The 69,696-nt window shown below is 47.8% G+C and overlaps 1 long non-coding RNA gene across 1 annotated transcript; it reads left to right on the top strand.

Annotated features, from left to right (window-relative positions):
- The first annotated feature begins 21,327 nt into the window (after window positions 1-21,327).
- LOC142466964 (uncharacterized) lies at window positions 21,328-26,748 on the top strand. The gene is made up of 3 exons (XR_012788276.1): window positions 21,328-21,445; window positions 24,578-24,757; window positions 25,678-26,748. It is a non-coding gene; the product is annotated as an uncharacterized LOC142466964 (long non-coding RNA).
- The last annotated feature ends 42,948 nt before the right edge of the window (window positions 26,749-69,696 follow it).

The following is a 69,696-nucleotide window of genomic DNA, read 5'->3' as shown; positions in this document are numbered from 1 at the left end:
CATTACTCTCTAACATGGAGTTGTCCAGCACTACACAACATTACTCTCTAACATGGAGTTGTCCAAGCACTACACAACATTACTCTCTAACATGAGTTGTCCCAGCACTACACAACATTACTCTCTAACATGGAGTTGTCCAAGCACTACACAACATTACTCTCTAACATGGAGTTGTCCAAGCACTACACAACATTACTCTCTAACATGGAGTTGTCCCAGCACTACACAACATTACTCTCTAACATGGAGTTGTCCCAGCACTACACAACATTACTCTCTAACATGGAGTTGTCCAGCACTACACAACATTACTCTCTAACATGGAGTTGTCCAAGCACTACACAACATTACTCTCTAACATGGAGTTGTCCCAGCACTACACAACATTACTCTCTAACATGGAGTTGTCCAGCACTACACAACATTACTCTCTAACATGGAGTTGTCAAGCACTACACAACATTACTCTCTAACATGGAGTTGTCCAAGCACTACACAACATTACTCTCTAACATGGAGTTGTCCCAGCACTACACAACATTACTCTCTAACATGGAGTTGTCCAAGCACTACACAACATTACTCTCTAACATGGAGTTGTCCCAGCACTACACAACATTACTCTCTAACATGGAGTTGTCCAGCACTACACAACATTACTCTCTAACATGGAGTTGTCCAAGCACTACACAACATTACTCTCTAACATGGAGTTGTCCAAGCACTACACAACATTACTCTCTAACATGGAGTTGTCCCAGCACTACACAACATTACTCTCTAACATGGAGTTGTCCAAGCACTACACAACATTACTCTCTAACATGGAGTTGTCCAGCACTACACAACATTACTCTCTAACATGGAGTTGTCCCAGCACTACACAACATTACTCTCTAACATGGAGTTGTCCCAGCACTACACAACATTACTCTCTAACATGGAGTTGTCCAAGCACTACACAACATTACTCTCTAACATGGAGTTGTCCAGCACTACACAACATTACTCTCTAACATGGAGTTGTCCAAGCACTACACAACATTACTCTCTAACATGGAGTTGTCCCAGCACTACACAACATTACTCTCTAACATGGAGTTGTCCAAGCACTACACAACATTACTCTCTAACATGGAGTTGTCCAGCACTACACAACATTACTCTCTAACATGGAGTTGTCCAGCACTACACAACATTACTCTCTAACATGGAGTTGTCCAAGCACTACACAACATTACTCTCTAACATGGAGTTGTCCAAGCACTAGCACTACACAACATTACTCTCTAACATGGAGTTGTCCCAGCACTACACAACATTACTCTCTAACATGGAGTTGTCCAAGACACTACACAACATTACTCTCTAACATGGAGTTGTCCCAGCACTACACAACATTACTCTCTAACATGGAGTTGTCCCAGCACTACACAACATTACTCTCTAACATGGAGTTGTCCAGCACTACACAACATTACTCTCTAACATGGAGTTGTCCCAGCACTACACAAACATTACTCTCTAACATGGAGTTGTCCAAGCACTACACAACATTACTCTCTAACATGGAGTTGTCCAAGCACTACACAACATTACTCTCTAACATGGAGTTGTCCAAGCACTACACAACATTACTCTCTAACATGGAGTTGTCCAGCACTACACAACATTACTCTCTAACATGGAGTTGTCCCAGCACTACACAACATTACTCTCTAACATGGAGTTGTCCAAGCACTACACAACATTACTCTCTAACATGGAGTTGTCCAAGCACTACACAACATTACTCTCTAACATGGAGTTGTCCCCAGCACTACACAACATTACTCTCTAACATGGAGTTGTCCCAGCACTACACAACATTACTCTCTAACATGGAGTTGTCCAGCACTACACAACATTACTCTCTAACATGGAGTTGTCCCAGCACTACACAACATTACTCTCTAACATGGAGTTGTCCAAGCACTACACAACATTACTCTCTAACATGGAGTTGTCAAGCACTACACAACATTACTCTCTAACATGGAGTTGTCCCAGCACTACACAACATTACTCTCTAACATAGGAGTTGTCCCAGCACTACACAACATTACTCTCTAACATGGAGTTGTCCAAGCACTACAAACATTACTCTCTAACATGGAGTTGTCCAAGCACTACACAACATTACTCTCTAACATGGAGTTGTCCAGCACTACACAACATTACTCTCTAACATGAGTTGTCCAAGCACTACACAACATTACTCTCTAACATGGAGTTGTCCAAGCACTACACAACATTACTCTCTAACATGGAGTTGTCCAAGCACTACACAACATTACTCTCTAACATGGAGTTGTCCCAGCACTACACAACATTACTCTCTAACATGGAGTTGTCCCAGCACTACACAACATTACTCTCTAACATGGAGTTGTCCAGCACTACACAACATTACTCTCTAACATGGAGTTGTCCAAGCACTACACAACATTACTCTCTAACATGGAGTTGTCCAAGCACTACACAACATTACTCTCTAACATGGAGTTGTCCCAGCACTACACAACATTACTCTCTAACATGGAGTTGTCCAAGCACTACACAACATTACTCTCTAACATGGAGTTGTCCCAGCACTACACAACATTACTCTCTAACATGGAGTTGTCCAGCACTACACAACATTACTCTCTAACATGGAGTTGTCCCAGCACTACACAACATTACTCTCTAACATGGAGTTGTCCCAGCACTACACAACATTACTCTCTAACATGGAGTTGTCCAAGCACTACACAACATTACTCTCTAACATGAGTTGTCCAAGCACTACACAACATTACTCTCTAACATGGAGTTGTCCAAGCACTACACAACATTACTCTCTAACATGGAGTTGTCCCAGCACTACACAACATTACTCTCTAACATGGAGTTGTCCCAAGCACTACACACATTACTCTCTAACATGGAGTTGTCCCAGCACTACACAACATTACTCTCTAACATGGAGTTGTCCAAGCACTACACAACATTACTCTCTAACATGGAGTTGTCCCAGCACTACACAACATTACTCTCTAACATGGAGTTGTCCCAGCACTACACAACATTACTCTCTAACATGGAGTTGTCCCAGCACTACACAACATTACTCTCTAACATGGAGTTGTCCAAGCACTACACAACATTACTCTCTAACATGGAGTTGTCCAAGCACTACACAACATTACTCTCTAACATGGAGTTGTCCAAGCACTACACAACATTACTCTCTAACATGGAGTTGTCCAAGCACTACACAACATTACTCTCTAACATGGAGTTGTCCAAGCACTACACAACATTACTCTCTAACATGGAGTTGTCCAAGCACTACACAACATTACTCTCTAACATGGAGTTGTCCCAGCACTACACAACATTACTCTCTAACATGGAGTTGTCCAAGCACTACACAACATTACTCTCTAACATGGAGTTGTCCAAGCACTACACAACATTACTCTCTAACATGGAGTTGTCCAAGCACTACACAACATTACTCTCTAACATGGAGTTGTCCAAGCACTACACAACATTACTCTCTAACATGGAGTTGTCCCAGCACTACACAACATTACTCTCTAACATGGAGTTGTCCCAGCACTACACAACATTACTCTCTAACATGGAGTTGTCCAAGCACTACACAACATTACTCTCTAACATGGAGTTGTCCCAGCACTACACAACATTACTCTCTAACATGGAGTTGTCCAAGCACTACACAACATTACTCTCTAACATGGAGTTGTCCAGCACTACACAACATTACTCTCTAACATGGAGTTGTCCAAGCACTACACAACATTACTCTCTAACATGGAGTTGTCCAAGCACTACACAACATTACTCTCTAACATGGAGTTGTCCAGCACTACACAACATTACTCTCTAACATGGAGTTGTCCCAGCACTACACAACATTACTCTCTAACATGGAGTTGTCCAAGCACTACACAACATTACTCTCTAACATGGAGTTGTCCAAGCACTACACAACATTACTCTCTAACATGGAGTTGTCCCAGCACTACACAACATTACTCTCTAACATGGAGTTGTCCCAGCACTACACAACATTACTCTCTAACATGGAGTTGTCCCAGCACTACACAACATTACTCTCTAACATGGAGTTGTCCCAGCACTACACAACATTACTCTCTAACATGGAGTTGTCCAAGCACTACACAACATTACTCTCTAACATGGAGTTGTCCAAGCACTACACAACATTACTCTCTAACATGGAGTTGTCCAAGCACTACACAACATTACTCTCTAACATGGAGTTGTCCAAGCACTACACAACATTACTCTCTAACATGGAGTTGTCCAAGCACTACACAACATTACTCTCTAACATGGAGTTGTCCAAGCACTACACAACATTACTCTCTAACATGGAGTTGTCCAAGCACTACACAACATTACTCTCTAACATGGAGTTGTCCAAGCACTACACAACATTACTCTCTAACATGGAGTTGTCCAAGCACTACACAACATTACTCTCTAACATGGAGTTGTCCAAGCACTACACAACATTACTCTCTAACATGGAGTTGTCCAAGCACTACACAACATTACTCTCTAACATGGAGTTGTCCCAGCACTACACAACATTACTCTCTAACATGGAGTTGTCCCAGCACTACACAACATTACTCTCTAACATGGAGTTGTCCAAGCACTACACAACATTACTCTCTAACATGGAGTTGTCCAAGCACTACACAACATTACTCTCTAACATGGAGTTGTCCAAGCACTACACAACATTACTCTCTAACATGGAGTTGTCCAAGCACTACACAACATTACTCTCTAACATGGAGTTGTCCAAGCACTACACAACATTACTCTCTAACATGGAGTTGTCCAAGCACTACACAACATTACTCTCTAACATGGAGTTGTCCAAGCACTACACAACATTACTCTCTAACATGGAGTTGTCCAAGCACTACACAACATTACTCTCTAACATGGAGTTGTCCAAGCACTACACAACATTACTCTCTAACATGGAGTTGTCCAAGCACTACACAACATTACTCTCTAACATGGAGTTGTCCAAGCACTACACAACATTACTCTCTAACATGGAGTTGTCCAAGCACTACACAACATTACTCTCTAACATGGAGTTGTCCAAGCACTACACAACATTACTCTCTAACATGGAGTTGTCCCAGCACTACACAACATTACTCTCTAACATGGAGTTGTCCCAGCACTACACAACATTACTCTCTAACATGGAGTTGTCCAAGCACTACACAACATTACTCTCTAACATGGAGTTGTCCAAGCACTACACAACATTACTCTCTAACATGGAGTTGTCCAAGCACTACACAACATTACTCTCTAACATGGAGTTGTCCAAGCACTACACAACATTACTCTCTAACATGGAGTTGTCCAAGCACTACACAACATTACTCTCTAACATGGAGTTGTCCAAGCACTACACAACATTACTCTCTAACATGGAGTTGTCCAAGCACTACACAACATTACTCTCTAACATGGAGTTGTCCAAGCACTACACAACATTACTCTCTAACATGGAGTTGTCCCAGCACTACACAACATTACTCTCTAACATGGAGTTGTCCAAGCACTACACAACATTACTCTCTAACATGGAGTTGTCCAAGCACTACACAACATTACTCTCTAACATGGAGTTGTCCCAGCACTACACAACATTACTCTCTAACATGGAGTTGTCCCAGCACTACACAACATTACTCTCTAACATGGAGTTGTCCAAGCACTACACAACATTACTCTCTAACATGGAGTTGTCCAGCACTACACAACATTACTCTCTAACATGGAGTTGTCCCAGCACTACACAACATTACTCTCTAACATGGAGTTGTCCAAGCACTACACAACATTACTCTCTAACATGGAGTTGTCCAAGCACTACACAACATTACTCTCTAACATGGAGTTGTCCAAGCACTACACAACATTACTCTCTAACATGGAGTTGTCCAAGCACTACACAACATTACTCTCTAACATGGAGTTGTCCAAGCACTACACAACATTACTCTCTAACATGGGAGTTGTCCAAGCACTACACAACATTACTCTCTAACATGGAGTTGTCCAAGCACTACACAACATTACTCTCTAACATGGAGTTGTCCCAGCACTACACAACATTACTCTCTAACATGGAGTTGTCCCAGCACTACACAACATTACTCTCTAACATGGAGTTGTCCCAGCACTACACAACATTACTCTCTAACATGGAGTTGTCCCAGCACTACACAACATTACTCTCTAACATGGAGTTGTCCAAGCACTACACAACATTACTCTCTAACATGGAGTTGTCCAAGCACTACACAACATTACTCTCTAACATGGAGTTGTCCAAGCACTACACAACATTACTCTCTAACATGGAGTTGTCCAAGCACTACACAACATTACTCTCTAACATGGAGTTGTCCAAGCACTACACAACATTACTCTCTAACATGGAGTTGTCCAAGCACTACACAACATTACTCTCTAACATGGAGTTGTCCAAGCACTACACAACATTACTCTCTAACATGGAGTTGTCCCAGCACTACACAACATTACTCTCTAACATGGAGTTGTCCCAGCACTACACAACATTACTCTCTAACATGGAGTTGTCCAAGCACTACACAACATTACTCTCTAACATGGAGTTGTCCCAGCACTACACAACATTACTCTCTAACATGGAGTTGTCCCAGCACTACACAACATTACTCTCTAACATGGAGTTGTCCCAGCACTACACAACATTACTCTCTAACATGGAGTTGTCCAAGCACTACACAACATTACTCTCTAACATGGAGTTGTCCCAGCACTACACAACATTACTCTCTAACATGGAGTTGTCCCAGCACTACACAACATTACTCTCAAACATGGAGTTGTCCAAGCACTACACAACATTACTCTCTAACATGGAGTTGTCCAAGCACTACACAACATTACTCTCTAACATGGAGTTGTCCCAGCACTACACAACATTACTCTCTAACATGGAGTTGTCCAAGCACTACACAACATTACTCTCTAACATGGAGTTGTCCCAGCACTACACAACATTACTCTCTAACATGGAGTTGTCCCAGCACTACACAACATTACTCTCTAACATGGAGTTGTCCAAGCACTACACAACATTACTCTCTAACATGGAGTTGTCCCAGCACTACACAACATTACTCTCTAACATAGAGTTGTCCCAGCACTACACAACATTACTCTCTAACATGGAGTTGTCCAAGCACTACACAACATTACTCTCTAACATGGAGTTGTCCCAGCACTACACAACATTACTCTCTAACATGGAGTTGTCCAAGCACTACACAACATTACTCTCTAACATGGAGTTGTCCAAGCACTACACAACATTACTCTCTAACATGGAGTTGTCCCAGCACTACACAACATTACTCTCTAACATAGAGTTGTCCCAGCACTACACAACATTACTCTCTAACATGGAGTTGTCCAAGCACTACACAACATTACTCTCTAACATGGAGTTGTCCAAGCACTACACAACATTACTCTCTAACATGGAGTTGTCCAAGCACTACACAACATTACTCTCTAACATGGAGTTGTCCCAGCACTACACAACATTACTCTCTAACATGGAGTTGTCCCAGCACTACACAACATTACTCTCTAACATGGAGTTGTCCAAGCACTACACAACATTACTCTCTAACATGGAGTTGTCCCAGCACTACACAACATTACTCTCTAACATGGAGTTGTCCCAGCACTACACAACATTACTCTCTAACATGGAGTTGTCCAAGCACTACACAACATTACTCTCTAACATAGAGTTGTCCCAGCACTACACAACATTACTCTCTAACATGGAGTTGTCCAAGCACTACACAACATTACTCTCTAACATGGAGTTGTCCCAGCACTACACAACATTACTCTCAAACATGGAGTTGTCCAAGCACTACACAACATTACTCTCTAACATGGAGTTGTCCCAGCACTACACAACATTACTCTCTAACATGGAGTTGTCCCAGCACTACACAACATTACTCTCTAACATGGAGTTGTCCAAGCACTACACAACATTACTCTCTAACATGGAGTTGTCCCAGCACTACACAACATTACTCTCTAACATGGAGTTGTCCCAGCACTACACAACATTACTCTCTAACATGGAGTTGTCCAAGCACTACACAACATTACTCTCTAACATGGAGTTGTCCCAGCACTACACAACATTACTCTCTAACATAGAGTTGTCCCAGCACTACACAACATTACTCTCTAACATGGAGTTGTCCAAGCACTACACAACATTACTCTCTAACATGGAGTTGTCCCAGCACTACACAACATTACTCTCTAACATGGAGTTGTCCAAGCACTACACAACATTACTCTCTAACATGGAGTTGTCCAAGCACTACACAACATTACTCTCTAACATGGAGTTGTCCCAGCACTACACAACATTACTCTCTAACATAGAGTTGTCCCAGCACTACACAACATTACTCTCTAACATGGAGTTGTCCAAGCACTACAGAACATTACTCTCTAACATGGAGTTGTCCAAGCACTACACAACATTACTCTCTAACATGGAGTTGTCCAGCACTACACAACATTACTCTCTAACATGGAGTTGTCCCAGCACTACACAACATTACTCTCTAACATGGAGTTGTCCCAGCACTACACAACATTACTCTCTAACATGGAGTTGTCCCAGCACTACACAACATTACTCTCTAACATGGAGTTGTCCAAGCACTACACAACATTACTCTCTAACATGGAGTTGTCCCAGCACTACACAACATTACTCTCTAACATGGAGTTGTCCCAGCACTACACAACATTACTCTCTAACATAGAGTTGTCCCAGCACTACACAACATTACTCTCTAACATGGAGTTGTCCAAGCACTACACAACATTACTCTCTAACATGGAGTTGTCCCAGCACTACACAACATTACTCTCTAACATGGAGTTGTCCCAGCACTACACAACATTACTCTCTAACATGGAGTTGTCCAAGCACTACACAACATTACTCTCTAACATGGAGTTGTCCAAGCACTACACAACATTACTCTCTAACATGGAGTTGTCCAAGCACTACACAACATTACTCTCTAACATGGAGTTGTCCAAGCACTACACAACATTACTCTCTAACATGGAGTTGTCCAAGCACTACACAACATTACTCTCTAACATGGAGTTGTCCAAGCACTACACAACATTACTCTCTAACATGGAGTTGTCCAAGCACTACACAACATTACTCTCTAACATGGAGTTGTCCCAGCACTACACAACATTACTCTCTAACATGGAGTTGTCCCAGCACTACACAACATTACTCTCTAACATGGAGTTGTCCCAGCACTACACAACATTACTCTCTAACATGGAGTTGTCCCAGCACTACACAACATTACTCTCTAACATGGAGTTGTCCAAGCACTACACAACATTACTCTCTAACATGGAGTTGTCCAAGCACTACACAACATTACTCTCTAACATGGAGTTGTCCAAGCACTACACAACATTACTCTCTAACATGGAGTTGTCCAAGCACTACACAACATTACTCTCTAACATGGAGTTGTCCAAGCACTACACAACATTACTCTCTAACATGGAGTTGTCCAAGCACTACACAACATTACTCTCTAACATGGAGTTGTCCAAGCACTACACAACATTACTCTCTAACATGGAGTTGTCCCAGCACTACACAACATTACTCTCTAACATGGAGTTGTCCCAGCACTACACAACATTACTCTCTAACATGGAGTTGTCCAAGCACTACACAACATTACTCTCTAACATGGAGTTGTCCCAGCACTACACAACATTACTCTCTAACATGGAGTTGTCCCAGCACTACACAACATTACTCTCTAACATAGAGTTGTCCCAGCACTACACAACATTACTCTCTAACATGGAGTTGTCCAAGCACTACACAACATTACTCTCTAACATGGAGTTATCCCAGCACTACACAACATTACTCTCTAACATGGAGTTGTCCCAGCACTACACAACATTACTCTCAAACATGGAGTTGTCCAAGCACTACACAACATTACTCTCTAACATGGAGTTGTCCCAGCACTACACAACATTACTCTCTAACATGGAGTTGTCCCAGCACTACACAACATTACTCTCTAACATGGAGTTGTCCCAGCACTACACAACATTACTCTCTAACATGGAGTTGTCCCAGCACTACACAACATTACTCTCTAACATGGAGTTGTCCAAGCACTACACAACATTACTCTCTAACATGGAGTTGTCCAAGCACTACACAACATTACTCTCTAACATGGAGTTGTCCCAGCACTACACAACATTACTCTCTAACATGGAGTTGTCCAAGCACTACACAACATTACTCTCTAACATGGAGTTGTCCCAGCACTACACAACATTACTCTCTAACATGGAGTTGTCCCAGCACTACACAACATTACTCTCTAACATGGAGTTGTCCAAGCACTACACAACATTACTCTCTAACATGGAGTTGTCCAAGCACTACACAACATTACTCTCTAACATGGAGTTGTCCAAGCACTACACAACATTACTCTCTAACATGGAGTTGTCCAAGCACTACACAACATTACTTTCTAACATGGAGTTGTCCAAGCACTACACAACATTACTCTCTAACATGGAGTTGTCCCAGCACTACACAACATTACTCTCTAACATGGAGTTGTCCCAGCACTACACAACATTACTCTCTAACATGGAGTTGTCCAAGCACTACACAACATTACTCTCTAACATGGAGTTGTCCAAGCACTACACAACATTACTCTCTAACATGGAGTTGTCCCAGCACTACACAACATTACTCTCTAACATAGAGTTGTCCCAGCACTACACAACATTACTCTCTAACATGGAGTTGTCCAAGCACTACACAACATTACTCTCTAACATGGAGTTGTCCCAGCACTACACAACATTACTCTCTAACATGGAGTTGTCCAAGCACTACACAACATTACTCTCTAACATGGAGTTGTCCAAGCACTACACAACATTACTCTCTAACATGGAGTTGTCCCAGCACTACACAACATTACTCTCTAACATAGAGTTGTCCCAGCACTACACAACATTACTCTCTAACATGGAGTTGTCCAAGCACTACAGAACATTACTCTCTAACATGGAGTTGTCCAAGCACTACACAACATTACTCTCTAACATGGAGTTGTCCCAGCACTACACAACATTACTCTCTAACATGGAGTTGTCCCAGCACTACACAACATTACTCTCTAACATGGAGTTGTCCAAGCACTACACAACATTACTCTCTAACATGGAGTTGTCCAAGCACTACACAACATTACTCTCTAACATGGAGTTGTCCCAGCACTACACAACATTACTCTCTAACATAGAGTTGTCCCAGCACTACACAACATTACTCTCTAACATGGAGTTGTCCAAGCACTACACAACATTACTCTCTAACATGGAGTTGTCCAAGCACTACACAACATTACTCTCTAACATGGAGTTGTCCAAGCACTACACAACATTACTCTCTAACATGGAGTTGTCCCAGCACTACACAACATTACTCTCTAACATGGAGTTGTCCCAGCACTACACAACATTACTCTCTAACATGGAGTTGTCCAAGCACTACACAACATTACTCTCTAACATGGAGTTGTCCCAGCACTACACAACATTACTCTCTAACATGGAGTTGTCCAAGCACTACACAACATTACTCTCTAACATGGAGTTGTCCAAGCACTACACAACATTACTCTCTAACATGGAGTTGTCCCAGCACTACACAACATTACTCTCTAACATAGAGTTGTCCCAGCACTACACAACATTACTCTCTAACATGGAGTTGTCCAAGCACTACAGAACATTACTCTCTAACATGGAGTTGTCCAAGCACTACACAACATTACTCTCTAACATGGAGTTGTCCCAGCACTACACAACATTACTCTCTAACATGGAGTTGTCCCAGCACTACACAACATTACTCTCTAACATGGAGTTGTCCAAGCACTACACAACATTACTCTCTAACATGGAGTTGTCCCAGCACTACACAACATTACTCTCTAACATGGAGTTGTCCAAGCACTACACAACATTACTCTCTAACATGGAGTTGTCCAAGCACTACACAACATTACTCTCTAACATGGAGTTGTCCCAGCACTACACAACATTACTCTCTAACATAGAGTTGTCCCAGCACTACACAACATTACTCTCTAACATGGAGTTGTCCAAGCACTACACAACATTACTCTCTAACATGGAGTTGTCCCAGCACTACACAACATTACTCTCTAACATGGAGTTGTCCAAGCACTACACAACATTACTCTCTAACATGGAGTTGTCCAAGCACTACACAACATTACTCTCTAACATGGAGTTGTCCCAGCACTACACAACATTACTCTCTAACATAGAGTTGTCCCAGCACTACACAACATTACTCTCTAACATGGAGTTGTCCAAGCACTACAGAACATTACTCTCTAACATGGAGTTGTCCAAGCACTACACAACATTACTCTCTAACATGGAGTTGTCCCAGCACTACACAACATTACTCTCTAACATGGAGTTGTCCCAGCACTACACAACATTACTCTCTAACATGGAGTTGTCCAAGCACTACACAACATTACTCTCTAACATGGAGTTGTCCAAGCACTACACAACATTACTCTCTAACATGGAGTTGTCCCAGCACTACACAACATTACTCTCTAACATAGAGTTGTCCCAGCACTACACAACATTACTCTCTAACATGGAGTTGTCCAAGCACTACACAACATTACTCTCTAACATGGAGTTGTCCAAGCACTACACAACATTACTCTCTAACATGGAGTTGTCCAAGCACTACACAACATTACTCTCTAACATGGAGTTGTCCCAGCACTACACAACATTACTCTCTAACATAGAGTTGTCCCAGCACTACACAACATTACTCTCTAACATGGAGTTGTCCAAGCACTACACAACATTACTCTCTAACATGGAGTTGTCCCAGCACTACACAACATTACTCTCTAACATGGAGTTGTCCAAGCACTACACAACATTACTCTCTAACATGGAGTTGTCCAAGCACTACACAACATTACTCTCTAACATGGAGTTGTCCCAGCACTACACAACATTACTCTCTAACATAGAGTTGTCCCAGCACTACACAACATTACTCTCTAACATGGAGTTGTCCAAGCACTACAGAACATTACTCTCTAACATGGAGTTGTCCAAGCACTACACAACATTACTCTCTAACATGGAGTTGTCCCAGCACTACACAACATTACTCTCTAACATGGAGTTGTCCCAGCACTACACAACATTACTCTCTAACATGGAGTTGTCCAAGCACTACACAACATTACTCTCTAACATGGAGTTGTCCAAGCACTACACAACATTACTCTCTAACATGGAGTTGTCCCAGCACTACACAACATTACTCTCTAACATAGAGTTGTCCCAGCACTACACAACATTACTCTCTAACATGGAGTTGTCCAAGCACTACACAACATTACTCTCTAACATGGAGTTGTCCCAGCACTACACAACATTACTCTCTAACATGGAGTTGTCCAAGCACTACACAACATTACTCTCTAACATGGAGTTGTCCAAGCACTACACAACATTACTCTCTAACATGGAGTTGTCCCAGCACTACACAACATTACTCTCTAACATAGAGTTGTCCCAGCACTACACAACATTACTCTCTAACATGGAGTTGTCCAAGCACTACACAACATTACTCTCTAACATGGAGTTGTCCCAGCACTACACAACATTACTCTCTAACATGGAGTTGTCCCAGCACTACACAACATTACTCTCTAACATGGAGTTGTCCAAGCACTACACAACATTACTCTCTAACATGGAGTTGTCCAAGCACTACACAACATTACTCTCTAACATGGAGTTGTCCAAGCACTACACAACATTACTCTCAAACATGGAGTTGTCCAAGCACTACACAACATTACTCTCTAACATGGAGTTGTCCCAGCACTACACAACATTACTCTCTAACATGGAGTTGTCCCAGCACTACACAACATTACTCTCTAACATGGAGTTGTCCCAGCACTACACAACATTACTCTCTAACATGGAGTTGTCCAAGCACTACACAACATTACTCTCTAACATGGAGTTGTCCCAGCACTACACAACATTACTCTCTAACATGGAGTTGTCCCAGCACTACACAACATTACTCTCTAACATGGAGTTGTCCCAGCACTACACAACATTACTCTCTAACATGGAGTTGTCCCAGCACTACACAACATTACTCTCTAACATGGAGTTGTCCCAGCACTACACAACATTACTCTCTAACATGGAGTTGTCCCAGCACTACACAACATTACTCTCTAACATGGAGTTGTCCCAGCACTACACAACATTACTCTCTAACATGAAGTTGTCCCAGCACTACACAACATTACTCTCTAACATGGAGTTGTCCAAGCACTACTCAACATTACTCTCTAACATGGAGTTGTCCAAGCACTACACAACATTACTCTCTAACATAGAGTTGTCCCAGCACTACACAACATTACTCTCTAACATGGAGTTGTCCAAGCACTACACAACATTACTCTCTAACATGGAGTTGTCCCAGCACTACACAACATTACTCTCTAACATGGAGTTGTCCCAGCACTACACAACATTACTCTCAAACATGGAGTTGTCCCAGCACTACACAACATTACTCTCAAACATGGAGTTGTCCCAGCACTACACAACATTACTCTCTAACATGGAGTTGTCCCAGCACTACACAACATTACTCTCTAACATGGAGTTGTCCCAGTACTACACAACATTACTCTCTAACATGGAGTTGTCCCAGCACTACACAACATTACTCTCTAACATGGAGTTGTCCCAGCACTACACAACATTACTCTCAAACTTGGAGTTGTCCCAGCACTACACAACATTACTCTCTAACATGGAGTTGTCCCAGCACTACACAACATTACTCTCTAACATGGAGTTGTCCCAGCACTACACAACATTACTCTCTAACATGGAGTTGTCCCAGCACTACACAACATTACTCTCTAACATGGAGTTGTCCCAGCACTACACAACATTACTCTCTAACATGGAGTTGTCCAAGCACTACACAACATTACTCTCTAACATGGAGTTGTCCCAGCACTACACAACATTACTCTCTAACATGGAGTTGTCCCAGCACTACACAACATTACTCTCTAACATAGAGTTGTCCCAGCACTACACAACATTACTCTCTAACATGGAGTTGTCCCAGCACTACACAACATTACTCTCTAACATGGAGTTGTCCAAGCACTACACAACATTACTCTCTAACATGGAGTTGTCCAAGCACTACACAACATTACTCTCTAACATGGAGTTGTCCCAGCACTACACAACATTACTCTCTAACATGGAGTTGTCCCAGCACTACACAACATTACTCTCTAACATGGAGTTGTCCCAGCACTACACAACATTAGTCTCTAACATGGAGTTGTCCCAGCACTACACAACATTACTCTCTAACATGGAGTTGTCCCAGCACTACACAACATTACTCTCTAACATGGAGTTGTCCCAGCACTACACAACATTACTCTCAAACTTGGAGTTGTCCCAGCACTACACAACATTACTCTCTAACATGGAGTTGTCCCAGCACTACACAACATTACTCTCTAACATGGAGTTGTCCCAGCACTACACAACATTACTCTCTAACATGGAGTTGTCCAAGCACTACACAACATTACTCTAACATGGAGTTGTCCCAGCACTACACAACATTACTCTCTAACATGGAGTTGTCCAAGCACTACACAACATTACTCTCTAACATGGAGTTGTCCAAGCACTACACAACATTACTCTCTAACATGGAGTTGTCCAAGCACTACACAACATTACTCTCTAACATGGAGTTGTCCCAGCACTACACAACATTACTCTCTAACATGGAGTTGTCCAAGCACTACACAACATTACTCTCTAACATGGAGTTGTCCAAGCACTACACAACATTACTCTCTAACATGGAGTTGTCCAAGCACTACACAACATTACTCTCTAACATGGAGTTGTCCAAGCACTACACAACATTACTCTCTAACATGGAGTTGTCCGAGCACTACACAACATTACTCTCTAACATGGAGTTGTCCGAGCACTACACAACATTACTCTCTAACATGGAGTTGTCCAAGCACTACACAACATTACTCTCTAACATGGAGTTGCCCCAGCACTACACAACATTACTCTCTAACATGGAGTTGCCCCAGCACTACACAACATTACTCTCTAACATGGAGTTGCCCCAGCACTACACAACATTACTCTCTAACATGGAGTTGTCCCAGCACTACACAACATTACTCTCTAACATGGAGTTGTCCAAGCACTACACAATGTACATGGTGCTCAATCGACTCTTCAATAACTGCAACAAAATAATGTACTGGACCTACATCCAATGTGTGTCTGTAGGTCACTCTTCATATAAGACATCCATATGCTCCGTGGCTATTGAACATAGGGGGAGATTCACTAAACTCCTGGATATCCCATTGTCATTCAAGTCAATGGCCGTACATGCGGGATTGCGCTTCCAACCCCCATAGTGAATCCCGGGCAGAATATACTAGACCAAATACAGACAGATATTGTACAGAATGGGAATGAATACCGCATTAGGGAAAGGGGAGTTATGAAACAAAATGAAGTATAATCCACTACCGCAACAAAAAAACTAAATACAGGTGCACCAAAAGGGGGCAGATAAAGAGAACGTCAAAAAGTCCACAAAATGACAAGGAAAAAGCTCCTGTAGGTGGTACTCCGGGACCTCAATATAACAATTTTTATTTGTACAAAATCAACAAATATCTCACTGTACAGAATAGGAAAATCCCTAAAGCACATACTAAAAAACACAAATGTGAGATGTCATCTAAGGCAGGGGCGGCCAACTCCAGTCATCCAAGGCTACCAACAGGTCAGGTTTTAAGGATATCCCTGCTTCAGCACAGGAGGCTCAAACAGTGGCTCAGTCATTGACTGAGCCACCGGTGCTGAAGCAGGGGTATCCTTAAAACTTGACCTGTTGGATGACTGGAGTTGTTCGCCTGTTCGACAGGACTTTTCCTCTGGGATGAAGTAAAATCAAATATTGAGAGAAAAGAGTCTTTGTCCCCCCCCCTCCCCCATCCAATCTAACGATGAAGGGAAACTTACAAAGATAGTAGGAATATATGTAGGTGCATTGATTTATAGAGCGTGAAAGTGTGTGGACTCTGTGTATAGTATAGTAGTGATAAGTATCTATTAAAATAATGGGAATATTAGAAAGGGGACTTTTCAGGCAGCTCCTGATAAGGGGAAGAGTGGGAATAATAAAGGGAATTATATGGGCGAAAGTGAAACATTCCATTGGGGAGTAAAACAAGATTACATGTACAGCTCAACCCCGTTATAACGCGATCCGTTACAACGCGAATCCGCTTATAACGCAATGTGATTCTTTGGACCCCAAGCACAGCGTTATAAGGGGGTTGAGCTGTATTTCTTGCATCTGTCTTCCCTATTTAAATACAGCAAATAAAAATACCACTTGTGAGCACATTCACATGTCTCAGACACATCTGCAGCCCTGCCCCTCCCCATTATCGCTTCACAAACAGTGCTTCCACTGCAGCCAAGGATTCTGGGTAACGATATGCAAATGCACACTTTTATTATACATGTAACGGTATTTCTGAACCGGCCTGACCCACCCAATCTCACATTGGCCCCTGTGGTCTAACCGGCCCCCATTACAGTGTGGTAGTGTCTGGTGGTGCACCTGTTGGCAACAGGACTCCTGAGTCTCCCGCATGATGGTGTGTGGGGAGGACCCGTCCAGACAGGCAGCTGAGGTAGTGTGCTGAGTCTCACCTAGTTCCAGTGCAGCGCCTCCACCTCATCAGGGTCCCTGCGTCCGCATGGGGATGATCCTGTTGAGGAACTCCTTCGTGGTGCTCCTCTCTGTACATTCACTCCACACATGTACACGAGAGGGTTTGTGATTGAGAACATCTTTATTGCCTGAGTGGGCTAGCTGCCCCTCGCAGTAGATATCTAGCCACTCATGTTCAGTCTGTGCCTCCCTTTAAAATGTGGGATTCCCTATCCCCGCAGGGATCTCTGCCCTGTGCCAGGTCCCTGGACACAGTCTCCTCTTCAGTTACTATAACATAACCATCTGCTAGAACTTGTACTTAACTCACGACTGAATAGAACTCTGGCAGAACTCCTCCTCCACTTAGCAGAACTAACTTTTAGACACAGTGCTGTGCCTTATGTACACTCTGGAAGCTGACACACTTCTGACATCACTAACCATGGAGTCAGAGCATGTGACTACTCCCATCCATACACAGGGCACTCCACCAGGGTGTGAGGGCAAACCTCCATAATTACTGCTGGCATGCCCACAACTTACCAGGCCTTACTGTCAGCAGGAGAGATGACTGTAGCCATTTTACATGACCGCTACATTCAGGTATGGTCAGAATTTCAGACAGACCTGATGAAGGCCGAAGGATAGCGACTGAAAGGTCGATATGAAATTCAGTAGTCCTCTAAATGGTATAATAAACGTTTTTATCCGAATAGCGCTGCACGTAAATTGGAAGGCGGGGGGGGCAATATGGAATACTATGAGGAGGAGGAGGGGCGGTGTGAGGAAGTAATGGTCTTTAGAATCATTCTCAGCAGGTACTCATTGTACCTGGGTTACTTTGTTCTGTATGGGGCTGTGTATAATATAATAATAATAATAATAATCATTACCAGAGTCCACCACTCATTGTCTCATCCCACCGAACAATGACCCCCGGGTGATGCCTGGTCACAGCACACATGACAAATGATTCCAGTCAAATGTTTGATCACAATCCAGGCTGACCTTCCGACTCCTATGTATGTATGTATGTATATCTTTATTTATTTAGCGCCATTTATGTACACTGGCGACACACTTTATTCGAGCTCGGCTAGTCCCACGAATTCGGGTATACCCGGGTGTATTGAGGTTTGTGACTGTTTTCTGCCCGAGTGCATTGCGTTATTTTCCAGGCAGGGATTGAAGCATTTTATTCCCGCTGGCTGCAATACTGCACAGTATATATATATATATACTGCATTACAATTCATGAATTTATGCCATCTGGTAGACACGCGAAGCATTGCAGCCTATTAAATCCTAATCATTATCATTTAACAGATCAGCCGCCCGTCAGCCAGGCATGAACCCAGGCTGGGAAGGCAAACACAACGGGGCTTGTCAGAGGTGAGGAGCGGCGCATTCCAGGTATCTGCCAGGTACATACTGGGTATTTGCTCGAATAAAGTGTGTCGGTGCAGTACATAGCGCGTCACAGCAGTTACACATGGGACATAATAATAAAACACACGATGGGAATAAGAGCTTGAGACATGAAAGTAACATTAGGAAAAAGGAGTCCCTTCCCCGAGGAGCTTACAGTCTAATTGGTAGGTAGGGAGAAGGTACAGAGACAGTAGGAGGGAGTTCTGGTAAGTGCGTCTGCAGGGGGACAAGCTTTATATATCATGTGTTCAGAATATCCACAGTGCTATTCATATGCTTCTTTAAAATGTGAAACAATCCAGAAAGTGTTTGAGAACTCCCCGCGGGAGACCCTTTATTGTGCTTTTCTTAATAAAAGTTCATAAATAAGTCCTGATCAATGCAACTTAATATTTTGCGCAAACTGTGGTGCGAGATTTTCCTGGGGCGGGGCGCAGAACTTACAGAGCCCCACGCGCTTCCCCAAAGCATTTAAATTAAATTCCGGGGAGTGCGAGCGAGGCCTCTGTAACTCACCTTGTCTCCAGCGGCTTCTGGCAACGCATCGCCATGGCAATGTGACATCACATGACGGCGTGACGTCGGAACGTCGGAGACTAGGGGGCGCGAGTAGGGGGGGCGAACAGGCAGGGGGCGCAGGGGGAAAAGTTTGCACACCCCTGGCCTATAACACACAGAAGGAAGAATTCCTGTGATAAGTGAGAATCCTATCAAATCTCTAGTTAAATAAACCTGGGTGATTCAATCACATCCCGGGCTGTGGGGTCTCCTGACCTGCAGACCACCTGATATATGACCTGAGTAATAGGCGATGGGCAGTGTCCTTCCTAATCAGTGTACAACCCCGTCCCACCGCAGCTTGTTACTATCAGGGTGGTGGTGATAAGAAGCCGGATCTGCAGGTGGGCAGGTGTCAAGTTGTACACGCTGCACTATAAACAGAGTGCACTTATAAAAAGATCAAAGGGGGACCGTTTATCTCCAGAACAACGCTTTCCTTCCAGGATTAGCCAATCGCTTTGGTGTTCTTGAACAATAAATGACCAGTTAGCGTTACCCTATTTCCTTTTAGGTCATAATGGAAACAAATGGAGGAAGAATATGGCGGGCAGAGGGGCGGGCAGAGGGGCGAGGTGCGGCGCAGTGTGGGGGCTCACAAATCTTTCCCAATAACAGACCTCAGCACAGGTGGCTCAATCAGTCCCTGCTTTAATGTTAGAGGATCAACCAGTCCCTGCTTCAGCACAGGTGGCTTAATCAGTCCCTGCTTTAATGTTAGAGGATCAACCAGTCCCTGCTTCAGCACAGGTGGCTCAATCAGTCCCTGCTTTAACGTGAGAGACTCCACCAGTCCCTGCTTCAGCACAGTTGGCTCAATCAGTGACTCAGCCATCTGTGCTGATGCAGGGATATCCAGAAAGCCTGACCTGTTGGTGGCCCTTAAGGACTGGAGTTGGCCGCCCCTTATCTATACATTTATATGTAAAAAACAGGACAGAGTAGCAGAAAATCCAGGTTTAAGCTGCATTCCCCCCCCCCCCATGATTTTTGTTGGTTTAGTTTATCAAAACGAGGGGCTGTCCCGGTGTCATCCCGGTGTCCCCCGACTTCTGTGACCCCCCCCCCCCGCTCAGCTTTGACTACAAATATGGACACGGGGTCAGGACTAGAACGTCCCGACGTCACCTCCTGATGACGTTGCAACATTCTATTGGCTGCCCAAGTGACACCTGACCCCGCGCCCATGTTGTGTCCAACGGGCAAGTGTCCTGCTGAACAAAACTGCTCGCCGGTGTGGAACCAAGGTCAAGGGATCATGAATGCTGATCCTGGGGATGCCCAGTTCAGGTAAGCTAAAAGAAAACCGTGAGCAGCTTGGGCTGCTGCATTATCCCTTTGGGTGTGCGAGGGGTGCCCCACGGGAGGGATGCCCCACGGGAGGGGTGCCCCACGGGAGGGATGCCCCACGGGAGGGATGCCCCACGGGAGGGATGCCCCACGGGAGGGATGCCCCACGGGAGGCGTGCCCGGCACAGCACACTCATGTGACCATGGCGGCTCTTAGTCTTCCTCTACCGTTTCCCTTCACTACACGACGCGATCTAAGAGGAAAAAGAAGAACTCTATGGACATGGCACAGACATTACGCCCTGGGGACCGTGGAGTGCCTGACCCCATAGTGACTACCCAAAGGTGTTTATTCCCTTATATAATAAGAACACTTACATGGTCTTGAAGGCTCCCACTTCAAACAGTGGAAATGCTGAATAATTACAATGTCCCTGTTCCCAACCCGGAGATAACCAAGTATATATCGTAACAATGACCTGTTTTCTGTTGGAATCAATTGCAGCCAATTGGCTACTGGCCACCTCATGAAAAGTCCATATGGGACCTGAATCGTTGTTTCTCCTCTGTTCTTGTTACAATAAATGGAGAATCGCATTATGAACTTGTGAGTAGAGCGCTAATTTGTACCTCTGTCCCAGAGGAGACCTGCACTGTGTATCTCTGTCCTGGAGGAGACCTGCACTGTGTATCTCTGTCCTAGAGGAGACCTGCACTGTGTATCTCTGTCCTAGAGGAGACCTGCACTGTGTATCTCTGTCCTAGAGGAGACCTGCACTGTGTACTGTACCTCTGTCCTAGAGGAGACCTGTCCTGTGTATCTCTGTCCTAGAGGAGACCTGCACTGTGTATCTCTGTCCTAGAGGAGACCTGCACTGTGTATCTCTGTCCTAGAGGAGATCTGCACTGTGTATCTCTGTCCTAGAGCAGACCTGTACTGTGTGTCTCTGTCCCAGAGGAGACCTGCCCTGTGTGTCTCTGTCCTAGAGGAGACCTGCACTGTGTATCTCTGTCCCAGAGGAGACCTGCACTGTGTATCTCTGTCGCAGAGGAGACCTGCACTGTGTATCTCTGTCCCAGAGGAGACCTGCACTGTGTGTCTCTGTCCCAGAGGAGACCTGCACTGTGTATCTCTGTCCTAGAGGAGACCTGCACTGTGTGTCTCTTGCACTGTGTATCTCTGTCCCAGAGGAGACCTGCACTGTGTGTCTCTGTCCCAGAGAAGACCTGCACTGTGTATCTCTGTCCCAGAGGAGACCTGCACTGTGTATCTCTGTCCTAGAGGAGACCTGCACTGTGTATCTCTGTCCCAGAGGAGACCTGCACTGTGTATCTCTGTCCTAGAGGAGACCTGCACTGTGTATCTCTGTCCTAGAGGAGACCTGCACTGTGTACCTCTGTCCTACAAGAGACCTGCACTGTGTATCTCTGTCCTAGAGGAGACCTGCACTGTGTACCTCTGTCCTACAGGAGACCTGCACTTTGTACCTCTGTCCTAGAGGAGACCTGCACTGTGTATCTCTGTCCTAGAGGGGACCTGCACTGTGTATCTCTGTCCTAGAGGAGACCTGCACTGTGTACCTCTGTCCTACAGGAGACCTGCACTTTGTACCTCTGTCCTAGAGGAGACCTGCACTGTGTATCTCTGTCCTAGAGGAGACCTGCACTGTGTATCTCTGTCCTAGAGGAGACCTGCACTGTGTACCTCTGTCCTACAAGAGACCTGCACTGTGTATCTCTGTCCTAGAGGAGACCTGCACTGTGTACCTCTGTCCTACAGGAGACCTGCACTTTGTACCTCTGTCCTAGAGGAGACCTGCACTGTGTATCTCTGTCCTAGAGGGGACCTGCACTGTGTATCTCTGTCCTAGAGGAGACCTGCACTGTGTACCTCTGTCCTACAGGAGACCTGCACTTTGTACCTCTGTCCTAGAGGAGACCTGCACTGTGTATCTCTGTCCTAGAGGAGACCTGCACTGTGTATCTCTGTCCTAGAGGAGACCTGCACTGTGTACCTCTGTCCTAGAGGAGACCTGCACTGTGTATCTCTGTCCTAGAGGAGACCTGCACTGTGTACCTCTGTCCTACAGGAGACCTGCACTTTGTACATCTGTCCTAGAGGAGACCTGCACTGTGTATCTCTGTCCTAGAGGAGACCTGCACTGTGTACCTCTGTCCTACAGGAGACCTGCACTGTGTATCTCTGTCCTAGAGGAGACCTGCACTGTGTATCTCTGTCCTAGAGGAGACCTGCACTGTGTACCTCTGTCCTAGAGGAGACCTGCACTGTGTACCTCTGTCCTAGAGGAGACCTGCACTGTGTACCTCTGTCCTAGAGGAGACCTGCACTGTGTACCTCTGTCCTAGAGGAGACCTGCACTGTGTACCTCTGTCCTAGAGGAGACCTGCACTGTGTACCTCTGTCCCAGAGGAGACCTGCACTGTGTATCTCTGTCCTAGAGGAGACCTGCACTGTGTACCTCTGTCCTACAGGAGACCTGCACTGTGTATCTCTGTCCTAGAGGAGACCTGCACTGTGTACCTCTGTCCTACAGGACTGCACTTTGAGGAATTTGTTTGTCTGTGTTGTGTTATTTAATATTTATTTATCAAAATGTTTTATCTGGAAGTAATACATTGAGAGTTACCTCTCGTTTTCATGTTACGATCAAATATATGGTTACAAACACCTCGTTTTGTTGTCTGCACAAGCAGGATTCTCCTCGCCTGAAACTGTTATCCCCGAACTGTGGAACTGTACTTGAAATATGGCCATTGCAACTTGTGCCGATACATGACTTGTTGGTTCCTGCATTCCTTCTGTTGTGCTACATTGGGGAAAACACATTTCATCAGCACATTTTTTAATTGGTATCAGAAATTTGACTTAACCTCACTTAAAAAATGTGTCCAGAATGTGTATTATCTTCAATTAAGTATATAATGATACTAGGGACTTTCTAGCAGGTTGGCGTCTCACATAAACGGGTGTAACCTCCAGTATTTTCACAAAGCTAGGGGGAAATGTTAAAAATGTTTGAAAATTTGGAGTGATTTGGCAATTTTTTTTAATGCAACATTTAAGAAACATTTGCACATCTTTAATAATATCATATTCAACCTGTTTTGAAGGGCTGCAGCCAGGGAGAGAGATTACTACGTTACAGAGCTGGTCTCAAATAAATAGACTTGAGAAAATCACTCAGGCCCCATAACCTCAGCCTACGGTTCTATGAAGAGTTCCCTCAGATTCCAGCTCAGAGGAGGCAGCGCGACCACCTGTGAAGTGCAGATGTATCCTTGGAATGAAAGGTGATACAATGTGTCTTCTTCGGTTAATATTCATGCCTACTTGGCTGTCTCCTATGTACAGTATTTTATATCTACTTAGAAACAAAATGTTACCCTAGGGTTCTGCAACTATTTCTACCACTTCAATGATTGTGTGACACCGTGACAGTCCCACTTCTAAGTGTGTAAATGCCACAGTGAAATACAATCTTGGGGGAGGGGGGGTCTCTAAAGGTTGGATTAGGCCGGCACAACCAAAGCATGACTGCATTTCCGTGTCACACATTAAATATATGGCATGTAATATAAAAGGGACATGCATGGGACAGGTGGCGAGGACATGAAGCTGGTTCAATTACTGGTTCTGTCACTTGTCACAGTCTCTCTGCAAAACTGGTGCAACTCTGGCAATGAAGGGGTCAACGCTGGAGGCTTCTTCTCCAGGTTTACGGCACCATATATCAGAGTAATAGCAAGATAGGAGAAAGGAAGAGGCACACAAATTGTAGTGGAATCAAAGGATTTCAAATGTATTAATGCATCAGAGCTAACAATGGTAACGTTTCAGGACAAGCAGTCCCTTCCTCAGACCAAACACGTCCTGTGGGAAGGGACTGCGTGTCCTGAAACGTTACCATTGTTAGCTCTGATGCTTTAATACATTTGAAATCATTTGATTCCACTACAATTTGTGTGCCTCTTCCTTTCTCCTACCTTGCTATTACTTTGGATCCAGCTTTGGGACGCCAGGATCAACGGAAGGTGAGCACCAAAAGCAAACACCTTGAAAAACGTTTTATTTTAAGCAGTGGTGTGCCACCTATAATCTCCTTTGTATCGCTATATCAGAGTTTGTTGGGATGTTCTTACTTCTGTTTTAATCCCTAGCTCCAGGTCACAGAGTGATCATTAATTCATTATCCATCTTGGTCTTTCTTCAGACTTGCAGTATTGTGCCAAACTTTCTAGCAGAACAGCATACGAGAATACAAAGCCAGCACTGGATCATTATCACTGAGGACCTGGAGTTAGCTGGCAGATTTGCCTTGAGTGGTGGAAGGAATTTGGCATATGGTAATATGTATCCAATGTCCCAACCATGAGAATTGCTCCAAAAACAGGTGCAAATGACATCAACTTTACATCAATATATCAAGGTGCTTTGCGACAATCTTACTCCACTTGCACCGGGGAGAGATTTGGCAACGGGCGAAGGCTCGGCATGGTAATATAAAGAGCTGCACCAACATTTGCTCCTGTAAGTGGTACAGTTTTCCTTTTTTATTTCCATCAAATAAATCCACTAGGTTTGGGTGACGTTGACTTCTGCTCCGAAGAGATCGGCAAGAAGATTAGCAAGTTTCATGCATCTGCCGCCAAGCTCAAATTGACACCAATGAAATCTGTTTGCTCTGTGTTTTGGAGCATATTGCTACCTCTTGATACCAATCCCCCCTCAATCTGCTTGGAGCCCACTCTTGAATAAGTGCCAGGAAGATGGGAATCGCTGATGTGGTGGAAGGTATCCCCTACTCTCAGCTGTTGCTCCATATGGTTTGTCCTTTCACTGGGTTTTTTTTCACCAAGGTAATGTTTCCCTTGGGATAACCCTTTTAAGATGTGAGCAGGGTTAGTGTAGCGGTGTGATCTTGATATCCAGCATTATCTATCCCCACCTATATAGCCCTTGGTTCAATGATCACCAATCTGTGATCGACCCCCTACATAGTAACATAGTAATTCAAACCTAGTAATTACTGGTAAGTGGTTTCAGAAATGGTAACATTTGAGGCACAGATGTTACTGTGAACGAATATACAAGAAGCCTTCGGACTCCTGAGGCTAAACTTGTATAATGAGGTATTTCTGACTGAGTAAAACAATGGGAATTCGCATTTCTGAATTCATATTTCTATGTACCAATGAGAATTTACATGAAGATGATGATTCCCAAATAAATATTTTTCTCTGGGGGAATTGGAAGCCCTTTCTGCAAACATGTGTAACCTAAATGATTATTGCGTGTATTGTTATTAGAAGCAGACTGTACATGCCAGAAGGTAGTTGGGTGGTTGGAATGAATTGGCTGAAAAAAATCCCTTTTTTTAACAATTGAAGTAGAGAAGCAGGATAAGAAGAGGATGAATAATACATCTTTTTACGACAGGAGAGACCTGCAAAATACTGTTATGTAGTGGTTCTCCTCTCCCAGTCCCGAAGACCCCCCAACAGGTCAGGTTTTCAGACTATCCCTGCTTCAGCACGGGTGGCTCAATCAGTCCCTGCTTCAGCACAGCTGGCTCAATCAGTCCCAGCTTCAGCACAGGTGGCTCAATCAGTCCCAGCTTCAGCACAGGTGCCTCAATCAGTCCCTGCTTCAGCACAGGTGCCTCAATCAGTGGCTGTATCTCTTCCCGGTATCTTTGTGCAGTTCAAAGGTCACAGTCATGCTGGTCAATAAGAAGCAACAATGGATGACATCACAGCTTCCTACTGGCCTGCGTTACGCGAGACATTTAAAGCCACCATTTTGTTAGCCACAAAAGTTCCCTGGCTGCAAATACCGACACCAGCTACAGAGGTAAGAAACTCTGCAAGCAGGGGTCCCCGAAGCTGAAAAAACACAGTTCATTTCCGGAGACCCCCTGCTTCAATCCAGCAATAAAAAAAATACAATGCAGCATGTAGTGATGGTTTCCAACCTCTCAGGGTCCGTCATCGTGTAACCCCAGTACCACACGCTTTCCAACCTCTCAGGATCCGTCATCATGTAACCCCAGTACCAAAAGCTTTCCAACCTCTCAGGGTCCGTCACCATATAACCCCAGTACCACAAGCTTTCCAACCTCTCGAGGTCCATCACCATGTAACCCCAGTACCACAAGCTTTCCAACCTCTCAGGGTCCGTCATCATGTAACCCCAGTACCACAAGCTTTCCAACCTCTCGGGGTCCGTCACCGTGTAACCCCAGTACCACAAGCTTTCCAACCTCTCAGGGTCAGTCACCGTGTAACCCCAGTACCACAAGCTTTCCAACCTCTCAGGATCCGTCACCGTGTAACCCCAGTACCACAAGCTTTCCAACCTCTCAGGGTCCGTCACTGTGTAACCCCAGTACCACAAGCTTTCCAACCTCTCAGGGTCCGTCATCGTGTAACCCCAGTACCACCAGCTTTCCAACCTCTCAGGGTCTGTCATCGTGTAACCCCAGTACCACAAGCTTTCCAACCTCTCAGGGTCCGTCATCGTGTAACCCCAGTATCTCAAGCTTTCCAACCTCTCAGGGTCCGTCACCGTGTAACCCCAGTACCACAAGCTTTCCAACCTCTCAGGGTCCGTCATCGTGTAACCCCAGTATCTCAAGCTTTCCAACCTCTCAGGGTCTGTCATCGTGTAACCCCAGTACCACAAGCTTTCCAACCTCTCAGGGTCCGTCATCGTGTAACCCCAGTATCTCAAACTTTCCAACCTCTCAGGGTCCATCATCGTATAACGCCAGTACCACAAGCTTTCCAACCTCTCAGGGTCCGTAATCGTGTAACCCCAGTACCACAAGCTTTCTAACCTCTCAGGGTCCATCACCGTGTAACCCCAGTACCACAAGCTTTCCAACCTCACAGGGTCCGTCATCATGTAACCCCAGTACCACAAGCTTTCCAACCTCTCAGGGTCCGTCATCGTGTAACCCCAGTACCACAAGCTTTCCAACCTCTCAGGGTCCGTCACCGTGTAACCCCAGTACCACAAGCTTTCCAACCTCTCAGGGTCTTTCACCGTGTAACCCCAGTACCACAAGCTTTCCAACCTCTCAGGGTCCATCATTGTGTAACCCCAGTACCACAAGCTTTCCAACCTCTCAGGGTCAGTCATCGTGTATCCCCAGTACCACAAGCTTTCCAACCTCTCAGGGTCCGTCACTGTGTAACCCCAGTACCACAAGCTTTCCAACCTCTCAGTTTCCTTCACTGTGTAACCCCAGTACCACAAGCTTTCCATTCTCTCAGGGTTCTTCTGTGTGTAACCCCAGTACTACAAGCTTTCCAACCTCTCGGGGTCCGTCATCGTGTAACCCCAGTACCACAAGCTTTCCAACCTCTCAGGGTCCTTCATCGTGTAACCCCAGTACCACAAGCTTTCCAACCTCTCAGGGTCCATCGTGTAACCCCAGTACCACAAGCTTTCCAACCTCTCAGGGTCTTCTGTGTGTAACCCCAGTACCACAAGCTTTCCAACCTCTCAGGGTCCTTCATCGTGTAACCCCAGTACCACAAGCTTTCCAACCTCTCAGGGTCCATCGTGTAACCCCAGTACCACAAGCTTTCCAACCTCTCAGGGTCTTCTGTGTGTAACCCCAGTACCACAAGCTTTCCAACCTCTCAGGGTTCATCATTGTGTAATCCCAGTACCACAAGCTTTCCAACCTCTCAGGGCCCGTCATCGTGTAACCCCAGTACCACAAGCTTTCCAACCTCTCAGGGTCCATCATCGTGTGACCCCAGTACCACAAGCTTTCCAACCTCTCAGGGTCCGTCATCGTGTGACCCCAGTACCACAAGCTTTCCAACCTCTCAGGGTCCATCATCGGGTAACCCCAGTACCACAAGCTTTCCAACCTCTCAGGGTCAGTCATCGTGTAACCCCAGTACCACAAGATTTCCAATCTCTCAGTGTCCGTCATCGGGTAACCCCAGTATGAGAAGCTTTCCAACCTCTCGGGGTCCGTCACCGTGTAACCCCAGTACCGCAAGCTTTCCAACCTCTCAGTGTCCGTCATCGGGTAACCCCAGTATGAGAAGCTTTCCAACCTCTCAGGGTCCTTCATCGTGTAACCCCAGTACCACAAGCTTTCCAACCTCTCAGGGTCCTTCATCGTGTAACCCCAGTACCACAAGCCTTCCAACCTCTCAGGGTCCATCGTGTAACCCCAGTACCACAAGCTTTCCAACCTCTCAGGGTCCATTGTGTAACCCCAGTACCACAAGCTTTCCAACCTCTCAGGGTCTTCTGTGTGTAACCCCAGTACCACAAGCTTTCCAACCTCTCAGGGTCCTTCATCGTGTAACCCCAGTACCACAAGCTTTCCAACCTCTCAGGGTCCGTCATCGTGTGACCCCAGTACCACAAGCTTTCCAACCTCTCAGGGTCCGTCATCGTGTAACCCCAGTACCACAAGCTTTCCAACCTCTCAGGGTCCGTCATCGTGTGACCCCAGTACCACAAGCTTTCCAACCTCTCAGGGTCCGTCATCGTGTGACCCCAGTACCACAAGCTTTCCAACCTCTCAGGGTCCATTGTGTAACCCCAGTACCACAAGCTTTCCAACCTCTCAGGGTCCGTCATCGTGTGACCCCAGTACCACAAGCTTTCCAACCTCTCAGGGTCCGTCATCGTGTGACCCCAGTACCACAAGCTTTCCAACCTCTCAGGGTCCATCATCGGGTAACCCCAGTACCACAAGCTTTCCAACCTCTCAGGGTCCGTCATCGGGTAACCCCAGTATCAGAAGCTTTCCAACCTCTCAGGGTCCGTCATCGGGTAACCCTGACCCTGACAGATTGGAAAGCTTGTAACATATCAACTACTTATTGGTCCAATAACAGGTATCATATCCCCTACCCCCTCTCCCTCCTTTGTTAGTACATGGAAGAAAGGATCAACATGGCGACCCGCCCTTCTATGCTGTGTGTGTGTTTCTGTCTATATATATATAGATAGTCAGATATATATATATATATATATATATATATATATATATATATATACATACAGCATATAGATGCAGCAGGGGTTACCGCACCCGTAAATGCGATGTGTTGCGTTATTACGGGCATGTTATGTAACAGTAGCACCGATTAAAATAAAGATTAAGGAGATAGCAAATGCATTATTTAACAAGTTATCCTGTGTATTAATAAGCAGTAACACTACCTCTGTACTGTGACTGGTGCATAATGTTTTATTCCATCCTGCAATCATTGTGTCTTAAACAAATGCCAAATGGGAGACATGACAGCAAGACCTTCAGAAGCGGATACACGGGTGATATAACGGTGTGAGCCTTGTAGCGGATACACTGGTGATATAACGGTGATATAACAGTGATATAACGGTGTGAGCCCTGTGCTGTTCTTCAGAAGCGGATACACTGGTGATATAACGGTGTGAGCCCTGTGCTGTTCTTCAGAAGCGGATACACTGGTGATATAATTGTGTGAGCCTTGTAGCGGATACACTGGTGATATAACGGTGATATAACGGTGATATAACGGTGATATAACGGTGATATAACGGTGTGAGCCCTGTGCTGTTCTTCAGCACTGCTCCTTTATCTCTTGCTTAGGGAAAAACTTAGTTCTTAACCCTTTGGGTGTCTCATGATGTGGCTCTCCAGGGGCCTCATAATGAAACCCAAATGTCAGAGGTGGCCAAGGTCAGTCCTCAATGGCCACCAACAGACCAGGTATTAGGGATATCCCTGCTTCAGCACAGGAGCCACTGATTGAGCCACCTGTGCTGAAGCGGGGATATCTTGACCTGTTGGCCTGGACTTGGCCCCGTCGGCTTTAAGCACATTTTTCTAGGAGAACTTGCGTTCTGCGCTCCTGAAGATCTGACCAGGAACGGAAGAGGAAGACTCCCCGTGTCTTCCATTCGTGCCATCAGCGACGCCTCGAGGAGCAGTCAGGTAACTGCGACATGCCGCCGCCACAGTCTGCTGCTGGACCATGCGGCACGCAAAGTGTTAAAGTAAAAAAGGCCCCCTCACATCATCCTGAGACACCCGTGCCCACCTCCACTCACGGAGAGGACTGCGACATATTGGCGACTCCGTCCGGCAGCGAAGTGTTTCATTCTCCAACCCAAGAGCGTAAAACAATGAGGTCATTCAGTATGCGCTCATGCTCCGTCCCACCGAGCGTGGCCTCCCGGCTGCTTTCTTCCCTGACATGCATTTAGAAGAGTCAGTGTTACATCGGGGGAGAAATGTCCCGGGGCAGGAAATAGGTAACATCTGTCGCTGGAATTCCGTGCACCTGCTTCCTCACACAGCGCGCTGAGCAGCTTCGCAGGAGCAGGAGCACAGAGTTCGGATGGCTGTGAGAACACGTGGAAGGGCCAATCATTCGGAAATGAGAATAAGCCTGTACGATTGGGGTTGTTTGCTTATTATAGCCCAGGGGGACTGAGGGTTCCATGCATCAATGTAGAGAAAACGTTCGCTTTGATGCATTGCTCCATTTGCTGAAGCAGAGCTGCGGCATACGTCAAAAAAGTTTCTTACATTGGACGCAGAATTTTAGACTTACGCCACTTTATATGGAGAGGATTTTTTTGGGCAAGAAAAAAAAGGGGAAAAGAATGATGCACAGAGACGCAGAATGTGATACATCTCATTATAACCTGTGCCCCATGTAACTCCCCCCCCAATTCCTCCTACTGACTCTCCCCAAGGTGCAAGCTGGGGCAGAGACGCAGAATGCGATACATCTCATTATAACCTGTGCACCATGTAACTCCCCCCAACTCCTCCTACTGACTCTCCCCAAGGTGCAAGCTGGGGCAGAGACGCAGAATGCGATACATCTCATTATAACCTGTGCCCCATGTAACTCCCCCCAACTCCTCCTACTGACTCTCCCCAAGGTGCAAGCTGGGGCAGAGACGCAGAATGTCATACATCTCATTATAACCTGTGCCCCGTGTAACTCCTCCCCAACTCCTGCTACTGACTCCCCAAGGTGCAAGCTGGGGTAGAGACGCAGAATGCGATACATCTCATTATAATCTGCGCCCCATGTAACTCCACCCAACTCCTCCTACTGACGCTCCCCAAGGTGCAAGCTGGGGCAAATTTGGAGCAAAATGCTTTGATACATAAGTGTAAAGGGAAAGTGTCCAAGTTTTGCTCTGAAATTGCCTTGATGCTTAGACCCCCAGAGAGCCCTAAGTACTAAAATAACAGAGTTAGAAGTCAGAGCCAAGTTGTGCCACCTTAAACCTGGCGGGTTTTTGTGAAGTGAGAAAAGGTGATGCACAGAGACGCCCAGTTTGATGCATCTCATTATAATCAGAGCCCCAAGTAACCCCCCCCCTAACTCCTCCTACTGACTCTCCCCAAGGTGCAAACTGGGACAGAGACGCAGAATGTGATACATCTCATTATAATCTGTGCACCATGTAACTCCCCCCAACACCTACTGACTCCCCAAGGTGCAAGCTGGGGCAGAGACGCAGAATGCGATACATCTCATTATAATCTGCGCCCCAAGTAACTCCCCCCCCAACTCCTCCTACTGACTCTCCCCAAGGTGCAAGCTGGGGCAGAGATGCAGAATGTGATACATCTCATTATAATCTGTGCACCATGTAACTCCCCCAACTCCTCCTACTGACTCTCCCCAAGGTGCAAGCTGGGGCAGAGACGCAGAATGTGATACATCTCATTATAATCTGTGCACCATGTAACTCCCCCCAACTCCTCCTACTGAGTCTCCCCAAGGTGCTAGCTGGGGCAGAGACGCAGAATGTGATACATCTCATTATAATCTGTGCACCATGTAACTCCCCCAACTCCTCCTACTGACTCTCCCCAAGGTGCAAGCTGGGGCAGAGACGCAGAATGTGATACATCTCATTATAATCTGTGCCCCATGTAACTCCCCCCAACTCCTCCTACTGACTCTCCCCAAGGTGCAAGCTGGGGCAGAGACGCAGAATGTTATACATCTCATTATAATCTGTGCACCATGTAACTCCCCCAACTCCTCCTACTGACTCTCCCCAAGGTGCAAGCTGGGGCAGAGACGCAGAATGTGATACATCTCATTATAATCTGTGCCCCATGTAACTCCCCCAACTCCTCCTACTGACTCTCCCCAAAGTGCAAGCTGGGGCAGAGACGCAGCATGTGATACATCTCATTATAATCTGTGCCCCATGTAACTCCACCCAACTCCTCCTACTGACGCTCCCCAAGGTGCAAGCTGGGGCAAATTTGGAGCAAAATGCTTTGATACATAAGTGTAAAGGGAAAGTGTCCAAGTTTTGCTCTGAAATTGCCTTGATGCTTAGACCCCCAGAGAGCCCTAAGTACTAAAATAACAGAGTTAGAAGTCAGAGCCATGTTGTGCCACCTTAAACCTGGCGGGTTTTTGTGAAGTGAGAAAAGGTGATGCACAGAGACGCCCAGTTTGATGCATCTCATTATAATCAGAGCCCCAAGTAACCCCCCCCCCCCAAACTCCTCCTACTGACTCTCCCCAAGGTGCAAACTGGGACAGAGACGCAGAATGTGATACATCTCATTATAATCTGTGCACCATGTAACTCCCCCCAACACCTACTGACTCCCCAAGGTGCAAGCTGGGGCAGAGACGCAGAATGCGATACATCTCATTATAATCTGCGCCCCAAGTAACTCCCCCCCCAACTCCTCCTACTGACTCTCCCCAAGGTGCAAGCTGGGGCAGAGACGCAGAATGTGATACATCTCATTATAATCTGTGCACCATGTAACTCCCCCCAACTCCTCCTACTGACTCTCCCCAAGGTGCAAGCTGGGGCAGAGACGCAGAATGTGATACATCTCATTATAATCTGTGCCCCATGTAACTCCCCCCAACTCCTCCTACTGACTCTCCCCAAGGTGCAAGCTGGGGCAGAGACGCAGAATGTTATACATCTCATTATAATCTGTGCACCATGTAACTCCCCCAACTCCTCCTACTGACTCTCCCCAAGGTGCAAGCTGGGGCAGAGACGCAGAATGTGATACATCTCATTATAATCTGTGCACCATGTAACTCCCCCCCCAACTCCTCCTACTGACTCTCCCCAAGGTGCAAGCTGGGGCAGAGACGCAGAATGTGATACATCTCATTATAATCTGTGCACCATGTAACTCCCCCAACTCCTCCTACTGACTCTCCCCAAGGTGCAAGCTGGGGCAGAGACGCAGAATGTGATACATCTCATTATAATCTGTGCACCATGTAACTCCCCCCCCAACTCCTCCTACTGACTCTCCCCAAGGTGCAAGCTGGGGCAGAGACGCAGAATGTGATACATCTCATTATAATCTGTGCACCATGTAACTCCCCCCAACTCCTCCTACTGACTCTCCCCAAGTGCAAGCTGGGGCAGAGACGCAGAATGTGATACATCTCATTATAATCTGTGCACCATGTAACTCCCCCCCCAACTCCTCCTACTGACTCTCCCCAAAGTGCAAGCTGTGGCAGAGACGCAGAATGTGATACATCACATTATAATCTGTGCCCCATGTAACTCCCCCAACTCCCCCTACTGACTCTCCCCAAAGTGCAAGCTGTGGCAGAGACGCAGAATGTGATACATCACATTATAATCTGTGCACCATGTAACTCCCCCCAACTCCTCCTACTGACTCTCCCCAAGGTGCAAGCTGGGGCAGAGACGCAGAATGTGATACATCTCATAATCTGTGCCCCATGTAACTCCCCCCAACTCCTCCTACTGACTCCCCCCAAGGTGCAAGCTGGGACAGAGACGCAGAATGTGATACATCTCATTATAACCTGTGCAACATGTAACTCTCCCAACTCCTCCTACTTACTCTCCCCAAGGTGCAAGCTGGGGCAGAGACGCAGAATGTGATACATCTCATTATAATCTGTGCCCCATGTAACTCCCCCCAACTCCTCCTACTGACTCTCCCCCAATGTGCAAGATGGGACAGAGACGCAGAATGTGATACATCTCATTATAATCTGTGCACCATGTAACTCCCCCCAACTCCTCCTACTGACTCTCCCCAAGTGCAAGCTGGGGCAGAGACGCAGAATGTGATACATCTCATTATAATCTGTGCACCATGTAACTCCCCCCAACTCCCCCTACTGACTCTCCCCCAATGTGCAAGATGGGACAGAGACGCAGAATGTGATACATCTCATTATAATCTGTGCACCATGTAACTCCCCCCAACTCCTCCTACTGACTCTCCCCAAAGTGCAAGCTGTGGCAGAGACGCAGAATGTGATACATCACATTATAACCTGTGCCCCATGTAACTCCCCCCAACTCCTCCTACTGACTCTCCCCAAGTGCAAGCTGGGGCAGAGACGCAGAATGTGATACATCACATTATAATCTGTGCACCATGTAACTCCCCCCCCAACTCCTCCTACTGACTCCCCCCAAGGTGCAAGCTGGGACAGAGACGCAGAATGTGATACATCTCATTATAATCTGTGCACCATGTAACTCCCCCCCCAACTCCTCCTACTGACTCCCCCCAAGGTGCAAGCTGGGGCAGAGACGCAGAATGTGATACATCTCATTATAATCTGTGCACCATGTAACTCCCCCCAACTCCTCCTACTGACTCTCCCCAAAGTGCAAGCTGGGGCAGAGACGCAGAATGTGATACATCTCATTATAATCTGTGCACCATGTAACTCCCCCCAACTCCTCCTACTGACTCTCCCCAAGGTACCCAGATTCAAACGCACGAGGTGGGCGGGTCGTGCCCTTTTGGTACCGGGCGCCAGGGAATGGAATGCCCTCCCCATATCCAGCAGAGACATCTGAGACCGCTCCACTTTCAGAAAATGGCTCAAGACTTTGCGCTGCTCTGTACGATGTATGCGCTGTACGATGTGTGCGCTGTACGATGTCTGCGCTGTACGATGTGTGCGCTGTACGATGTGTGCGCTGTACGATGTGTGCGCTGTACGATGTCTGCGCTGTACGATGTATGCGCTGTACGATGTCTGCGCTGTACGATGTATGCGCTGTACGATGTCTGCGCTGTATGATGTCTGCGCTGTACGATGTGTGCGCTGTACAATGTCTGCGCTGTACGATGTCTGCGCTGTACGATGTATGCGCTGTACGATGTATGCGCTGTACGATGTCTGCGCTGTACGATGTGTGCGCTGTACGATGCCTGCGCTGTACGATGTGTGCGCTGTACGATGTGTGCGCTGTACGATGTCTGCGCTGTACGATGTGTGCGCTGTACGATGTGTGCGCTGTACGATGTCTGCGCTGTACGATGTATGCGCTGTACGATGTATGCGCTGTACGATGTCTGCGCTGTACGATGTCTGCGCTGTACGATGTCTGCGCTGTACGATGTCTGCGCTGTACGATGTGTGCGCTGTACGATGTGTGCGCTGTACGATGTGTGCGCTGTACGATGTCTGCGCTGTACGATGTATGCGCTGTACGATGTCTGCGCTGTACGATGTGTGCGCTGTACAATGTCTGCGCTGTACGATGTCTGCGCTGTACGATGTATGCGCTGTACGATGTATGCGCTGTACGATGTCTGCGCTGTACGATGTGTGCGCTGTACGATGTCTGCGCTGTACGATGTGTGCGCTGTACGATGTGTGCGCTGTACGATGTCTGCGCTGTACGATGTATGCGCTGTACGATGTCTGCGCTGTACGATGTGTGCGCTGTACGATGTCTGCGCTGTACGATGTCTGCGCTGTACGATGTATGCGCTGTACGATGTATGCGCTGTACGATGTCTGCGCTGTACGATGTCTGCGCTGTACGATGTGTGCGCTGTACGATGTCTGCGCTGTACGATGTGTGCGCTGTACGATGTGTGCGCTGTACGATGTCTGCGCTGTACGATGTGTGCGCTGTACGATGTGTGCGCTGTACGATGTCTGCGCTGTACGATGTATGCGCTGTACGATGTATGCGCTGTACGATGTCTGCGCTGTACGATGTCTGCGCTGTACGATGTCTGCGCTGTACGATGTCTGCGCTGTACGATGTGTGCGCTGTACGATGTGTGCGCTGTACGATGTGTGCGCTGTACGATGTCTGCGCTGTACGATGTATGCGCTGTACGATGTCTGCGCTGTACGATGTGTGCGCTGTACGATGTGTGCGCTGTACGATGTCTGCGCTGTACGATGTATGCGCTGTACGATGTATGCGCTGTACGATGTCTGCGCTGTACGATGTCTGCGCTGTACGATGTCTGCGCTGTACGATGTATGCGCTGTACGATGTATGCGCTGTACGATGTATGCGCTGTACGATGTCTGCGCTGTACGATGTCTGCGCTGTACGATGTCTGCGCTGTACGATGTGTGCGCTGTACGATGTATGCGCTGTACAATGTCTGCGCTGTACAATGTCTGCGCTGTACGATGTGTGCGCTGTACGATGTGTGCGCTGTACGATGTCTGCGCTGTACGATGTATGCGCTGTACGATGTCTGCGCTGTACGATGTATGCGCTGTACGATGTCTGCGCTGGACGATGTATGCGCTGTACGATGTATGCGCTGTACGATGTCTGCGCTGTACGATGTGTGCGCTGTACGATGTCTGCGCTGTACGATGTGTGCGCTGTACGATGTGTGCGCTGTACGATGTCTGCGCTGTACGATGTGTGCGCTGTACGATGTGTGCGCTGTACGATGTCTGCGCTGTACGATGTATGCGCTGTACGATGTATGCGCTGTACGATGTCTGCGCTGTACGATGTCTGCGCTGTACGATGTCTGCGCTGTACGATGTCTGCGCTGTACGATGTATGCGCTGTACGATGTATGCGCTGTACGATGTATGCGCTGTACGATGTCTGCGCTGTACGATGTCTGCGCTGTACGATGTCTGCGCTGTACGATGTGTGCGCTGTACGATGTATGCGCTGTACGATGTCTGCGCTGTACAATGTCTGCGCTGTACGATGTGTGCGCTGTACGATGTGTGCGCTGTACGATGTATGCGCTGTACGATGTCTGCGCTGTACGATGTCTGCGCTGTACGATGTATGCGCTGTACGATGTCTGCGCTGTACGATGTCTGCGCTGTACGATGTGTGCGCTGTACGATGTGTGCGCTGTACGATGTATGCGCTGTACGATGTCTGCGCTGTACGATGTCTGCGCTGTACGATGTCTGCGCTGTACGATGTCTGCGCTGTACGATGTATGCGCTGTACGATGTCTGCGCTGTACGATGTCTGCGCTGTACGATGTCTGCGCTGTACGATGTCTGCGCTGTACGATGTATGCGCTGTACGATGTATGCGCTGTACGATGTATGCGCTGTACGATGTCTGCGCTGTACGATGTCTGCGCTGTACGATGTCTGCGCTGTACGATGTGTGCGCTGTACGATGTATGCGCTGTACGATGTCTGCGCTGTACGATGTGTGCGCTGTACGATGTGTGCGCTGTACGATGTGTGCGCTGTACGATGTCTGCGCTGTACGATGTATGCGCTGTACGATGTCTGCGCTGTACGATGTATGCGCTGTACGATGTCTGCGCTGTACGATGTATGCGCTGTACGATGTATGCGCTGTACGATGTCTGCGCTGTACGATGTGTGCGCTGTACGATGTCTGCGCTGTACGATGTGTGCGCTGTACGATGTGTGCGCTGTACGATGTCTGCGCTGTACGATGTGTGCGCTGTACGATGTGTGCGCTGTACGATGTCTGCGCTGTACGATGTATGCGCTGTACGATGTATGCGCTGTACGATGTCTGCGCTGTACGATGTCTGCGCTGTACGATGTCTGCGCTGTACGATGTCTGCGCTGTACGATGTATGCGCTGTACGATGTATGGGCTGTACGATGTATGCGCTGTACGATGTCTGCGCTGTACGATGTCTGCGCTGTACGATGTCTGCGCTGTACGATGTGTGCGCTGTACGATGTATGCGCTGTACGATGTCTGCGCTGTACGATGTCTGCGCTGTACGATGTGTGCGCTGTACGATGTGTGCGCTGTACGATGTCTGCACTGTACGATGTATGCGCTGTACGATGTCTGCGCTGTACGATGTATGCGCTGTACGATGTCTGCGCTGTACGATGTCTGCGCTGTACGATGTGTGCGCTGTACGATGTGTGCGCTGTACGATGTATGCGCTGTACGATGTCTGCGCTGTACGATGTCTGCGCTGTACGATGTCTGCGCTGTACGATGTCTGCGCTGTACGATGTATGCGCTGTACGATGTCTGCGCTGTACGATGTATGAGCTGTACGATGTCTGCGCTGTACGATGTCTGCGCTGTACGATGTCTGCGCTGTACGATGTCTGCGCTGTACGATGTCAGCGCTGTACGATGTCTGCGCTGTACGATGTCTGCGCTGTACGATGTCTGCGCTGTACGATGTATGCGCTGTACGATGTCTGCGCTGTACGATGTCTGCGCTGTACGATGTATGCGCTGTACGATGTCTGCGCTGTACGATGTGTGCGCTGTACGATGTGTGCGCTGTACGATGTGTGCGCTGTACGATGTCTGCGCTGTACGATGTCTGCGCTATACGATGTATGAGCTGTACGATGTCTGCGCTGTACGATGTCTGCGCTGTACGATGTATGCGCTGTACGATGTATGCGCTGTACGATGTCTGCGCTGTACGATGTTTGTGCTGTACGATGTATGCGCTGTACGATGTGTGCGCTGTACGATGTCTGCGCTGTACGATGTATGAGCTGTACGATGTCTGCACTGTACGATGTCTGCGCTGTACGATGTCTGCGCTGTACGATGTCTGCGCTGTACGATGTATGCGCTGTACGATGTCTGCGCTGTACGATGTCTGCGCTGTACGATGTGTGCGCTGTACGATGTCTGCGCTGTACGATGTCTGCGCTGTACGATGTGTGCGCTGTACGATGTATGCGCTGTACGATGTCTGCGCTGTACGATGTGTGCGCTGTACGATGTATGCGCTGTACGATGTCTGCGCTGTACAATGTATGCGCTGTACGATGTCTGCGCTGTACGATGTCTGCGCTGTACGATGTATGCGCTGTACGATGTCTGCGCTGTACAATGTATGCGCTGTACGATGTCTGCGCTGTACGAGGTATGCGCTGTACGATGTCTGCGCTGTACGATGTATGCGCTGTACGATGTATGAGCTGTACGATGTCTGCGCTGTACGATGTTTGCGCTGTACGATGTGTGCGCTGTACGATGTCTGCGCTGTACAATGTCTGCGCTGTACGATGTATGCGCTGTACGATGTCTGCGCTGTACAATGTCTGCGCTGTACGATGTATGCGCTGTACGATGTCTGCGCTGTACGATGTATGCGCTGTACGATGTCTGCGCTGTACGATGTCAGCGCTGTACGATGTGTGCGCTGTACGATGTCTGCGCTGTACGATGTGTGCGCTGTACGATGTGTGCGCTGTACGATGTCTGCGCTGTACGATGTCTGCGCTGTACGATGTCTGCGCTGTACGATGTGTGCGCTGTACGATGTCTGCGCTGTACGATGTGTGCGCTGTACGATGTATGCGCTGTACGATGTATGCGCTGTACGATGTCTGCGCTGTACGATGTCTGCGCTGTACGATGTCTGCGCTGTACGATGTCTGCGCTGTACGATGTCTGCGCTGTACAATGTGTGCGCTGTACGATGTGTGCGCTGTACGATGTCTGCGCTGTACGATGTCTGCGCTGTACGATGTCTGCGCTGTACGATGTGTGCGCTGTACGATGTATGCGCTGTACGATGTATGCGCTGAACGATCTGTGCGCTGTACGATGTGTGCGCTGTACGATGTCTGCGCTGTACGATGTGTGCGCTGTACGATGTCTGCGCTGTACGATGTATGCGCTGTACGATGTCTGCGCTGTATGATGTGTGCGCTGTACGATGTCTGCGCTGTACGATGTATGCGCTGTACGATGTGTGCGCTGTACGATGTCTGCGCTGTACGATGTCTGCGCTGTACGATGTATGCGCTGTACGATGTATGCGCTGTACGATGTCTGCGCTGTACGATGTATGCGCTGTACGATGTGTGCGCTGTACGATATCTGCGCTGTACGATGTCTGCGCTGTACGATGTTTGTGCTGTACGATGTCTGCGCTGTACGATGTATGCGCTGTACGATGTATGCGCTGTACGATGTCTGCGCTGTACGATGTCTGCGCTGTACGATGTGTGCGCTGTACGATATCTGCGCTGTACGATGTCTGCGCTGTACGATGTTTGTGCTGTACGATGTCTGCGCTGTACGATGTTTGCGCTGTACGATGTGTGCGCTGTACGATGTCTGCGCTGTACGATGTATGCGCTGTACGATGTGTGCGCTGTACGATGTGTGCGCTGTACGATGTATGCGCTGTACGATGTCTGCGCTGTACGATGTGTGCGCTGTACGATGTATGCGCTGTACGATGTCTGCGCTGTATGATGTGTGCGCTGTACGATGTCTGCGCTGTACGATGTATGCGCTGTACGATGTGTGCGCTGTACGATGTCTGCGCTGTACGATGTCTGCGCTGTACGATGTATGCGCTGTACGATGTATGCGCTGTACGATGTCTGCGCTGTACGATGTCTGCGCTGTACGATGTGTGCGCTGTACGATATCTGCGCTGTACGATGTCTGCGCTGTACGATGTTTGTGCTGTATGATGTATGCGCTGTACGATGTGTGCGCTGTACGATGTCTGCGCTGTACGATGTATGAGCTGTACGATGTCTGCACTGTACGATGTCTGCGCTGTACGATGTCTGCGCTGTACGATGTCTGCGCTGTACGATGTCTGCGCTGTACGATGTATGCGCTGTACGATGTGTGCGCTGTACGATGTATGCGCTGTACGATGTGTGCGCTGTACGATGTGTGCGCTGTACGATGTGTGCGCTGTACGATGTGTGCGCTGTACGATGTCTGCGCTGTACGATGTGTGCGCTGTACGATGTATGCGCTGTACGATGTATGTCTGCGCTGTACGATGTCTGCGCTGTACGATGTCTGCGCTGTACGATGTCTGCGCTGTACGATGTATGCGCTGTACGATGTATGCGCTGTACGATGTCTGCGCTGTACGATGTCTGCGCTGTACGATGTATGCGCTGTACGATGTCTGCGCTGTACGATGTCTGCGCTGTACGATGTATGCGCTGTACGATGTGTGCGCTGTACGATGTCTGCGCTGTACGATGTATGAGCTGTACGATGTCTGCACTGTACGATGTCTGCGCTGTACGATGTCTGCGCTGTACGATGTCTGCGCTGTACGATGTATGCGCTGTACGATGTATGCGCTGTACGATGTCTGCGCTGTACGATGTATGCGCTGTACGATGTGTGCGCTGTACGATGTGTGCGCTGTACGATGTGTGCGCTGTACGATGTGTGCGCTGTACGATGTCTGCGCTGTACGATGTGTGCGCTGTACGATGTCTGCGCTGTACGATGTCTGCGCTGTACGATGTCTGCGCTGTACGATGTATGCGCTGTACGATGTATGCGCTGTACGATGTGTGCGCTGTACGATGTATGCGCTGTACGATGTGTGCGCTGTACGATGTCTGCGCTGTACGATGTCTGCGCTATACGATGTCTGCGCTGTACGATGTCTGCGCTGTACGATGTCAGCGCTGTACGATGTGTGCGCTGTACGATGTCTGCGCTGTACGATGTGTGCGCTGTACGATGTGTGCGCTGTACGATGTCTGCGCTGTACGATGTCAGCGCTGTACGATGTGTGCGCTGTACGATGTCAGCGCTGTACGATGTGTGCGCTGTACGATGTCTGCGCTGTACGATGTGTGCGCTGTACGATGTGTGCGCTGTACGATGTCTGCGCTGTACGATGTCTGCGCTGTACGATGTGTGCGCTGTACGATGTATGCGCTGTACGATGTCTGCGCTGTACGATGTGTGCGCTGTACGATGTGTGCGCTGTACGATGTATGCGCTGTACGATGTCTGCGCTGTACGATGTATGCGCTGTACGATGTCTGCGCTGTACAATGTATGCGCTGTACGATGTCTGCGCTGTACGATGTATGCGCTGTACGATGTCTGCGCTGTACAATGTATGCGCTGTACGATGTCTGTGCTGTACGAGGTATGCGCTGTACGATGTCTGCGCTGTACGATGTATGCGCTGTACGATGTATGAGCTGTACGATGTCTGCGCTGTACGATGTTTGCGCTGTACGATGTGTGCGCTGTACGATGTCTGCGCTGTACAATGTCTGCGCTGTACGATGTATGTGCTGTACGATGTCTGCGCTGTACAATGTCTGCGCTGTACGATGTATGCGCTGTACGATGTCTGCGCTGTACGATGTCTGCGCTGTACGATGTATGCGCTGTACGATGTCTGCGCTGTACGATGTCTGCGCTGTACGATGTATGCGCTGTACGATGTGTGCGCTGTACGATGTCTGCGCTGTACGATGTATGAGCTGTACGATGTCTGCACTGTACGATGTCTGCGCTGTACGATGTATGCGCTGTACGATGTCTGCGCTGTACGATGTATGCGCTGTACGATGTATGCGCTGTACGATGTCTGCGCTGTACGATGTATGCGCTGTACGATGTATGCGCTGTACGATGTGTGCGCTGTACAATGTGTGCGCTGTATGATGTGTGCGCTGTACGATGTCTGCGCTGTACGATGTGTGCGCTGTACGATGTCTGCGCTGTACGATGTCTGCGCTGTACGATGTATGCGCTGTACGATGTCTGCGCTGTACGATGTATGCGCTGTACGATGTATGCGCTGTACGATGTGTGCGCTGTACGATGTATGCGCTGTACGATGTGTGCGCTGTACGATGTCTGCACTGTACGATGTCTGCGCTATACGATGTCTGCGCTGTACGATATCTGCGCTGTACGATGTCAGCGCTGTACGATGTGTGCGCTGTACGATGTCTGCGCTGTACGATGTGTGCGCTGTACGATGTGTGCGCTGTACGATGTCTGCGCTGTACGATGTCTGCGCTGTACGATGTGTGCGCTGTACGATGTATGCGCTGTACGATGTCTGCGCTGTACGATGTGTGCGCTGTACGATGTGTGCGCTGTACGATGTATGCGCTGTACGATGTCTGCGCTGTACGATGTATGCGCTGTACGATGTCTGCGCTGTACAATGTATGCGCTGTACGATGTCTGCGCTGTACGATGTATGCGCTGTACGATGTCTGCGCTGTACAATGTATGCGCTGTACGATGTCTGCGCTGTACGATGTATGCGCTGTACGATGTCTGCGCTGTACGATGTGTGCGCTGTACGATGTATGAGCTGTACGATGTCTGCGCTGTACGATGTTTGCGCTGTACGATGTGTGCGCTGTACGATGTCTGCGCTGTACGATGTCTGCGCTGTACGATGTATGCGCTGTACGATGTCTGCGCTGTACGATGTCTGCGCTGTACGATGTATGCGCTGTACGATGTCTGCGCTGTACGATGTCTGCGCTGTACGATGTCTGCGCTGTACGATGTCTGCGCTGTACGATGTATGCGCTGTACGATGTCTGCGCTGTACGATGTGTGCGCTGTACGATGTCTGCGCTGTACGACGTCTGCGCTGTACGACGTCTGCGCTGTACGACGTCTGCGCTGTACGACGTCTGCGCTGTACGACGTATGCGCTGTACGACGTCTGCGCTGTACGATGTCTGCGCTGTACGATGTCTGCGCTGTACGATGTCTGCGCTGTACGATGTCTGCGCTGTACGATGTATGAGCTGTACGATGTCTGCGCTGTACGATGTGTGCGCTGTACGATGTCTGCGCTGTACGATGTCTGCGCTGTACGATGTCTGCGCTGTACGATGTGTGCGCTGTACGATGTCTGCGCTGTACGATGTATGCGCTGTACGATGTCTGCGCTGTATGATGTCTGCGCTGTACGATGTATGCGCTGTACGATGTCTGCGCTGTACGATGTCTGCGCTGTATGATGTATGCGCTGTACGATGTCTGCGCTGTACGATGTCTGCGCTGTATGATGTCTGCGCTGTACGATGTCTGCGCTGTACGATGTCTGCGCTGTACGATGTCTGCGCTGTACGATGTATGAGCTGTACGATGTCTGCGCTGTACGATGTGTGCGCTGTACGATGTCTGCGCTGTACGATGTCTGCGCTGTACGATGTCTGCGCTGTACGATGTGTGCGCTGTACGATGTCTGCGCTGTACGATGTATGCACTGTACGATGTCTGCGCTGTATGATGTCTGCGCTGTACGATGTATGCGCTGTACGATGTCTGCGCTGTACGATGTCTGCGCTGTATGATGTATGCGCTGTACGATGTCTGCGCTGTACGATGTCTGCGCTGTATGATGTCTGCGCTGTACGATGTATGCGCTGTACGATGTCTGCGCTGTATGATGTCTGCGCTGTATGATGTCTGCGCTGTACGAGACGTTGAGATGGATAGAATAGAATATTAATATAGATAGAATATTTAGCATGTACGCAGTGCTTTCTTAAATGAGTGTGCAGGGAGAATAGAGGGAAACGTTAGATTATACAGTGACACAGGCATTAGACCTGAGAAATATTTCAAATAACGGGGAAGAGGGAATCTATGGCCCAAATAACCTGGTCATTTGAAGAGTATAATAAGCTGTTAAGAATCCAGCTAAGTCAGTGAGGGGAAAGGGTTATTTTGTTTCCGCTCCACGCTTCTCAATGTGAGAAGTAATGCTAATGTGATAGAAAGCCACTTTAGCAGGTATTGAGAAGCTAGAAGTGGATTACAGCAGGTGTAAAAGTTGTGCCTCCAGGCCAAATAGCCCATTTAAACTGTGGGTAATTTATCCTTGGAGGCAGGAACAATACACACGGGGAGGAGAAACCTTTAAGGTATAAACAGGAGGTTCTGCAAAGAAGAAAAACAGGTTGGGGGATTTTATTTGAAAGACTCCCCGTGGAAAGGATTTTAGACGAGCCTGCAAGGCTGGAGAAGAAGACAATGTCACACGCAGGAGCACAGGAGGAAAGTTACAGCTTTGAAGTTGATGGACTTACACTGTTGCAGATTTTTAATACCCCAGTGTGAGACCAGTGCTAAAACGTATACACTTAGGGGTAAATTCTATATTCCCCTCCAAGCGCTGTTCTGGATGTTTTCGGACAAATATCCCTGTTGAATTCAATGGGAAGTTTTGACCGGCGCAAACGGCTGTTGCAGAGTATATAGAATTGACCCCTTAATGAGAATATTTCCCCAGTACCGTATCTATAACCGAGGACATTTCTTTGGCGACGTAGGTTAACAGATGCCCAGATTTGGCCGTTTAAAGGGGTAATCCAAACCAGTCATTTTTTTGCACATTTCTTATTTTTTAGCTGAACCCCATTCATATCAGCTCCGGGGATCCCCCGCTTCTGGAGATACTTACCTCCTTAGGGGGTGCGGGTAGGCGCTTCGGCTGAGCTGGTTGGACTTTAAAGTTTAAAGCTCCCACGTCACATGGGCCAACAGGACGATGAACCTGATGATGTCACGGCCACCTTTTGGTCCATAGCACCTACTACGGAGGTAAGTATCTTTGGAAGCAGGGGGTCCTGGGAGCTGACATTAATGGGGGGTCCGCTCCGGAGACCCCCTGCTTCTCTGCTATATATAAAACAATTGTTCCACGTGTTTCTTTCAAGTAAGAACATTTGCATTCAAATTGTATTGTATTGTATGTCTTTATTTATATAGCGCCCTTAATGTACACAGCGCTTCACAAATGCAATGATTTCTGCCCCTGCCAGGACCCTGACATCTCCCTCCGTAGGTCGGATCTTGACATATATGTTGGCTATATTTGCAGGCCCTGAATCAGCGAATTCCACATCATAAAGGAACAAAATATTATAAACTGAGACTCCGGAGAAATGCCAAAAACAGTCCGATGTGAGAAGCACCGGGATACGGCGCGAAACGCGTCCCTGGGCAGAGCGGCGAGGGAATTATTTACTGCAAATGAGTTTAAGAGGAATAAAGTAACCGGTGGCGCCTGCATGTATAACTTCAGCCACGGCATCGTCCTCGGAGGAAGTCTGCAACTGCTGGGAAACGCATCTTGTGATTTAGTTACATGGTCTGGCATCGGAAGGGGTTTCACAGGGGCCGCCGCCGGCCTGTGCAGAGTATCCTGCGATTTTTTTTATATGATGTATGTGTGTGTGTGTGTGTGTGTGTGTGTGTGTGTGTGTGTGTGTGTGTGTGTGTGTGTGTGTGTGTGTGTGTGTGTGTGTGTGTGTGTGTATGGGGGGTTATATGTATTTTTTTATATATGTATTGGGTACGTGGGTTTTTTGTATGCATTTGGGGGGGTGGGGGAGGTTGTATGCATTTGGGGGGGTGGGGGAGGTTGTATGCATTTGGGGGGGTGGGGGAGGTTGTATGCATTTGGGGGGGTGGGGGAGGTTGTATGCATTTGGGGGGGTGGGGGAGGTTGTATGCATTTGGGGGATGGGAATTTTTTTGTATTGGGGGGTGGGAAGTTTTTGGTATATATTTTGTGGGGGGAATTGTGTGTGGAGGGAGGGAATGTGGGAGCGTGGGGACGGAGGGAGAGGAGAGAGGGAGTAAGAGTGAGACGCAGGGGAGAGAAATACATGGGAAGAGGGTGGGGAAAGAGGGGGCTCGTGAGGTGTGAAATAGGGGGGGACGGCTCACAATACCGCCGACACGGGGGGGGGGGGCTGCTTAAAATGTTTGACCTGGTCCCCACGATTTCTGTTGGCGGCCCTGCTTGGCCCCCTGCAGACGCACTTACCAGAACGCCCTCCCACTGTCTCTGTACGTTCTTCCTACCCACCAATTAGATTGTAAGCTCCTCGGGACGCCTCTTCCAAAATGTTACTTTTATCCCTGAAGCACTTATTCCCCTGACCTGTTATTTGTTATTTATATGATTGTTACGTGTATTACTGCTGTGAAGCGCTGTGTACATTAATGGTGCTACACTACATACACCTTAGGGGTTATATAGGATAATAATAATAATAATAATAATAATAATAATAATATGTTCTTCTATAGCGCTGCTAGTTTTATGTAGCACTTTACAGAGACATTTTGCAGACACAGTCCCTGCCCCGCAGAGCTTGCAATCTTTTTTTTTTTGGTGCCTGAGGCACAGGGAGATAAAGTGACGTGCCCAAGGTCACAAGGAGCCGACACCGGGAATTGAAGCAGGCTCCCCTGCGTGGAACTCAGTGTCAGTCAGTGTCGTTACTAACTGAGCCGCTCCCTCTCCCAGGATGAATCCCCTTTGAGGTGAATCCCCTTTGCGGTGAATCCCTTTGCGGTGAATCCCTTTGCGATGAATCCCTTTGCGGTGAATGCCCTTTGCGATGAATCCCCTTTGCGGTGAATCCCTTTGCGATGAATCCCCTTTGCGGTGAATCCCTTTGCGGTGAATCCCTTTGCGGTGAATCCCTTTGCGGTGAATCCCTTTGCGATGAATCCCCTTGCGGTGAATCCCCTTGCGATGAATCCCCTTGCGGTGAATCCCTTTGCGGTGAATCCCTTTGCGGTGAATTCCCTTTGCGGTGAATCCCTTTGCGGTGAATCCCCTTTGCGGTGAATTCCCTTTGCGGTGAATCCCTTTGCGGTGAATCCCTTTGCGGTGAATCCCTTTGCGGTGAATCCCCTTTGCGGTGAATCCCTTTGCGGTGAATGCCTCGTCCCACTGACAGTATAGGCGGCCTATAAGGGAACCGAATGCAAGTAAAGATTTTACAACTAAAATGACCACAGAGAGAAGACGTTTTTACGAGACGGGATGTGAGTGCCCAAGCTCTTCCATCAATGTCCATGAGTCCCGGCCAGAGCAATCCCAAAGTCCGAGCGCGTCCTGCAATACCCCCCATGGTGCTGTATTCACAAGATGGTACTTCATTATGGTAGTGGGTGAAACCAGGTCTCATCCCGGCGAGCGTTCGTGTAGGGCCATATTTTCCCCTTATGGCCCATTTAATTGAACAGACTGTAAGGTTCTGTGCAGCGTAGTACTGCTTAGTGAGTGTAACCCTTTATCTCACTGCATCCGGGCTCCGTAATTAGATTGCAAGCTCTTGTGGGCAGGGATTCTCTGTAGCGCACTTACTATCAGCGCTATGAACAACAATGAAATATTACTCAATTAATACAAAAACAAATTAACTTATTTTTATTTTTCATTTAGGTCCCAACTGCCAACAATCGAACAGTTGAGAAACAAATAATAATAATAATACTACTAATAATAATAATACTACTACTACTACTAATAATAATACTAATACTACTAATACTACTAATAATACTACTACTACTACTAATAATACTAATAATACTAATAATACTAATACTAATACTAATAATAATACTAATACTAATACTAATACTAATAATAATCATAATACTACTACTAATAATAATAATACTAATACTACTAATAATACTACTACTACTACTACTAATAATAATACTAATACTAATAATAATAATAATACCAATACTAATAATAATAATACTAATACTAATAATAATACTAATAATAATACTAATAATACTACTACTACTAATAATAATAATACTACTACTAATAATAATAATACTACTAATAATAATAATAAAAATTATTATTATTATTATTACAATAACCCCTTCACTGAGCGGTCGGTTTCTCAATAACCAACTTCACAAACTTGGAATCTTTTGGAAATTTGGGTCAAATTAACTTTCAAATCTGAGCGAGTTTGAACCAAAACCTGAGACAGATTTGTAGCGTATTTGTAAAAAAGTTAAGTCCAAATAAAATGCCATCTCTCAAAAAACCAAGCGAATTCCAGCACCAACACCCACCTGTCCGCCAAGCAACCTTGGTAAAGAGAACGTTTGCAGCTGGTGTTAGGACTGGGAGAAGATACATTGGCGGGGTCGCAAGCTTATAACGCTTTGGCCACAGAATGTAACTAAATGACCCTGGCTTATGAGAAGATAAACAGATAAGTATTTAACGCTATCATTTGTCCTGTCGGATGTAGCACTGGGGCTTCCATGTCTTCTATACATGGGTCACAAGCCCAGTAACGCTCCTTCTGGCACAAATATATATGGTGTGGTGGGCTTGGGGTGTGAAACTAACCTTGGGGTTCTTTCTCCCGCGGCAAAAATAGGTGAAATATGTAGCTCATCACAGTTTGCCACCATACAATGGATGCCAAGCGGTCTCCAAACGCAAGTTACAGTGAAATACTGCACAATGCCCTTCCCTTCTATACTCCACAAAGGAAATGGATTCCTTCACTGCTGGATCGGCCTGGAGGTCTCTCGTACTTCAATGCTTTGCTGGTGCCCCCAACGGTGATGGGAAGAGCAGACAGAAGACCTATAATTATAATGGTGGGAGAGTGAGGAGGACACTGACAGGTAGCTACTGATTGAAGGGTAGCTAAGGCCCTAAGGTTCTCAGCGGCGATAAATCAGTGTCCCCAGGTTACAAGTCCCCGGCACGGTCATTAGCCTTCCTGACAATTACCTAATTATATGTCTGTCCCCGGGCAGTGCTGTAAAGGGGATGTTATAGAGCCGAATGGCATCATCTACAGCCCTCTCTTCCCTGGGACCTACAGGCCCTGATTGATAAGCAGGGGCAGCTTTGTGGTGACTTCCATTAACTTGACACAAAACATATGTTATTCCTTTTAAATATATTATAACGTTCGCGTTTTCTCCAACTGATCACATATTTCATTGTAAAAAAAAAAACAACCGCCCCCTACATTAGTTTTTTATTTATAGGAAATCCATTATTTTTGTAAACTCCAAGAAATATAACCTTAGCTAAGAGAGAACGCGCTGCCCAGTATAATACTGTGCAATTAGATGCTGTGCTATTCACACTATTTGGGGCATGGCTGTTAACCCCTTCCATGCCAGAAGTCCCATAGCATCTGGCATTCTGGTTTATAGGGTCATGAACTAACTACTGTAGCCCCAATACCCTGCCCCTGATCTAGAGTACTTTTAATAATGAAACAAGCCCTAACTCATTAAGTGCCAGCAGAGCCAGCACCACACTGCAGAGATATTATTTCTTATACAGTGCAGCAATGTATATAGTGTATAGTGAGATAGCAATATATATATAGTGTATAGTACATTGCTAGCGGACTATACACTATATACATTGCTGGTGCACTATACACTATATACATTGCTAGCGTACTATACACTATATACATTGCTACCGCACTATACACTATATACATTGCTACCGCACTATACACTATATACATTGCTGGTGCACTATATATACATTGCTAGTGCACTATACACTATATACATTGCTATTGCACTATACTGTACACTATGTACATTGCTAGTACACTATACATAGTTACATACTTTCCTTACATAGTAGATGAGGTTGAAAAAAGACGTACGTCTATCAAGTTCAACCTATGCTAAATTTAGACGACAGATACTTTATCCTATATCTATACTTACTTATTGATCCAGAGGAAGGCAAACAAAATACCCCATTAAGGGGAAAAATTAATTCCTTCCTGACTCCAAGAATTGGCAATCAGATTACTCCCTGGATCAACATCCTTCCCATGTATACTTATTTGGTATATCCCTGTATATCTTTCCTTTCTAAAAAGATGTCCAACCTTTTTTTGAACAAATCTATTGTATCTGCCATCACAGTCTCCATGGGTAATGAATCCCACACTGTAACTGCCCTTACTGTAAAGAACCCTTTCCTTTGTTGCTGGTGAAATTTCCTTTCCTCCAACCTTAAGGCATGGCCCCGAGTCCTTTGTACTGCCCGTGGGATTAATAGTTCTTTTGAAAGCTCCTTGTATTGTCCCTGAATATATTTGTATATAGTTATCGTATCCCCTCTTAGACGCCTCTTTTCTAATGTAAACAAATCTAACTTAGCTAGTCTCTCCTCATAAGTTACATTGTCCATCCCCTTTATTAATTTGGTGGCTCTTCTCTGCACTCTCTCTAGTTCCATAATGTCTTTTCTTAGGATTGGTGCCAAAAATTGTACTCCATATTCAAGGTGTGGTCTTACTAATGCTTTGTAAAGGGGCATAATTATGTTTACTTCCCTTCCATCCATTGCCCGTTTAATGCAAGATAAGATCTTACAAATTAAATGTCCCCGGCGCTGGTTAAAAGTCCAAGATACCGTGATCCAGCAAGGCAGTCTCTGGGATAAGGCTCCCTTAGGTGGATTGGTGGACTTGATGTTTGGGTTCCAGATGTGGGGATGTCCTTAAAGTGATGTTCCACTGCTTCTGAAATAACAGAAAACAACAAGGCACGCCAATTGCGTAGTGGGTTTCATCAATCTGTCCCTATCTAGAGCCACAAAATCCTACTCACAAGATACATGCTTGTATATTCAGTGGAGAGAATCTCTACACACTTCCCATCTCATCAGGGCATCTCACGGACCCCACGTGGTCTGGCCTGCGGAGTTCCCCTCGGGAGGAGGAGCTTAGTGATTTGAGCCGTCTCGGCATCCTTAGTTCCTGACGCGAGGAGGGTTTCCTGTTTGCCGTATCGCTGACGTCACTCGAATTTCCGGTATCGAGTGTAGCGTGCAGTGATCCTCTCCCTCGCAGATCTAGGAGCTGTTCAGGTTGCGGACGGCATCCGTGAGTGGTACATTTCACCCCCTTACCATGTGAGTGTGGGCTTTTAAGCTTTTTTATTCGTTAATAAACTCTGTTACGTATTACACTAGTATTGTCTCATTCCCCTTTCCCCCCACTCGTGGTAGTGCTGGATTGGTGTACTTCTATCAACGCCAACGCTGACCGAGGGGAACTCCGCAGGCCAGACCACGTGGGGTCCGTGAGATGCCCTGATGAGATGGGAAGTGTGTAGAGATTCTCTCCACTGAATATACAAGCATTTATCTTGTGAGTAGGATTTTGTGGCTCTAGATAGGGACAGATTGATGAAACCCACTACGCAATTGGCGTGCCTTGTTGTTTTCTGTTATTTCAGAAGCAGGGAACATCACTTTAAGGACATCCCCACATCTGGAACCCAAACATCAAGTCCACCAATCCACCTAAGGGAGCCTTATCCCAGAGACTGCCTTGCTGGATCACGGTATCTTGGACTTTTAACCAGCGCCGGGGACATTTAATTTGTATGTTTATTTGTTTTATCAGATTTGGAATAGTCTGTTTTTTTTTGTTCCCTTAGGCTGCTTTATTTACTTATCATTTATATTGTCTATCACTGTATTTTTGATATCACTTTTTACACTTATTTAATTTGTGTGTAGGTCAGCGCTTTTTAGAGGGCTTATATTTGTTTGTTTGCCAAGATAAGATCTTGTTTGCCTTTACAGCTACTTTACATGGCTAGTGCACTGTACACTATATACATTTCTAGTGCACTATATACATTTCTAGCGCACTATACACTATATACATTTCTAGCGCACTATACACTATATACATTGCTAGCACACTATACAAATCATTTTACAATGGGATACTGAAGAATAAAAATAGAAGTTGTTGTGTCATACTGGTTTACTTAAGCTCTTTTCAACTTATAAAGGGTCTATATGATTTTTCATTGTTGGGAAAGGATCTTCTTGCAGACTTGTGAGCAGCACTTTTTGTGGGGTTCAAAACTTGGCGCTAAAAAAAAATGACCAGAAAAAAAAACCTTATTCAACTCGATAAAATAATTTCCTTGAATAAATGTAGTACGATTGTTTGCATTGCTTTCGGCCCCATTTTGCAGCTGGAGACTTGGGTGGGTAATTCCCAGTGAAATATTTCTTTGTCTCTTGTCCTTTCTTTTAATTAAACATTTTTAGACGCATCTCGTTTGCAGCATTTTTAATTTTGACTGAAGAATCTCTCCGGACTCATCATATTAATTCATGTAACAAATCTTCTGTCTGCAACTAGGTGGCAATTAAAAATGCGCACCCTCCTATGCCAACCTTTTCCTGGGGTGGTGGGAGAGAGAAGTTGTCTTCACTGAGGACAACATTGTGCACACACAGTGTGTTCTGTTGTGGTTAAGGTACATCGACGATGTGCTTATCCTCTGGCAGGGTACCGCTGGAGGGTTCGCTGCATTTGTTGATGTCCTCAACCACAATGACCTTAATATAAAGTTGACTTTCCAGTCCAGTTACACGAGGATTGAATTCCTGGACCTCGTCATCAGTATTGGAGAAGGAGGCGTTTTAAACACGGACATTTTCCGCAAAAAACCAGCCACTAACTCGATATTACATGCTACGAGTTTTCACCCCGCCCATCAGGTTAGGGGTATTCCTACGAGCGAGTTTCTCAGACTGAAACTAAATGTTTCGTCCCCATCTGACTTCTTATTAAGGTCAGGGGAGATGAATCATAGATTCGCCCAGAGGGGTTACAGTAAGACCACTGTTGAGAAAGGTTTCCGCAATAGTATGAAAAAAATCACATACTACACTTTTACAACCCAAACACATAACAACTGATCAGAAGGTCATCTGTTTTGTGGGTACTTCCAATAAACAGTGGCCGCAATTGCGTAATGTCCTTCAACAACATTGGGATATACTAATGACAGACCCAGGCCTAGCACAAGTCTTAGGTAAACAGGTGATTATGACGAGTCGTCGTTCACCTAATTTGAAGGACAGCTTAGTGAACAGTCATTATGTTCCTAATGTTGGTAAGACATTTTTATCAACTACCCCGAGAAGGGGCTTCACGAGGTGCTCAAACTGCTCAGCGAGTAAGAGAAGGGGCTTCACGAGGTGCTCAAACTGCGCAGCGAGTAAGAGAAGGGGCTTCACGAGGTGCTCAAACTGCTCAGCGAGTAAGAGAAGGGGCTTCACGAGGTGCTCAAACTGCTCAGCGAGTAAGAGAAGGGGCTTCACGAGGTGCTCAAACTGCTCAGCGAGTAAGAGAAGGGGCTTCACGAGGTGCACAAACTGCTCAGCGAGTAAGAGAAGGGGCTTCACGAGGTGCACAAACTGCTCAGCGAGTAAGAGAAGGGGCTTCACGAGGTGCTCAAACTGCTCAGCGAGTAAGAGAAGGGGCTTCACGAGGTGCTCAAACTGCTCAGCGAGTAAGAGAAGGGGCTTCACGAGGTGCTCAAACTGCTCAGTGAGTAAGAGAAGGGGCTTCACGAGGTGCTCAAACTGCTCAGCGAGTAAGAGAAGGGGCTTCACGAGGTGCTCAAACTGCTCAGCGAGTAAGAGGAGGGGCTTCACGAGGTGCTCAAACTGCTCAGCGAGTAAGAGAAGGGGCTTCACGAGGTGCTCAAACTGCGCAGCGAGTAAGAGAAGGGGCTTCACGAGGTGATCAAACTGCTCAGCGAGTAAGAGAAGGGGCTTCACGAGGTGCTCAAACTGCTCAGCGAGTAAGAGAAGGGGCTTCACGAGGTGCTCAAACTGCTCAGCGAGTAAGAGAAGGGGCTTCACGAGGTGCTCAAACTGCTCAGCGAGTAAGAGAAGGGGCTTCACGAGGTGCTCAAACTGCTCAGCGAGTAAGAGAAGGGGCTTCACGAGGTGCTCAAACTGCTCAGCGAGTAAGAGAAGGGGCTTCACGAGGTGCTCAAACTGCTCAGCGAGTAAATTTATGGAGAACGCGGTTACTTTTTCTAACAGTACGAAGACCCATGATTACAACATTAAGAACACACTCAATTGCAAATCTAAAGGGGTTATTTATTGCATTTTATGCCCTTGCGACCTACCCTATGTTCGAATGACCACAAGGGAGGTCAGGTTCCGGATTTTGGAACATGTTAGAAATGTCAAAAATGCGCAAAAAGACCTTGATAATTAAAAAAAAAAAATCACAACTATTGCTAGACATTTTCTAATTAAGCAGAATGCGGATAGTACACTCCTGAGGGCCTTCGCAAAGGAGACCTTGTGAAGGCCCTTCTACGTCGGGAGACTAGATGGATTACGCAGATAGAATCTATGATCCCCAAAAGGCTTGAACGATTATAGAGGCTTTGCCATGTTTTTATAGAATTTCAGACATCACTACTCTTAGGCAATGTCACTTGGACTTTATTACCATAATTGATGCACCGCATATTTTTGTAAAAATAACTATCTTGCATGGATAAGAATATTTATTGCATGCCTTTGTTGTGTTTTCAATAGTTCGAGTATATCATTTGCATGGACTGGTGGTGGGGACGTGGAGTCGTTTCGTGGGTGCTTGGCTCAAGGCCGGGTCGACGGAGTGTGAAGTGGTCTGCGCCTTCTTCGGACCATCAACTTGAGACCTACGGGTTAAAGATCAACACTATGACCAGCATCATTCTCAAAGATCTAGACATGATATGATACATCTCAATGGCCTTTAAGCAGCTATTATGCTCGTGGACATTCATCTGGACCTAGCTTATTGCTATATATCATCTACCCTCCTTCCTCACCTATTTCTATTCATTTGTGTGAGCAAACCTCCCCTAATGAGACAATTTGGGGTTCGGTCCTTTTCTCATTATAACACATTTTTTGTAGTCAAATTGGCTGATAGATATGAGGCTCTGTATATACTGTATATATATATATACATACTTTTTGAGTCAACATCAACCTGCCTAAATACGATTGTACAGTCCCTCTTGCGCATGTGCGAGTCTAATGTATTAGGCTTAATGCAGATATGCAAATGTATATACACAGTTTAGTGTGGTCATAACTTTGTCTCCAACTATGCTTAAGAATGCTTCTTATTGGATTTTGACTAAGGAGTATTGTGGATTAGCGATTTTCGCATTGCGCTGCTTTGCGCATGCGCATCACGCGATTTGGCGTTATGCAGGCTGCTCTGGTAATCATAGAAGTCTCTTATCATTCTTGGCTGCTTTGCACATGTCCCCTTTTGCTAATGCTGCGCATGCGCAATATGCGTTAGGTCTGTACATGGGGAGTATATACCTCAGCATTGTGCCGCACTAACTCCTGTGGCATGGCCTTTAATGCGCATGCGCATTACGCATGGTGACGTCATATAGGAACTAGTCGCCGATAGCATGCGTTCCACCTTGACATGCGGAAGCATGGCCTACTATTCACATTAAAGATTACACACAGCTGATTACCTCCTCATTTGGCGCGAAAATCAACCCTTTTTAAACAGTGTTCTGTCCTAGCTTCCTCACCACTCCAAGTCTAAGTCCTCTGACGAAACGCGTAGGAGTGGGGGCGCTAGGCGGGACCCCTGGCTAATGCAGTCACGTAACTATGCTGCCTAACATTGTTGTGATTATTTTTCTGGACTTTCTGGACTTTGAACCCTTTTGATATTTATGTATGCAATATACAGGCTACTCACTTTGCGCTCTTTATGAGAGCACGCATTTTTCATGTCACAAGCGGGTTATTATATTCTCTGTATAGAGTGATCCTCAGAGCTTAGCAGCCAATTTCCCACAGAGACTCCATTTGCTGTGGGTTTGGATACATATATCTGCCTTTAAGAGACAGAATGAATGCTTGATGAGGAAGTATTTTACATATACTGGTTTATCACTCCATGTCCTTAGGGACTTATTCCCCCAGATGCAGGTTTCATTTACTTGGAATTAGAAATAACTTGTCAAAGAATTTTTTGCATATCAAAGTGATTCTTGCAAGTTTGTCTATACTAGGCATTAGGGGTTACACCATTAGTTTATCCCTACATCATGCAACAGTGTTTCTTTTGGGTAGTATTCGTGTCAGGGGTCCTAGCCTAATTTTTTAATATTTTTATACTGTTATCTATTTCTCTTTGTGTCAATTAATAAATTGTTATTTTTCATACGGTAAACCTGAGTGCTCCATAGCGGGTTTCTTTCTCTCTGTCACGCAATTAAAAATATATATATTTTAAAAAAAAAATATGCAAATCTCGAAACCAAATGATTTTTTCTCCTATTTTCTTTCCTGAAACGTAAATCATTTATTTTTCTTCGAAAAATCCCAGAATAAGCACTTTGCAAAACACCTGTTAGCACTGTGATTTATTGCCCACGTCCAGTTCAAACTGAAATATGCTGCACATTTTTCAATGGAAACTCTGTTTTTCTAAATATTTATAGCATCTGTTTCCTGCCGGGAGCTCCGTATAATCCTGGATCCCCCCGCTGTGCAAAGAAACCCCTGGAAAATGTTCACACCGGAGAACAAGTGGGTCAGAGGTGCGCCCTTTGTATCTTTGCCTTTGTTGTATTATATTGTTGTACAGGTGCAATGTCTTCCTGTCCTGGGACCTTACACTATGGATCCCTTCACTGCCATGTTTACTAAGCAGTGCTAATCCGTAATACAGTCTGCAGGGCCGGGAGATACCTTCTAACCGCATTCACTGCAGTGGGCTGTAACATGTCTTCGAAGACTGGAGGGTGACTTACGGCGCAGTAAAGATGGACGTTGGTGTCATGGCAAATATATCCGAAGTTGATACATTAGCCTGAGTCTATATACGTTCTTTATCTCAGCCGGATCTCCGGAACGGTGGCTCCTCGGGCGATAACATGACGGGACTGGCGCCCAGATGACGGAAATTAAAGTGAAGGTGGCTCCACTGTTGTTTCGACCGGGGGCCTGGACAATCTGCCGGAGCGGTCATCTCCATCTGCCACAAGAAACCGAGCTGGTGCCCTTGTAGGACATAAGAGCCTCTGGTGTGGCCAGAGCACGTCCTACCAGGAACATAATAAGGGCGCTCCCAAGGTTAAAGAGTTCTTAGGGCAGTGGGCATCCCCTTTTTTGGAAGTTCTCCTTCAAACAATATTTCTATTATTTTTTGTGAAATGAAACAAAGTGACTTTAATATTCAACTGAAGGTGTTGGACGCCAGAAAGTATAACACCCAGATCCAGCGCCAGAAAGAATAACGCCCAGATCCAGCGCCAGAAAGTATAACGCTCAGATCCAGCGCCAGAAAGTATAACGCCCAGATCCAACACCAGAAAGAATAACGCCCAGATCCAGCGCCAGAAAGTATAACGCCCAGATCCAGCGCCAGAAAGTATAACGCCCAGATCCAGCGCCAGAAAGCATAACGCCCAGATCCAGCGCCAGAAAGAATAACGCCCAGATCCTGCGCCAGAAAGAATAACGCCCAGATCCAGCGCCAGAAAGAATAACGCCCAGATCCAGCACCAGAAAGAATAACGCCAAGATCCAGCGCCAGAAAGAATAACGCCCAGATCCAGCGCCAGAAAGAATAACGCCCAGATCCAGCGCCAGAAAGAATAACGCCCAGATCCAGCGCCAGAAAGTATAACGCCCAGATCCAGCGCCAGAAAGAATAACGCCCAGATCCAGCGCCAGAAAGTATAATGCCCAGATCCAGCGCCAGAAAGAATAACGCCCAGATCCAGCGCCAGAAAGTATAACGCCCAGATCCAGCGCCCGAAAGTATAACGCCCAGATCCAGCGCCAGAAAGAATAACGCCCAGATCCAGCGCCCGAAAGTATAACGCCCAGATCCAGCGCCAGAAAGTATAACGCCCAGATCCAGCGCCAGAAAGTATAACGCCCAGATCCAGCGCCAGAAAGAATAACGCCCAGATCCAGCGCCAGAAAGTATAACGCCCAGATCCAGCGTCAGAAAGTATAACGCCCAGATCCAGCGCCAGAAAGTATAACGCCCAGATCCAGCGCCAGAAAGAATAACGCCCAGATCCAGCGCCAGAAAGTATAACGCCCAGATCCAGCGCCAGAAAGAATAACGCCCAGATCCAGTGCCAGAAAGAATAACGCCCAGATCCAGCGCCAGAAAGAATAACGCCCAGATCCAGCGCCAGAAAGAATAACGCCCAGATCCAGCGCCAGAAAGTATAACGCCCAGATCCAGCGCCAGAAAGTATAACGCCCAGATCCAGCGCCAGAAAGTATAACGCCCAGATCCAGCGCCAGAAAGTATAACGCCCAGATCCAGCACCAGAAAGTATAACGCCCAGATCCAGCGCCAGAAAGAATAACGCCCAGATCCAGCACCAGAAAGTATAACGCCCAGGTCCAGCGCCAGAAAGAATAACGCCCAGATCCAGCGCCAGAAAGTATAACGCCCAGATCCAGCGCCAGAAAGAATAACGCCCAGATCCAGTGCCAGAAAGTATAACGCCCAGATCCAACACCAGAAAGAATAACGCCCAGATCCAACACCAGAAAGAATAACGCCCAGATCCAGCGCCAGAAAGAATAACGCCCAGATCCAACACCAGAAAGAATAACGCCCAGATCCAGCGCCAGAAAGAATAACGCCCAGATCCAACACCAGAAAGAATAACGCCCAGATCCAGCGCCAGAAAGAATAACGCCCAGATCAGCGCCAGAAAGAATAACGCCCAGATCCAGCGCCAGAAAGAATAACGCCCAGATCCAGCGCCAGAAAGAATAACGCCCAGATCCAGCGCCAGAAAGAATAACGCCCAGATCCAGCGCCAGAAAGAATAACGCCCAGATCCAGCGCCAGAAAGAATAACGCCCAGATCCAGCGCCAGAAAGAATAACGCCCAGATCCAGCGCCAGAAAGTATAACGCCCAGATCCAGCGCCAGAAAGTATAATGCCCAGATCCAGCGCCAGAAAATATAACGCCCAGATCCAGCGCCAGAAAGAATAACGCCCAGATCCAGCGCCAGAAAGTATAACGCCCAGATCCAGCGCCAGAAAATATAACGCCCAGATCCAGCGCCAGAAAGAATAACGCCCAGATCCAGCGCCAGAAAGTATAACGCCCAGATCCAGCGCCAGAAAGTATAACGCCCAGATCCAGCACCAGAAAGTATAACGCCCAGATCCAGCGCCAGAAAGTATAACGCCCAGATCCAGCGCCAGAAAGTATAACGCCCAGATCCAGCGCCAGAAAGTATAACGCCCAGATCCAGCGCCAGAAAGAATAACGCCCAGATCCAGCGCCAGAAAGTATAACGCCCAGATCCAGCGCCAGAAAGAATAACGCCCAGATCCAGCACCAGAAAGTATAACGCCCAGATCCAGCGCCAAAAAGAATAACGCCCAGATCCAGCGCCAGAAAGAATAACGCCCAGATCCAGCGCCAGAAAGAATAACGCCCAGATCCAGCGCCAGAAAGAATAACGCCCAGATCCAGCGCCAGAAAGTATAACGCCCAGATCCAGCGCCAGAAAGAATAACGCCCAGATCCAGCGCCAGAAAGTATAACGCCCAGATCCAGCGCCAGAAAGTATAACGCCCAGATCCAGTGCCAGAAAGTATAACGCCCAGATCCAGCGCCAGAAAGAATAACGCCCAGATCCAGCGCCAGAAAGTATAACGCCCAGATCCAGCGCCAGAAAGTATAACGCCCAGATCCAGCGCCAGAAAGTATAACGCCCAGATCCAGCGCCAGAAAGTATAACGCCCAGATCCAGCGCCAGAAAGTATAACGCCCAGATCCAGCGCCAGAAAGAATAACGCCCAGATCAGCGCCAGAAAGTATAACGCCCAGATCCAGCACCAGAAAGAATAACACCCAGATCCAGCGCCAGAAAGAATAACGCCCAGATCCAGCGCCAGAAAGAATAACGCCCAGATCCAGCGCCAGAAAGTATAACGCCCAGATCCAGCGCCAGAAAGTATAACGCCAAGATCCAGCGACAGAAAGAATAACGCCCAGATCCAGCGCCAGAAAGTATAACGCCCAGATCCAGCGCCAGAAAGTATAACGCCCAGATCCAGCGCCAGAAAGTATAACGCCCAGATCCAGCGCCAGAAAGTATAACGCCAAGATCCAGCGCCAGAAAGTATAACGCCAAGATCCAGTGCCAGAAAGTATAACGCCCAGATCCAGCGCCAGAAAGTATAACGCCCAGATCCAGCGCTGGATTATGGATCCACCACAACTGGCCCTAAAGTGGAGTGTTTTTTTGGGTCGGATACTAAGTGACATAAGAATACATTTCTGGAACGAAACCAGCAACTTGTTTTCCCACGTCTTCACTTTCCCCCATTCGGAGAATGAGCAAGTCTGTGATCACAGCAGCGCCTCCGTACCACGATACTGAATCCCCAAAGACAGACACGTCCACAGCTGTGGAGCACAATTAATAATGGCAGCATTTTGTTTAGGCAATAGTGAGCACCTGCGAGTTATTGCTCGCTGAATCCATCCAGGGAGACGTGGAAGATTCCCACTCACTTGCCCCCTGACTATATTGTGAAATCCAACCACAACTACACCCCCCCCCACCGCCCCTCTTCTTCAAATTAACAGCCAGCCAAAAATAGAAGCGCCGGCCGGACACAGTGCGGAGGGGAGCGCCGCCGGACACAGTGCGGAGGGGAGCGCCGCCGGACACAGTGCGGAGGGGAGCGCCGCCGGACACAGTGCGGGGGGGAGCGCCGCCGGACACAGTGCGGAGGGGAGCGCCGCCGGACACAGTGCGGAGGGGAGGGGAGCGCCGCCGGACATAGTGCGGAGGGGAGCGCCGCCGGACACAGTGCGGAGGGAAGCGCCGCCGGACACAGTGCGGAGGGGAGCGCCGCCGGACACAGTGCGGAGGGGAGGGGAGCGCCGCCGGACACAGTGCGGGGGGGAGGGGAGCGCCGCCGGACACAGTGCGGAGGGGAGGGGAGCGCCGCCGGACACAGTGCGGAGGGGAGGGGAGCGCCGCCGGACACAGTGCGGGGGGGAGGGGAGCGCCGCCGGACACAGTGCGGAGGGGAGGGGAGCGCCGCCGGACACAGTGCGGAGGGGAGGGGAGCGCCGCCGGACATAGTGCGGAGGGGAGCGCCACCGGACACAGTGCGGAGGGGAGGGGAGCGCCGCCGGACACAGTGCGGAGGGGAGTGCCGCCGGACACAGTGCGGAGGGGAGCGCCGCCGGACACAGTGCGGAGGGGAGGGGAGCGCCGCCGGACACAGTGCGGGGGGGGGGGAGGGGAGCGCCGCCGGACACAGTGCGGAGGGGAGCGCCGCCGGACACAGTGCGGAGGGGAGCGCCGCCGGACACAGTGCGGGGGGGAGCGCCGCCGGACACAGTGCGGGGGGGAGCGCCGCCGGACACAGTGCGGAGGGGAGCGCCGCCGGACACAGTGCGGAGGGGAGGGGAGCGCCGCCGGACACAGTGCGGAGGGGAGGGGAGCGCCGCCGGACACAGTGCGGAGGGGAGCGCCGCCGGACACAGTGTGGAGGGGAGGGGAGCGCCGCCGGACACAGTGCGGAGGGGAGGGGAGCGCCGCCGGACACAGTGCGGAGGGGAGGGGAGGGCCGCCGGACACAGTGCGGAGGGAAGCGCCGCCGGACACAGTGCGGAGGGGAGCGCCGCCGGACACAGTGCGGAGGGGAGCGCCGCCGGACACAGTGCGGAGGGGAGGGGAGCGCCGCCGGACACAGTGCGGAGGGGAGCGCCGCCGGACACAGTGCGGAGGGGAGCGCCCCCAGACACAGTGCGGAGGGGAGCGCCGCCGGACACAGTGCGGAGGGGAGCGCCGCCGGACACAGTGCGGAGGGGAGGGGAGCGCCGCCGGACACAGTGCGGAGGGGAGCGCCGCCGGACACAGTGCGGGGGGGAGCGCCGCCGGACACAGTGCGGAGGGGAGCGCCGCCGGACACAGTGCGGAGGGGAGCGCCGCCGGACACAGTGCGGAGGGGAGCGCCGCCGGACACAGTGCGGAGGGGAGGGGAGCGCCGCCGGACACAGTGCGGAGGGGAGGGGAGCGCCGCCGGACACAGTGCGGAGGGGAGCGCCGCCGGACACAGTGCGGGGGGGAGCGCCGCCGGACACAGTGCGGAGGGGAGCGCCGCCGGACACAGTGCGGGGGGGAGCGCCGCCGGACACAGTGTGGGGGGGAGCGCCGCCGGACACAGTGCGGAGGGGGGGGAAGCGCCGCCGGACACAGTGCGGAGGGGAGGGGAGCGCCGCCGGACACAGTGCGGAGGGGAGCGCCGCCGGACACAGTGCGGGGGGGAGCGCCGCCGGACACAGTGCGGAGGGGAGCGCCGCCGGACACAGTGCGGGGGGGAGCGCCGCCGGACACAGTGCGGAGGGGAGCGCCGCCGGACACAGTGCGGAGGGGAGGGGAGCGCCGCCGGACACAGTGCGGAGGGGGGGGAAGCGCCGCCGGACACAGTGCGGAGGGGGGGGAAGCGCCGCCGGACACAGTGCGGAGGGGAGCGCCGCCGGACACAGTGCGGAGGGGAGCGCCGCCGGACACAGTGCGGAGGGGAGGGGAGCGCCGCCGGACACAGTGCGGAGGGGAGGGGAGCGCCGCCGGACACAGTGCGGAGGGGGGGGAAGCGCCGCCGGACACAGTGCGGAGGGGAGGGGAGCGCCGCCGGACACAGTGCGGAGGGGGAGTGCCGCCGGACACAGTGCGGAGGGGAGCGCCGCCGGACACAGTGCGGAGGGGAGCGCCGCCGGACACAGTGCGGAGGGGAGCGCCGCCGGACACAGTGCGGAGGGGGGGGAAGCGCCGCCGGACACAGTGCGGAGGGGGGGGGAGCGCCGCCGGACACAGTGCGGAGGGGAGCGCCGCCGGACACAGTGCGGAGGGGAGGGGAGCGCCGCCGGACACAGTGCGGAGGGGAGGGGAGCGCCGCCGGACACAGTGCGGAGGGGAGCGCCGCCGGACACAGTGCGGAGGGGAGCGCCGCCGGACACAGTGCGGAGGGGGGGGAAGCGCCGCCGGACACAGTGCGGAGGGGAGGGGAGCGCCGCCGGACACAGTGCGGAGGGGGGGGAAGCGCCGCCGGACACAGTGCGGAGGGGGGGGAAGCGCCGCCGGACACAGTGCGGAGGGGGGGGAAGCGCTGGGGGTTTTTTACAAGCAAATTTCGTTCCGATGTCAAATTGAGTCCTGGCTTCCAAACCCATTCGTGGGTTTTACTGAGGCTCTGAGATTATTACACGAGCCATTATTTCAGGCGGTGAAATGAAACGCTCGCTTGCGCTGTTTAAGTCGGATTGAAAGTATATTGAAAAATAAAAAAAACAATTAATTTCAATGGAGCTAAACTATTCTGCAGCACTGGGAAAGCGTCTCCCCAACATATTGGGCCCTAAATGTTCCTGTACTGACCATGGTTTTACTGTATGATAGATTATTAGTAACTTGGCTAAGAAAAAGGGACAAAAACGAGAACATTTGGGCCATTGTATATTCTTTCTTAACATAGGGGTCCAGGTTAAAATGGACACGAAGCAAAAGGTGACAGTGTGTGCTCATTTGCATGGCATTACCCAGAATCCCTGGCTGCAGTGGAAGCACTGTATGCTGAGAGATAATGGGGAAGGGCAGGGCTGCAGACGTGTCTGAGACGTGGGACTGTGCTCACACGTGGGATTTTCTTTCTGGAATGTAGTAACTGCTATCTGAGGAGGAGACCTGTGAGGTGTGAAAGTTTGTGTAACAATGTAAATCTAACATTCAATTAAACATTGTAGTAATGGGATCTATGTAACAAGGCAATTCTGGGGGGTACAAATTGATGGAGATGTATCAAAGAAAAAAACAGTGCTCCCACCGCAGGCAGGGATTCTGGGTAATGACATGCAAATGAGCACAGTGTATCACTCTTTACTTCCCATCCATTTATAGTGCAGGTTTGTTTGGTGCAGAATTGCCTCGTATATGCCTTATTGCATAAGCCTCAAAACTGAGCAAAACTGAGCAAAACGAAGGCAGGTAAAGCTAAGGTGCAGGAGGAGGAGGAGGGGAGGGAGGACGGGGCCATGAGACAGTGAGAGGAGAGCAGTCTGGCCATGGCTTTAATACTCAGAGTGGCCAATCCCTGCTCCATCATTGGCTTAAATATCAGCTCCGGGGCCACCCTGCTTCCTGAGATACAGTAGGGGGCGCCGGTATCTGCCTCCTGGTCACGCGGGCCAACAGGAAGCCACACCGGATGATGTCACGATGACATCACGGCATCCTATTGACCCGCAGGATGTGGGAGCTTGCCACTTGGATTGCCTCTTTAAGCCTTTAATATGTGGCATAGAAAAGCAGTATTTAGTTAGAGGCGACTCAATCAGTGGGAACAGAATGTAATCTGTAAAACCAACTTCCGAAATGTTCCTGCCTAAGCATCGTGGTTACTAACCAACATACTGCAAATGTGTTACAATGTACCAGTCAACTGAGGTAAGCACATGTTGCTTCCAGCTTTTTCCCATTGCCATATACATGTACTTGTGAAAATCACACATGTGCAAGTTATATATATGAAACAGAAAGACTTGTATGCTATGGATGTTCCAAATGCCTTTGAACTACAGTCAGTGCTGTGATGTAAAGAACAAGAGAAATATGGTTTGGGTTTACGTTGGCTCATTCATTAGAGGTGTAGCAGACATATACCGATCTTTATTGTTGTTGTAATCCATAAAGCCGTAGAATTGTACAATGGAATGTGATCCAGCCCGTGATCTCCTACTCAGCTCACGTGAGGAATATCTTGTTCACCCTTCTGTGAAAAATATGTAGGATCGAGTAGTTCGATGCTGTAACTGCTCTGGATGGGGGTAATGCCATTTGGCAACTTTAGTGGAAGGTTTTAGAGGTGTCATTAATAGGAGAAGACCTTCAGAGAGTAAGTGGACATCTGTTGATGATCAAGAGCAGGTCTAATTGTAGGCCTAGGCATAGTAGGCAATCGCCAACGGCGGCACATTTTGCGGGGGTGGGGGGGCAGGAGCAGAGGAGGATGATGGTGAGGGCAGAGGAGTAAGAGCATGCCCCCGTCTTCACTGATTTCCAGTGTCTGCCGCTGCTCCAGGGCAGGTCCTCCCCTGTAACACTTCAGGACCACAGCCAGCCAGGTAGGACATTTTAATTGAGATGGGGAGTGAGAGAGTGAGGGAGGATTAGAGAGAGGATGAGGAGAGGAGTGAGAGGATGAGGAGGGGGGGTGAGAGGATGAGGAGGGGGTGAGAGAATGAGGAGGGGGATGAGGAGGAAGGGAGGATGAGAGATATGTTGAGAAGGTGAGAGGATGAGGAGGAAGGATGAGAAGATGAGGAGGGCGGATGAGAGAGAGAATGAAGAGGATGAGGAGGGGGTGAGAGAATGAGGTGGGAGGCTGAGGGAGAGTGGGGGAAGGCAGAGAGAATGGGGGAGAGGGTGGGAAAGAGAGAATGGGGGTATAACATTAATTTTAAAAAATGGGGTGAGGAGAAAGTTCATATACAAACACTTCCCCACACAGGGTCCCCTAAGAAATGCAATTTGTAATGAACGTGTCTGAGTATCTCCTCCTTACATCCTTCTCCTGACTTCCTATCAAGTTCTCGATCACCAAAAAGTTCTCCTTCTTACCCCCAAGGATCTCCACTCACCTGCTGCTCCCTACATACCTTGTTATGCCCCTGCTTGTCCCCTGCACTCTACCCATAACTGTTTCCTTTCCACCCCTCCTACTGCTCTTTCTTTACTTAAACCTTTTCCCCTCCCCGCTCCTTACCTGCAAAAGTCCCTAGCAATGGGTTTACACCAAGTACCTTCTCTCCCCACCTCTAAGTCAAACCTAAAAACAAACCTGAAGAAGGGGGTCTCCAAAGCTGAAATGAATGTGGTTCAGCTCCAGAGACCCCCGGCTTCAATCCTACCTAGTAACAATAAAATATACTCCTTCCTACGCACATCGCAGACCCGGTCTCACCAAATGCGGGTTTCAGGTGAGATGTGCGGATCCAAAATACCCGAATAGCAGTTGCTGGCAATAAATGCGAGTTTGGGCACTTTTTGAGCTACCGCACGGCTTGTCAGAGTGAGAGCGATGGTTAAAAAGCCATTTCCAATCGATTTTTACATGTTATCGAAGCTTTCTGAATAGCAGCACATGCAAAATCGCTTGTAAAGTGCACTTAACAAGCTTTAAGTCACTAATCGAAGCTACCTGAATAGGCCCCTTTGACTCATATCCCTTCTATGACATCATCACTAGCGAATTACTGTATCGCCTTCTGCAAAAACATCAAAGAAAACATTTCCAGAAATTGCTTTCAACCGCACAGCTGTTGCAGTGAAAAAAGACACGTGGAATAAATGTTATATTGCCCACAATACATGGTATGAAAGTTAGAGATTGTATTATCTTTAGTTCCTAGGATATAAACATATACACGTTGTTATTTTCCTATTAATTAAGACAAATTTGTATTTAATTTTCTTTCTTTAAAACACTCTGTCTTCTCTCCCATCCCACACGTGTTCATTTTACTTATTTATTGTATCGTTAGACATTCCCCGGGAGCAGTTATGTCAGCTAACGGTGTTCTCAATTAACGTATCTGACAACTACATTGTTCTACTTCAGATTGTAAAGATGTCCGTGTTAGATAAAAGAAAACAAATGGAGTCTCCCACATGGATCAGCTTTGTAGGCTTATGGCAAGAGTCAAAGTTGTATAGAGGGAGATTATGTGGCGTGAATAAGAGATGAATAAATGCTCGGTGCCGTTTCAGTTTAAAAGTAACATTGCTGCTTCCTTGGTCAGTTTTTGCTAAGTGGGTGAGTAGGCAGGTGTCGAAAAGAGCAAAAAAAGGAGTAAAAATGAGTAATTGTGTGTAAATCTATTAAAGGAGTCATTTTATGTGTGGGATTTTTTAAACATAGGATTGAAGCACGGGGGTCTCTGCAGCTGCACCCCGTTCATTTCAGCCTTGGGACCCCCCGCTTCCCGAGTTACAGACCTCCGAAGGGGGCGCCGGTATCTCCTGGACGTTTAAAGCACCCACGTCACGTGGGCCAATAGGAAGCTGACCCTGATGATGTCACAGCTTCCTATTGGCCAGCAGGACGCTGGAGCGTTGAAATGCCGCCATTACGTGAGCCCTGCTACTCAACACCCGACTCGCACCCTCTCTCTCCACCATTAAGGCCCGTCTTAAAACCAACCTCTTTAACGAAGCATATGAATAGCTCCGTGGCTGATACTATACACCTCGTACACTGACCTTGTCCCCCTGCCGACGCACTTACCAGAACACCCACCTACTTACTGTCTCTGTACGTTCTTCCTATGCACCACTTAGATTGTAAGCTCTTCGGGGCAGGGACGCTTTTTCCCAATGTTACTTGCATGTCCGAAGCCCTTATTCCCATTATGTGACGTGTTACTGCTGTACAGTGCAGTGTATATGGATTGCGCTATATAAATAAAGACATACATGTAATAAAAACTATTCTGTGAAAAATCCACTCAAAACCAAAAAAGTATAACGCCGCCCCACAGCGCTAA

Source organism: Ascaphus truei, chromosome 15 (assembly GCF_040206685.1).
Source record: "Ascaphus truei isolate aAscTru1 chromosome 15, aAscTru1.hap1, whole genome shotgun sequence".
In the NCBI taxonomy this organism is placed as follows: Eukaryota; Metazoa; Chordata; class Amphibia; order Anura; family Ascaphidae; genus Ascaphus; species Ascaphus truei.
Note: the sequence above shows the minus strand (reverse complement) of the source record. Positions and strands in the feature narration are given on the sequence as shown.